Here is a 68,219-nt window from a genome sequence, read left to right as displayed (position 1 = left end):
TAAGACGGCGTGTCCTGTCACAGCAACCGCTCTGAGGAGCAACAACTCTTTGTTTCAGTGTTTCTCTCAGCTTTCTGTGGCACAGCTTCATGCTTCCTTCACGGAAACGGGAAGTCGGAGTATCATTTATCGTTAACTCTTCCTCATTCGCCACTGAAAGCACAGAATCGTCCAGCATCCAGAAACACACTTTAACATGATTCAGTTTAAGTACGATGAGTGTTTTGACAGAATATCATGATGTCACAGAGAAGACCGATTTGATTTGACCTATTAGGATATTTCTTTTCAGAAAATCCACATATTCTAATCAGTTCATGATTGAGTCGGAGTGAACGCTTGTGTCACATTTGATAAATTCCATCAAGGTGTTCCCAAGAAAGCGTGTTCACAAGAAAAGGACAGACAACCCGCAAAACATAATGCCTATTTTGCAATGCTTAAAAATGTATGCACATACACACAGTTTAACCCAGTGTTTTTCAACCCTGCAGGAAACATCTAAAACATGCAGGACAGTGTTCCCCGAGGAACAGGGTTGAAAAACACTGGTTTAACCGCACCAGTGACTGCACCGATGAACCACCAGTGCTTGATTGGAAATCACTACACTATTGCATAAAATGTACCCTCACTGACTTCCCACTTGTTAAACATTAAGAAAAACGGTGAGCAGTTACCCGTGAGCAGGGCGTGACGATGAGTGACTCCATGCCGGTGCGGGCGTTGTAACTCTTCTGTTTGCAGAAGCCTGGGTCAATGACGTAGATGATGCCATCTATGGTCAGTGAGGTTTCTGCTATATTGGTAGCCACCACCACCTACGAGTGATAGGGAGAGAACACGTGGTGCCGAGAGATAAAGTGAGTTAGTGCTACTCAAACAAAGAAGAATGAAGATTAAATCCAGCTGTTACACAATAGTAACAAAGGTGCGATAAAACCCTCAAAACGAGGCTTTCGTCAGACCAGACTGGTATAGTAAGTCTGTACCGCAGCTCATTGTGCTGCAGCAGCCTCTATTGGTAAACAATAGCATGGACACTTAATCTAGGCAAATATGAAAAGATGGCTCTGATGTTGTAGACAGACAGCAGAGAGCTTTATTCATATGGCCTGAACAAATAAACTCTTTGTCATCGCCGGCTGGCCATTTTGTGTTTGCCAAGTTGAAATATTAATCCTGCAGTGACTGACTACATCCAGGCCATTTTCTGTAATCAAACAATATCGGTTCCTTAGTTTTCTCCACAAACACAAGGCATCGTCTCACCTTACGGGCTCCGGGGGGAGTTGGGTTGAAGATCTTCGCCTGCATGTCTGATGGCAGGTTGGCGTAAATAGGGAGGACCAGCAGCTCGGCTATCTTTGATCCGAGCCGCCTGCATCGCTCCTGGAGCATCTCGCAGCACGCTTCGATCTCCTCCTGCAAGACACACGAAGAGGTTACAGAGTCCACTAACACACGAGGACACATAGTAAGGATTCACCCTTTGGTAGCAATATCCTTCAGTACTGGTAGTGAGTAAACAAAGTAACTGTGGTCACTTTCATCCACTTTTATCAATGTTACAATATATAGAAACGATCTGAAGTGAACCAAACAGGTCAGGAGTGAAAGAAACCTTAGACAAAATTGCAGCCATTTCTTTAAGGCGTTTAGGAGGTAAACAAGGACCCGTATCTGTCACCAACATAAAGGGCTACGGTGTGAGGTGTATTAATAGATCTTAAAATAGATCTTATTCCGCCAAAAATCGACACAGCATATGCAGATATTACACACACACGTACAAAACGCCATCTCTAGTTACAATTGCATCCAAAACGTCTTGATAAAAGCGTCCTGCTGGATATAAAGGATACCTGTCCAGTGAGGAAGACCAGACAGTCTCCAGGAGGCTGGGTGACGTGGATCTGCAGCACCGACACCACACAAGCTTCCAGGTAGTCAGCCTCCGGAGCCTTGTCAACACAACACACAGGTACAGACATCATCAGAACAGTTTGATTTTGGGGGGGAAAGAGTTCTCATTTGAACCTGAGAAACTTAAATAAGCTTTATAACACGTCTTTCTCTTTAAAATACTATGGGAGGTTGGAGGCCCACAAAAAACCTTAAACACATCGGTTTCATTTAGTGTTAATTAGTTTCATAAATTAAAAACTTCCATAAATGAGTGAGAAAACAATAGGACGTTTTTTGGGAGTTAGTTTTCTTTTAAAGCAGCCTGGTAAGAAAAAGCACAGTGTTATATTACTGTCTCTTTTTCCTTCAAGCAGCAAGCATAAACCAAAGAATTCACCAACTGTTTATTAACTGTAATGTTCACAAGATCTCAAATAACATGCTTGTTCTTACTTTTGTGTAGAAAATATCGACAGGGAACCTCCTGCCGGGGATCCTGAAGACAGGCGCGTCGTCAAAGAAGCAGGAGAAACGTTCTGTGTCCAGAGTGGCGCTGGCCACCAGCACCTTCAGGTCCGGTCTGAACCTGGCGATATCCTTAATCAGACCAAACAAGATGTCTGTGTGAAGCGTTCGCTCGTGGGCCTCATCTATGATGACCACACTAAAGGGAGGGAGAAACAGAGAGTGTGGGGAGAGAGTTGAGCACAACACACACATTAAAACCTACAGGTGTTCTCTAAATGTACAGGAACGTATTGATTAGAAATGTTAAGCTGCAAAGAGGAACTGTGGGAAATGACGTGAGGAACTGGGTGTTGAAAATATGACAATATACATTTTTAAAACACACATTCTCTTGTTTGCATTACCTGTAGCTGGCCAGGTCGGGCTCTGTGAGAAACTCTCTGAGCAGCATGCCGTCTGTCATGTACTTGAGCACAGTTCTCTCTGACGTGCAGTCCTCAAAACGAATACTGTATCCCACCTGGAAGAAGGAGTAATATAAAAGCACTGATTCAAGAATTTTTAACCACATTAAAATTGTTTTAAAGACATAGTCATCAAAAATATTTTTAGACAACGGCAGGACAGAAAAACACAATGACGTTTAATTGATTGCTGTACAGATCTTTAGGTGAATTGAGCTCACCTCATTCCCAAGCTTGACACTCATTTCCTGTGCCACTCTGGCTGCGACTGACATGGCTGCCACTCTGCGAGGCTGTGTACATCCGATCTTCATGCCGCCTTGAGTGTAGCCCTGACAGGACATTTTTCAAATTGAAAATATGCAATTTCACAACATCTTAGCCCATTTTATTCCTATATTTTTGCATGAAAAGCTGGAGCAGATAATTTATTAGCAACATCCAAAACACTTACTGATAAAACCTGCTAAAGATGTCAAATGGATCAAACTACAACCATTACATCTGAGGCAGAAATTATCCAGCAATATGTAAAGCTGGTTCAACTAACTGATTACTTTTTAACCTCTACTACTCCTCAGCAGTCTTGATCTTTTGCGGAAAAATCTGCTGCTTTTCAGTGGATTTTTATGTACACAGCTCACAGTTTCATGAGTATAACATTGTTGAATATGTCAGTTTGTGATGCTGTTATTAGCTTCGGCACTCACATCTTCTAAGAGGTACTGTGGAATCTGGGTGGTCTTTCCGGAGCCGGTCTCCCCCTCAATGACAAGGATCTGGTGCTCCTGGATGGCCGCCAGCAGGTCCTCTCTGTAGGGGAAGATGGGAAGGCTGCGTCGTACCTCCTGCATGGACTTTTTGTTCAGCTCCGCCTGGGACAGAGCTGGGGCCTCCTGATCCTGAACACAACAGGATTAGAAGAAAAGGCCACTTCAGCTCACTGGTATTGTCTAGTCCACAGTGGTATGGATTAATTGAAAGGGACATTGATGGGTAAAATCATCGTCTATCTCCCCATCAAAGTGTTTTCATCAGTTTTAATAATTTTCATCATCATCACCACACACACTTCTCTTCAATTGCAATCAGAAAAAAACTTAACAACCATGTCTCCATTCACAGACCATAATCAGGTAAACAATAACCTAAAATAAAGCAGTTACTTTAAGAGGACAGTGTGTGGGATTTTTTTTTCTGATCAGCAGGAAATGAAAATGAAAATTGAGACACAAATAATCACAAAGGAGTAGAAAGAAAAAAAGTAAACCTCACTTTTTCCGCCCGAGTTCCCTTCATGGTAATGGCGGTGCTGACAAAGTCGATCATCTCATCCTCCTCCAGGATCAGCTCGTACTTCTCCTGCTCGCGCCTCATGCCTTGCTCTCGCTCCCTTTTGGCCCCGAAGCTGAGAGAGGCCGTCTTCAGCCTCTCCTCCTCCCAGCGGCCTTGCTCTCCTCCCAGCTCCATGGGAGTTTCCTCCAGCTCCAGGTCCCTCTGGGGCACCTCCTGGTCAGTGTGGAGGGAGACGGAGAGAAAGAGTTGAGAGAGAACAATTGAACCTATGCACAATTTACTACTTATTAGTATGGAACGTCAGTCGTTCTTACCTTGCTTCTCTTCTCTTCCGGCATGTAGTACCTGTTCTTCCTCTCCTCCTGTTCCTTTGCACCGGCCTTTTTGTAATCTTTAGCCAGGTCCCGAAGGGTGCGTTTGTATTCCAACTCCTTTTTCTCCCTCTCAGTGAGCTCATCCATCGAGAAAAGGTACTCATCGTCATGGATCTCTGCCTCCAGGTCCTCCAACTTCTCTGACTCTCGCTTCTTTAGATAATCCCATCGAGAGTGCTTCCTCAACTCTGGCAGCTAGAACGAGAGAAGATACCAAAGGATCAGAAAGGTATGTGCTGTCTTTATTCCCCATGAAATATTCTGTTTAAAGTTGACATGTTTTTTTTCAGTACAAAGAAAAACCCTGCTCAGATACCATATTCTTCTGATCATCTTCAGCCAACTTCAGTCTCTTCTGAGCTTCTTCATAAGCCTGCAGAAAAAACAAACAACAGGTGAACACGTTTGCCTGCTTAATAAAGATGCATGAGCTGGGTCGTAACTTCCTCATCACAAACCTTTTTGTCAGTCCTCTCGGTTATGTTACGGGTCTTGTCTTTGTCTTTCTGCTTCACTCGCTCAGCAAAAGCGTCCCTCTCTTCGATGTCCTGCTGTCGCTCTCGCTCTTCCTTCTCCCACTCTTCCTCTTCCTCCTCAACTTTCTTGTCAGACTTGTGGTCTGAATTACCCCTGATGTTTGAAGAAACAAAGGCATTAAACCACAACTTCGGTACAGCATTCAACATTTTTATTCACAATTGAAAAGACTCCTGAATGGTCAAAATCATTTTAACAAGCTATGAGCTAAGTACTCAGACCAGGACTTCACATATTAACATATCTGATCTTTTCACACACACCAATTTGAATTGGTACTTTTGAAGTGTTTTGGAGCTGAAAAACCAAAGCAAAATGATGGAAAGTCACACAAAATACAATTATTTGATTTAGAACAGATATCTGGTGTTTTCTCTTTGACAGTTTCCTCAAGTATAACAATGATAGAAAGAACCCTAATCTACATATTTTGGTTTTCTTTTTGTATTTTTTTGTTTGACCAACCACAGAGCAAAAACTGTAATAAAGGGCTAAATAAAACACCAAACAAAAGATCATTTGCAATGATAATAACCTAAAAATAAATTTGATCAATGAACAGTAATAAAAAAACAAACAAGCATAACAAAGTCAGTACATGGTATCTGGATTACCTTTTAGGTGCTTCTTCCTCACTTGATGACTCGCTCTCTTTCTTCTGTCTGATGTGCTTCCTCTTGTTTCCTTTGTCCTTGTCTTTGCTTTTCTTTTTCCCTTTCTGCTTCTCCGTCACAGTGTCTTCATCACTTTCGCTGTCTTCCAATAATGTGTACGTCCGATTCCTCCTGTCCATTTCAATGGCTTCCCGCTCCATCGCCCGCGCCGGTTTCTCAACAACCTGCTTGCGAGGAATCTATAACACACAAAGGGGAAGGTTTTTAGAGGTTTCATTCTCTCCAAAACTTCACATAATGAAAAGGCTAGCAACTACTGCACTGTGTGAGGCATTTAAAGTTCTTGTAAATATGACATGGCAAGTCCTGACAAAGGGGCGATGATAGAATTTGAAAAATGTACCTTATTAAAGAGCTCCTCTGCAAAGGCAATCACATTTTGGTCAATGTCAATCGTGCCCGTCTGCTCGAGACGATGCACTAAGTCCTGAGAACTCGATGCTTTCCGTGCAGTGCCGATCATGAATTGGGAGACATATCTGTCACTCAACCCGAGGATGTCATGGAGACGGTCGTTCACCCACTGCTCTAGACTGGCCATGGTGCCTGTTGAGGGAGCAGTTACAAATCAAGAATATGGTTATGCGAAGTCCAGAAATCCAGTAAAGAAACATCCAAAAGGTATTTGCCCTTTGTGCAACAGTTTAGCCAAAAATTAACAATACAGCAAGAATCAAATGGCTGCAAAGTTTTCTAACAACATAACAGTAGCATAGCTAATTGTATAGAAGCAATTAGTCAGCTGACACATAGTTAAACTAGATACATTTTTTTATTGTTCAAGTCGGTTTTTTTTACAAAGGTTTTTTAAAAACTTGTTCTTGATTTTCATTCGCCTTGTGTCATTTTATAGCAGCATAATCTACCTGGCCCTTTACTATGTAAGAAACTATGATTACTTTGAAAGGTTGTGATAAATAAGAACCATTATCATTTATAAATCAAAATTAAATAGGAATTTATGACAAAAAACATTCACAAGCTATTTACATCACATTACTGGATAATGTATGGCACACATACCAATAACTAACCTGACCTGTATTACTGAGATCACAAGGTGGTGTTGTGCTGGACTACACTATATTGTAAGTAGCTGCTTGTTTGTTGTCCTTAGGAAAACCTCTCAGTACAATGCAGTTCAGCAGAACACCACTCATGTTAAAATAATAGTCTAATTAACTGCTTAATGAAGGTGTCGTGCACTGGGCTAAACCCAATAGGAGAGCAGTTGTTTTTTTATGGCACTGCGTTTAAGTTTGTCCTGCGTTTGTTTAGCTTCATCCCGTCGGTTTTGCCTTATGTCTGAATCTGTATCATTTCAGTTTGTCCGCTGCATTTTATGTGACTAGGGTTATACTAAAGATTGCACGTTACATTCTATTAAAGAAAGAGTAAACATTGGTTTGACAGTTCACTTTTTAGCCTGCGAGACGTGAACAGGTGAGCCACCAAGTTTATTTCATGGACTTCCCGTGTTGGTGTCACTGTTTGTGCGTTAACACATTCAAATGACAGCGCACTAGTGAACCAAACTGCAATTTATGCAGTCATAGTTACTTTAAATTGAAATCTCGTGATGAGAAGCGCTGCTACTCTTTCTATGAGACAAAATATCCTCATTAACTTCACTTACCGCTTGTCAAGGGTTAGGGTTAGCAACAACGTTGTTGTTGTGGTAGAGGTAGCGGTCTGTGAGTTAGCTAACTCAGCTAGCACCAGCTACAAATAAGTTATTAGCTCACAAGTTTCCGGTAAGGACACTTAACGGATATGTCAACCCCTCCGTAGTCATGTCAAAATATTCATCCGTGCCTTTATTTTTTTCAAGAAACACGAAATAACTGTTAAAATCGATACATATTTTGCCCACTTAGCTTAGCTTAAGGCACGCTGAGGACGAGAGCGGAAACACGTCATGTCATATTAACAGACGAAGAAGAGCAGCGCTACGTCAGAACGAGGCTGCAGCGCTCCTGCCCCCAGGCGGCCATCTTTAAAACAACAACAATCATCATTTAATCATTTAGGAATCACCACACCCCGCGACCCTGCAGAGGATTAAGCGGCGTACATAGAATATGTACAGATGATGGATGGATGGATGGAATCACCACACACAAAAAACAGCAACGCTATTGTAACATTTATACAATTTTAAGGGGTCTACGCCGCTCAATTTTAAATTCTCCATTTAATCAAGTACTGGAAAATATCTACACATGCAAATAATAAGTACTGTTATAAGTAATGTTACAGGGGTACTATGTAGCTTTGGAGAAGAAATTCAAACTGAGAATTTGATACCTATATTATTGGAAGAATGATACTACCTCAGAAACAAGTGATGTCAAGTGACATCATTCACCCTATCACAAGACACTGTGTCATTAAAATGAAACTGTTGTTTAAAGGTAAAAAAAGTTACATAATGTTACTTTAAAGTGGCACTATATAGTTTTGTAAGGAATTTGAATATGTACAATATCAATGAGATCATAATACAAACTAAAATACATGTATCTTTACAATAAATGAATAAACAAGTTGCTTTCAGAGGAAAATAAGGTCCCCGGAACACTGTTTGAAGCTAGAAGGGTGGCAGGGTCCGCCAAGTATAAGCAAAGTAAAACCTCGGAAAAAAACATGTCACTGTAATGCTGATTTTTCTGCGAAATGTTTTGTGGACTACAAAACTTTGAATGATTTTCCATCCATATGTGGGCGAGAAGAGAGGATAATGAGTGAGATTTCATTTTTGGGTGAACTTATTCTTTAAATCTGGGTAAAAAAAATCCCTGTTTTTGCACACTCTTATTAGGACATGATTTAATAACAACAACAACAACAATTGTAGTAGTAGTAATAATAATAATAATAATAATAATAATAATAATAATAATAATAAAAATAATAAAAATGAAAACGAAAATAATGATAATTTGACGGTCATATTATTTTTTATTATCAGTGACATTATCATTAGAAGTAGCATGACAATAGAAGGTGAGTAGCCTCATACAGATTTAATAATTGTGCTATAATGAATACCAACTTACAAAAAGCCTCACAGACCAGACACTGCCTCAGTAGGAGGGTCCAGGAAGGACGCGCTCACGTGCTCTCCAAGTTGAAACAGAAGGTGAAAGGATCGATAATTAACATATAATCACTCATCAACACCGCTGAGGATCTCATCAGCTCGAGGTGAGGTCTGTCTGCGGTCCCTTGTCTCGATCTTGCCCGGCCAGAGGCTGTCACCTGCGCCCGGGAGGAGATGAAGAGCAGCGGAGGATCACCGGCGTCCCTGTTGCCGCTGCTGCTGCCGCTGCTGCTGCAGCTGCTGGCAGCGGTTTGTGTCGACGGGTACAAGCCTGTCATCATCGTGCACGGCATCTTCGACGGACCCAAGCAGTTCGAAAAGCTGTCTCTTTTCATAGACAAGGTAGGACATCTCAAAACAGGCGCAAAACATGTGAAGAAGTGTCCTGAAGTCCTCCGTTCACTGTAGTTAAAATCAGTGATGGAAGAGAAGAGCGCACACAAGTGAAAGTGTAAAAGTAAAAACAAGGAAGTCGAGCCAAGCAAGTCTGTCTGCAACATGTCATCAGAGTAAAAATAAAAAAGTATTACTAGTGTCAAAATGTACTTGTGTATATGAAATGTAATGATATTATTGTATCATTCAAGACGTTCAAGACCAATTTAAAGGAGCACTGTGTAGATTTAGAGGAGAAATTCAATCTCAGAATTAATCTTCACAGTAATATTGAGTTAATAATACAAACTCAGAAATATCTTTTCCATAACTGAATAAACAAGCTGTTCTCAGAGGAAGATCCTGAAGAACACCTTGTGAAGCTCGAGAGGTGGCAGGGTCCGCCACATACAAAGAAAATAGTCTGAAACTGTGTTGTTCTTTAAGGTCAGACTGTTTAATCAGTTTAATAATTTCTATACAATAGTTACCGTACAACAAAATGACACTAGTGGTTCGTTTATACTATTTATAAATCGATGACTGATAGATGTCATAAAAACGTAATATATACATATTATAATGTGTTTGTTGATTGCTTTGTGTATTAATGATCTGAATCCCGTGATGGAATGTAAGTACATTTACTCAGGTTCTTCCAAATGCAAATGCTGTACGTCTAATCTGATCTGGAAAGAAACTACTACCTAAAAACAGCAATGAATGTAGTGAAGTAAAAATGTAAATAAAATGGACGTACTCATGTAGGCCTACAGTGTAAAGAATTAAAATGTGTATGGCAGTACAAGAAGGGTACTTGAGTAAGTGTATGAACTCAGTTACATTCCACTAGTGATTAAAATAAGGGTAATGATGAGTAATGTTAGTTTGACCCGTGTGTGTTTGATGAATCTTTAAGCATTTTATGTTAAAAAAAAAGTCTTTATAAACCTGCTGTTCATATTCTAATCACCAGTGAGATAAAATATTAATAAACTTAATGATTTGTGAACTGATCCATTTAACTCTGGAGAACGTTCAGGGTTGTTTCTGAAGGCCGGCAGGTTTCAAGTGAAGTGAAAACCAGGTAGCGGCGTCATGGTAACTGTTTCTGTTCCTCTGGAACTTTCTATTCCTCAGGATCAGTTTTGTTTTTAGAGGAACATCTGACTAACGTCTTCAGTCTGCTGGTATTTGATTTAATCACCGTGCTCCTGTTAATCTGTTCCCCTCTCTGCCACTCAGTTCCCTTTTTTAGAATGTTTTTGAATCCCTCTCCCAGGTGCATCCAGGCACGGAGGTGACGACGATCGACCTGTACGACAACATGGCCAGTCTGAAGCCACTGTGGAGGCAAGTCCAGGGCTTCAGGAAGGCCATCGAATCCATCATGAAGAAGGCCCCTGATGGCGTCCATCTTCTTTGTTTTTCACAAGGTGCTCTCAGACACTCGGTTATACACTCTTAAACATTCACACACACACACACACACACACACACACACACACACACACACACACACACACACACACACACACCAACCACTTCTAGACATCTTTGAGCGTTTATCGAGGGCCAGCTTTGGATGCAGCAGCGGAGGGAACATATTCATTTTTTTTTTTTTTTTGCTTGAACTTTAATTAGTTTTCCAAAGAACATAGAAAGGAAACATGTTATTATACTGACATATACTGACATATCCTAACAAACATCTCTACAAATGCAAAAAAATAATTGAAAAACCTGCTTGTATAGTGCAGTACAGTTCAGCAACACCACAGACTGCATGGAAACGACTGTAAAGTTTGATGAACTCCTTTCTGAGATAGTTCAGATAAAACAATTAGCATTATAGCCTTCATGCAGGTGGGATTTATCACAGAACTGTAGCATTAGACTGCTCTAGTCTCAGCTGCCTAACAAACTGGTGAGTTCAGGTGTTTGAGAGCTGTTCGTCTCTGAACCGTCACATCACACATAAATAGGATGGATTCGGTGAGTGAGAAGAGAAGAGAGGCGTCAGTCAGTCTGTCAGAGGCGAACATGACTTCTCTCTGTCAGATTAGAATAATCTTTGTCAAACGTTGACGATTTATAGTTTGACTGCAAGGACAGAAGAGCTCCTACAGAGAGCGAGAGGGGACAGAGTGTCCGTTTAATGAAGGTCAGATTAACGAAACAACAGTGTATAAGAACAGCATATTGTCTTATCAGGCTTTGACAAGGTCTCTCCTGCTTGATTTACAAACACACACACACACACACACACACATCTCTCTATATATATATCATTATACCACAGGCCTTCAACTTCCTCTTCCACACTTGTAGCACCAAGATAAGTCACTTTGTTTAAACCCAGTTGGCTCACAGCTTTACATCTCATTTTCATGTTCATGTCTTATGCAATGTATGAAGAAAACATATTCTAAACAGGATTGTCAATATTTCAGCGTCAGACTGGACCAGAGGAGAAGTACAAATACTTTGTTACTGTACTTCAGTAGATTTTTCCAGGTATCTGTACTTTACTTGAGCTTTTAGTTTCCTGACAACTTTTTGCTTTTCCTCCCTCCCTCCATTTGAACACAACTATGTGTCGTTTCCACCACTTACATTTTCATTATCAGGCTTGTTGCTTTTATTTTAATGCATTTCAAGAGATTATTGATGATTTTTTAATTTTTTTTGCGTCATTGCGTCAACACCGCCTTTCCAACATCACGAGACTGATCAGTGTGTATCACGCGCATAGCAACACAAAACAATGTAAAAGATGCTGCGCCCAGGATGCTTTACCAGCCCATAATGTCGGTATTTGACGTCCTGGGAATGAAACTCAACAATCAACTATCTTTCTAGACAAATCCAACTCATTCTACCTTTAAGTTTGATAGTCTTTGAATTATTGATATGACGTGAGCTTCAGTCAGCTTTGCACAGAAGTGGCCGGTAGAAATGTCCCACAGAGGGATACGTTTTACTTTTATTCTTTTATTTCTTTTCATATCTGTACTTCTTCTTGTGTAAACACTGTGTGTACTGCAGCTGTGACCAGTTGTCCTTTTTTAAAGTAAGCACCAGTCAGCCGTAACCTTGTGATACTGAGCCGGCTTTCACAGTGTCAGGACCCCTAAACCCAAAGCAGCTCATTCGAATTCAGCCTTTATTAATTTGATTAGTAATATTAGTATCAAACATTTGTTGGTTGCAGTTTATTTAAATGTGAGGATTTGCTGTTTTTCTTCAGTAAATTAAGAATCTTTGGGTTTTGGAAGTTGGTTGAACAAAAGAGGTGATTTAAAGACGTCAGCTTGGACTCTGAGAAACCGTGACGAGCAAGTCTCACATCTTTTTTGACGTGTTATTGACTGAACTATGAATAGACTGATTGTGAAATTAAAGGGCAGATTAGATCGATAATGAGAATGAAGCTCTATAACCAATTATAAAAATGTTTGACGATGGTGGCTGTAGATTGTTTAATACTGGAGGGGAAAAGTCGAAAAATTACAATCTTCTGTCCAGCTGAACTTGTGTCATCTCCTTCTTTCTTTCTAAGGCGGTCTAATTTGTCGAGCACTGGTCTCCACGATGCCAGACCACAACGTTCACACCTTCATCTCGCTGTCGTCACCGCAGGCTGGACAGTACGGAGGTCAGAGAGCTTCACTTTATGTTTGAAGCATGTCCAGATGACTTTGTCCTCCGGGGGAGTTTGTAATACAGTGAATTTCTCGCCATCTTATCCCACAGACACAGACTACCTGCGGTGGGTGTTTCCTAAATACTTGAAGAGGACAGTGTTCCGTGTTTGCTACAACAGATTAGGACAGAAAGTGTCTATCTGTGACTACTGGAACGGTGAGAACGAGGAGGGAGTTCTGCAGAGATCTGAGAAGTTGAGGAGAACCTGCACATCCTGCAAGAGACACACAACCAACACATATATTTATGTTTTTCTCCACAGACCCTCACCACAGGCCCTGCTACCTGAAAGGCAACAGCTTTCTGACGTTGCTCGATGGCGACAGACCTCACAACGCCATGAAAGGTAAGGAAATGAATCCCCCTCACGGCCATGCTGTGCCTTGTTAAAGTAGAAGAAACAACAACATATTTTTCCTTTTCACCTCCTCAGCGTGGAGGGGAAACTTCCTGCGCATCAAGAAGCTCGTGCTTATTGGAGGACCAGACGATGGCGTCATCACACCGTGGCAGTCCAGGTATCGTTGTCCTCGATTACAATTCATGCACACACTGTTTTAACGAGCCTGTGATCATAAAAAAAACTGTTAATTTTCTCTTGCAGTGACGACAGTAATATCACTCACAGTGCCACCAAGAGAAGAATCTCTCGTTCCCCTTTTTACCAAACATTTCTCTATAATATAATATTCCCTGATTAAGTAACAACCAAACAGAAACACACTTTTTGGTTTTGAAAGAGGCATCTTGACACGTAGAGACAGAGAAAGAGAACCACAGTCAACACATCCCGACGTCTCTCAAGTGAAAATCATGGCTGTAGGTTTGGTTTCAGAAGTGGAGGCAGTGTGGGAACCAAAATCGAGTTTTCATTAACAGGGACCTGATTCTTTTATATGTGCTTCTGTCCTTTACTGTTGTGTCTTTAACTGCTGTTGAATTGTTTTTTTTAGGAGAATTCCATTGATTTCAAACATGAAACTTTTTTTTTTTAACTGTGAAAACAAACAGGGGCTACAAAAAAGTCTGCTTACTCCCTGTAGCTTGTAAGGACTCATAACCGTGAACATATGACCAAGATACACCTAATAGTTTTATCAATATCTCTCTTCTGTCCTCTAGGTTTTGGGAGCTTGACAGTTTGAGAGAGATTCTATTCAGAGACATTTTGATAACTAAATAAAACGGATACCTTTAAAGTGTGGGGACTGGTGACAGGGTCCGCCACATGTGTGTCGAGGGAACTGTTTCTGGTCAAAACAGATTCGATTCTCGTTACCTGGACTGACTGTTTCCTCTTTCCTACTCAGCCACTTTGGATTCTATGACAGCAACGAACACATTGTGGAGATGAGGAACCAGGAGGTGAGTTGCAAACCACCATGTAATATTTTCTTTCAACAGTGGCAAACCATTTCACATAAATGGTATCGCTTCAATGTCGAATTGAACCCTTCTTTAATTTGACTTCAGGTCGTGTTTTTTAAATTGATTTCTCTCTTCTCCTGTTCTGTAATGACACGGCCTTCTCTTCCTCTCCGCCACTAAAGTTTTACAAGAACGACACGTTTGGGCTGAAGACGCTGGACGCTCGCGGGGACATTACGATGTGCGTTCACTCCGGAGTGAAGCACGTTCAGTGGCACTCCAACTTCACAGTGTTCATGAGCTGCATGGAGAAGTGGCTCACATGAAACCAACTCACCCCGCAGTGTGAAGGATGTTAACGCAGAGCGCTGTTCAGCTGATGATCTAACCAAACTGATCAAAACTAAACTAATCTGATCCAGACAGACGCTGTTGTGTTTGGAAATACTGTAGAAATTGCTTATGATTGTGCAAAAGCTTTCCAGATGAATGATATTTTATTAAAAAAGGTGAAACAAAGAAGCTTCTACCTATGATTTTTTTGTCCCAAAATTCATGATCCTTTAGAAAATGACTCTAATAGCTACTGTGATCGCATAACTTTGCCACCATAACTGTGACATTTGGGGTTTTCAGGGCAATGTTTCAATACACCAACATTATTGGATAGATTTTCATAATCTTTCATAAAAAGATCAGTTCTATGATGCAGTTCCAGTTATATCTGCTCTATGATGCATTTTGTGTGCAGATTTTATGGATAACAGTTTTAAAGTAGTCATCATCTGTGTGTTCTGGCTTTCCAAAAAAGACTTTCCATATACAACCAAACTATCTGTGGTCTTGCATTTTTAGTGGTTTTATATTCCCTTTCAAGAAACATCTTTAAATAGTCCTCACTCAGACATAGTGAGTCATGCATAATGGCAAGACATGAGCAAAAGCAAATCAATCGCTGCCCTCTAGTGGAGGTTTGTGGTACTTTGGAGTCTACAGAGTGAATTTATGCTGCAGCTACACTGTTCTGGGTGCTCTTCTGACACAAATGCAACATGATGGTGAGTTTCATCCCACAGAAAGAAGAGCAGGTTAGCTTAATGTGACATTTGTATTCTTCATTATTTAATTTGGTGTTAAATGATCCTCTGAGAGTGGCTCAAATTGTGTATTTTGTATAAACATCCATCTCACAGTTGACATCATATTTGACAGAGACTTTTGCCCAAACAATGTGAGGTATTTATATTCTATTCTATTTTAATTCATTATCAGTCACTTTAATGCTTTTTAGTGGCATCTCCCTCTGAAATATGAAGTTGACTATATAACTGTGAAAAGTGTTCGTGGGATGCAACGATCACATCTACATGTTAGAAATAATCTCATAAAAAACTGAACATTTGTAATATTTTATTTATATCGGTCCCATGTTATTGTTGAGATGTTTGTACTGCTTGTCCTGATGATAGTCTGTGTGGATAGTGTTTACTCAGCCCTTAACTACAGAGTACATATGTTGACACTGTTGCCCTTTACACATGATTACATCAAGCAGCACAGGGGGCGTGATCAATCAATTAAACCTATTGATTTTCCTTAATTAACCAATTCATAGGGGCTAAGTTGTGGATTCTGAGCAAACAGAAAAGAGGGGACTTCACTTTGTTTGAAAATACAGATAAACAGAATAAATTCAGATTTTATTCTGCAGGACAAAGACAAAAGCCTCCTCTGGAGGGCGTAGAGGAGCTGAGGGGGAAGCAAACACACTGTGAATTCAGTCAAACCTTAACACAGGCATGGAACCCATCATCTATAAGTCTGCATGACTTACATTTCCTACGTATATTATTATTTATTATGTCCATAAATTCACTTACAAATCATATGCGAAGGATGCCTCAGAACTTGCCTGGCAAACATCATATTTTTAAGTTCTATTCAGTGTCAAAGTAATCCAGTTACATATATCCAAAAATATATGGATTATATGCAAACAGAAACAGGTAATGGCTAATTCGGCATACCTTTAATGGTGCCAAAATGTAAATAAATACGGCTTAAAAGAGAGTACCAGCACAAAAATGGTAATTCACAGACTGATTAACCAGTTAAATCTTGAGACATCAGACATCAGACATGAAACTGACCTTTTTAATCATAACTGCTTATAATCCTTATTGTGAATACAGGTCCGTAAATACATTTATAAATGGTATAGACAAGCTGCTTCAGAACCTGCCTGAGAATGATCACATTTTTACATCATATTCAGTATAAAAGTAATCCAATAATAGTTATATGTACATGTATGGGTTTAATGTAAACATGATATATTAATAACTAATTCGGCATAGATTTTATATTGCCACTGTCCCAAAATACGGACAAATTTAGGGTTAAATACAGAAATCCAGTACCAAAATGGTAAATAAGAGACCAACAGAAACACCTTTTCTACTAAGAAGCTGTTACAAACATACTAGAGTGCAGTGAGGTGTGTGATAATGACAGGCTCTCCTCCTTCTGTGGATCAACAGTGTAATAGTCCTATTAAAGCCTCTGAGCCAGTGTCAGCAGACCTCCCTCCTCCTCTTCCTCCTCTTCCTCCTCGCGCTGCTCCAAACAGGTATGATTGATGACGTCGGCACCCACCTCTTCCTCTGCTCCGGTGTGCTGCGACGCAGCTCCAGGATCAGTTCTCCGGCGGAGATTTTTTTTTTCTCCCCCCCTTGCTGTAAGAAACGTGTCCACCGTCCACTTTACATTCCCTGCTTCGCTTCAGCCCTCTGAGACGACGATGGTGAAGATTTCTCGCTCGCTTGTCGGACTTTAACTTTTGACCCGTTCGGCGCGGACTCACACGTAAGACTGCGCTTTAAAAATACTTCATTTGAGAGCTGGTTGTGTGTTTGTGAAGCGTTTTGTTGAGGGTTTAATCCACAGAGAACCCTGAACTGCGCTCCTCATATCCCTGCCTGCATGTCGAAACCCTGGAGCTCCTCTTTCACGGGCTGACGTTACTTTCACATTGAATCGCTGCACCTCAGTCGCTTAAAATAGATCCAGACAGACGATACTTCAACTGTTTTCCACTGGGTGATGAAGGGTTTCTCTTTTTAGGAAGCTGTGTGCGCTTACTCCCCTTGAATTGTTGATCCAAAGGTCGTTAACGGCATGCATCATGTTTATGGTTTTGTCTTCTTTTTATTCTGTTTCCGTGTGCAGAAAAAAAAAACATGTTTTCACGTTAAGATCATGTGTTAAAATTGTAATATTCTGTCTTAACTGGAGGGAAATGAGTCGAGGGATCATCTGCAGACGTCCTGTGAGGGGCGACGTGTTCGTGGAGCGACGGGAGTGTGGAAGAGAAAGTTTCATTCATCGACAGTCAGACTGGGTTTACTGTCAGCGTGGCTCAAGGTCGACGTGTCCCGCCCTGTGCGAGGCTGTACTGTAACCACCCAGCAGCTGTGAGCTGTAACAACCCGGCCAAAACATCCGTGCAGGACAGAGATAACACGACCTCATGTGTCAAAAGCACCAGGGAGACAGTTAATATGACAAACTGGTTGGATTAGATGGATCAGATAAACTTTCCCTGACCTGTTGTGATGTGAAGAGAGCTGGAAAATGAAGTCAGCATCAGCTCAAAGCAATATTCCAAAAACACACTGACAGCTGTTGGGTCGAGGCCAGGTTCACCTTAATGACTTTCTCTTCCGTCGTTCCTATCATGGATACTGACAGTGAAGCTGGTTCCCAACCAGTGGTTCTCAGGGGTCAGGAGCTGTGGAGGCCCATTTCTGCCAGGGGGAAAAAAATGATTAAAAGAATATTCCCATTCCCTAAATTCTGAGATTTAAAAGTTGAGATTAAGTTATAATTATGTGATTTTAAGACATTGAAATTCCAAATTATGTAATGGAAAGTCAAAATAATGAGCTCCAAAATCCAATTTATGAGATTATGAGATAAACAGTCAAAAGTATGAAATGTTAAATCCAATTTATAAGGTAAAAGTCATGATTACTTGATAAAAAGTCAGATTTTTTTGGTCAAAAATCTAAATTATGAGATCAAACTGGTAATAATCAGATTAGAAATCAAAATTATGAGATTTAGTTATAATTATGTGATCCAAATTATGAGGCAAGTCATAATTGTGAGTTGAGGAAATAAATATTATGGTACAGTCAAAAGTATGAAATGTTAAGTCCAATTTATGAGGTAAAAGTCATGATTACGTGAAAAAAAAGTTAAAGTTATTAGATCAAAAAGTCAGAATAATAAGATCAAAAATCAAAATTATGAGATTAAAATGGTAATTATGAGATTAGAAATCAAAATTATGAAAAAAAAAATCCAATTCATAAGATAAGACATAATAGCGAGATAAAGATTATGACAGATAAGGTCAAAAGTATGAAATGTTAAATCCAATTCATGAGATGAAAGTCATGATTACGCCATTAAATTATAAGAATAAAAGTCAAAATAATGAGATTTAAAGTTTTTCTTTTATAAAACTGATGTTATATCACAGTGAAATGACATCCAACTTTTAAGACTATATACAGCCCCAAATCTCGACAACGATATATTGATATATTGCTCAGCCCTGTTCATGCTTATGTGACAGTTGCAGTTCTTTATATGAGAATCTTGTGTTAGGATAAGGATAGAAAAGAGTCTGAATACTAAATCTAATCGTGAATAGACTCTCTCCTCTGTTGGGATCCACTGCTGTAAATACATCCCTGTTCTTTCTTTTAATCCACAGAGAATTTCAAACATCTATCGGACAACAAGGGCGACAGTAGCAGCCCTCTGTCCACGATGTCCTCCAGAAGTAAAAATGACTTGTGCCGAATTTGTGGCGGGACTCTCCAGGGAAACCAAAGGCGGTGGCTGTTTGGGGGCCAGAATAAGAAGACCGGTCAGACCCCGACAGAGTCCCTGAGAGGAGGGAGCCTGTCCCGGTCCTCGCAGAGCAGCCCCTGGGGTGAGTCTGGAGCCAAAGGAAATAAAGAAAGGTGTTTGATCAGATACTGTATGGCTGCTGAAGTAAACTTGTCTCTTCTTTACAGGTAGTACATTATCTTTGGGTTCCTCTGTGTCTCTATCCAAGTCCCAGCTGTCCCTGAGCTCACCGTCCAAAGGAATGGATCTGCTTTCTGTGTTGACTCACATACTGGGGCAGCCTGTACCCCGGGGCAGCGAGCGGGGGGAGTTTGTGTGCGGCAAATGCGTGTGCGTCCTCGAGCAGGTATTCAAGTACGACTCGGTGATAGCCAGGGTGAGGGTCCTTTCGTCCGAGAGGCTGCAGAAGCTGGTGCAGGAGAGGGACAAGATCAGACAGTGGGTGCACCAAAACTACTGCCAGAGACACCCGCAGGACTTCCAGAACCGGGGCAGCACCAGCGAGGAGGATGGAGAGCTAGAGAAGGAGGGCTACAGGGAGATGCTCAAGGAGAATATGGCGCTCTCAGAATACGAATGCTGGTCCGAGAAGTGGGACACGTGTCCGTATTTTATAAGGACAGGAAAAAGATGCCGAAAGGGCAAAGGATGTGAAGGCTGTGATTCGTTACGGGTGTCCGATTCAGATTATGAGTCTGTTTGCGGGGTTCCTCGCCGACTGCCTTTTCAACCCTTCTCCCCGTTGTCGTTGTCACGAGACAAATCCCGCAGCATGCCGCTCCACTGGCACAAGGTGCCATCCATCAACTCCAGCCCATCTTCACTGGCGGGGTCCTGTCTTTCTTTACATGCATCCTCACGTACTGAGTCCATTCAGTCACTGGACTCACTTGATGGCAACAACCCGTTTGACTCACCAGGCGGTCAGACAGCCAACTTTGTGCTGAAGGAGCTGAGAAGTATTGAAGGAAAACTGCTCAGTTCGCCATCAGGGAGTAGAATCCCAATCTTGGGCAGGAAGGAAGGCAGGTACTCTGGAAAAGTCGGCGAGATGAGGTCACCCTCAGTGAACAGGGTGCTAGACTTTGTGGAGGTGACGAATGGAGGGGATGAAATGGACGAAGAGGACGGGGACGTGCTAACAGAGCTGAGGGACGAGTTCATGCCTCTTCATCGAGAGGTGAGTATTTTCATTCTTGTCTGAGCGTCCCAGGTGAAGTGAATAACATTGATCATCCTGATACGATGTAGTGTTCTTCTGGGAAATCTTGTCCTGGCTTTCACGTAGATGTCACTTTCTCATATGTACAACACTCCCTGATGGCAGTGGCAAGGACAGCAGGGCGGGGAGACATAACAAAGAACCCAAGGTGTCAACCTGGGCTTTCAATTCCCCAGATCCAAGTCCGATCAAGCATCCTTCCTCAGGACATGCTTGACCAAATATGATCCATGGAGGCCCAAGCAACAGATCAGGCATGGCTGTAACCCACTGAGAGGTGCGGCCTCCGTGGATCGGACACGGTCAGGCATGTCTCATGGATGCTAGATCTGAGTGGTATCCGGGGAATTCAGAGGCCAGAGCTCTTTTCCTTGGGCACATTGTCCTGCCGGGAGGGGCCACTGTCATCGAGGGTGTAGTTGGTGTACAACATTGTTTGTGTGGGTGTTGTGTCTAAAGTAGCATCCATATGAACACCAGGGCAGAACACTGCATTGTAAGGAAATTATCAATGTTATTCACCTGTCAGTGGATTCAGTGTTGTGGCTGATGGGCGTATGTACTGTATGATTGTTACAACTCTGACCTCATGCTGTGTGCTAGTAAATATTGACACAGTGTGTTGCAATAGGTAATCTGGGAGCAATTTATTTCAGTCAGTCACAGCAAGATTAAACCAACACGTTTAACTTGTGTTTCTACTACAGCAACCTACGTTTACTCATTGGGCTTTGCAATAGATATAAAATATATCATTGTGATATAAGACTACATACCATCTGAGAATTTGGATACCATTATATCATGCTACGGCATAGGTGTTGGTGTTTCCTGTTTTTAAATGCTGTAATACAGTAAATTAATCTAATTTTATGAATTTACCAGACTGTTTTGCCTTTATTATGTTTTGCCTTTACACATTTTGTCATTATATTCACAATACTGTTGGTTATTAATCATAAATCTCGTTTTAATGATTTGTGAAAGTACCAATAGTCCTTTAATATTAATATTGAGTTCATTGGTCAAAAATGTCATGATTTGTAGCTTAATCCTAGCATTTGTTGACCACTTTTGAGGAGATTCCAAAATATATAGAAATTGTTAATTGCATTATAGCTTAAAGATACGCCCATACCTCCCCAGCCCTGTTTACTATGAAATAATTTGTCATTTCAGAATACAGCTGGTAAGGTTCACCACGCTTACAGGCAGCTGCAAGGCCAGCTGGACCAAGCTGTGTCCCGTATCAGGACCCTGGAGGCCGAGCTGAAACATGGGAAGAGCAAACCAGCTGAAGTCAATGGATCTGAAGACTGGGCGCCTGTAAGTATTCTTTTTTTCTCTCCAACCCCATTTGAGGCCTTCAGTTATATGTGAAAAGAGTAGCTGGCATTTTGCTTAGCTTGGTTTAGCTTAGCATAAACACTGGAAACAGGGGAGAGGGGAGGGCTACCCTGACTTGTTCATAGTGAACATTAAGAGATGCCTTCTGGGGAGATTTCCAAGGTTTTTTTCAGTACAACATTTCCTCTGCGGGTACAGTCTCTTCACCACGTCGTAACACAGAAACACTGTCCAAGGAAACAAAAAGGATATTCAGTCCAACAAGAACAACTTTGAATGCTACCCATTTGATTTCTCTCACAAGTAAGTCAGACGGTGGACTTGTCTCCTCTGTCACTAACAACTGGAACCATGTTGAGGGGATCTCTTATTGTTAATATAAGATAAATCTTGTGGAGTTGTCTACTTGCGTTATCTCAAATGTCTCCAATGTTCACACCCGCAGAAACCTGTCACTTTTATTCAAGATAATGTTGTGTTTAATTTCACAACAACTTCTGGAGAAACTTCGGGTTTTACGTCAGAGTCAGAGATTTTTATCAGTAATGGTGGTTGTTCATATTAAAAGAACAAGACATAACCTGTCATGTTCGTGAGTCAGCTTTAGAGGTGCTGAAAGCCAGATACCTTTTTGGTGTTTTGTTTTGTACATTCAGACAAAAACCAGGGTAGCTGCAATGCTAAACTAGGCTAGCCGGCTGCTAGCTGTAGCTTCATATTGAATAAAAAAATGACTTAAATTCTTATCCGACTTGGCAAGAAAGCAAACAAATGTGTTGTCTAGAATGTTAACTGCTCCTTTTTTAAAAGGTTAACAAGGTTAGAGGCATAAATAATTGTTAAAATTGATTAATTCTCACATTAATAGTTTGTAAATATATAAAAATATACAGAATATCATATCAATAAAAATCAAATTGAAAAATGTCTAGACTCAGTAATAATCTAAAAAACAAAATGAGTGAAGATTTAATTGAGATGTTGGTGAGGTTGCATTGTAACACATTAACATTCACAGTTGTTACTCTTAATGGCCCCGGACCTTTTTTAAGACAAGCAAAACAGGTTTATTACCAAAGCGCAACATTGCACAGCAGCTCCTCAGTCACACGTCCAAACGACTCCATAAACCGCTGCGTGAGTGTTGACTGAGCACAAATATAACATTGTGAAAGGAATGGAGGTGGGTGCACGGTGTTCTGTGCCTGTTGAAGGGTGTGCCTGCGTTTCCTCTTTTACAGGTGTAGATAAAGACACACGCGGCCTTTCTCTGGAATCTTCCCCGACCGGTAGAGTTTGCCCCGGGCTCAGTAGTCTTATGATAGAGGATATCATCAAAAGGCCTCTGAGCCACTTCACATGACTTGATCTCTATCAGGATGTGCAGCTCTGTGTTCTCATGATGATTTGAATATTAGTAAGAATCAGTGTGGCGTGCCAGAAGGCCTAAACTGTAGCAGCAGTCAGTAGGTGTACCAACAAATTTTTATCAACAGATTTCCCCAGTATCACTGAGTGAATCAGTACTTCACAGTACATCATTTCCTCGGTGAAAGGCAGTGAAAGCCACTGAAACAATCACAATTTAAGAACTCTGTCATTAATAACAGGCAGGTGTGCAGGGCAACACATAAATCCAACAATGTACATTATCTACAATATTAAATTCTACTGTTATTAAAAATATACGATTCAAGTGGTGGCTGAAAGGTTAAAGAAGCCAGCTTGTGATCGGAGGGCCGATGGATCAATTCCCCAGAGCAGCAGATTCAATCTTTCTTATTGCCTTCCCTAAAGTTTCATGTCTGTTAGGATCTAATATTTCGTGAAATCAAAATAAAATGTTTGTTCAGCCTTCTACTTTCGTTCCTTTTAGGGTCATTCTAAGTCATATTAATTATCGTGCTGGGAAAATCTCACACCATTGCTTGTGTAAGCCTGCCAGTTCTTTTTAGTTAGTTAATTTCTGAAAATATGCTGTGTTAGAAAGTTAAATTTGCAGGAATTGGGCTTGGAAAACCATTGAAAAGCCCTAAAAGTTGATGTTTGATGGCTCATTTATGCTCAACGTTGGATACGCAGGTGGATAAGGACGGAGACTTCTGTCTATACTCTGTGTTGATTTTGTCTGTATTTCTGCACATTTTGTGAAAGCTTACGCATACGCACTAACGCTGTGGTACCTCTGGGAGTCGGCGAGAGGCAGTGAAGCAGTGTAAGCCAGTAGCTCAAGCGAGACACAACCACAGGGTCATTTTGTCACTGAATCTCGCTTTAGGGCTAGAGTGTGGTGGGGTATATTTCACTCTTCACGCCATATCCAATAATCAGTAAATTAGCACCACAGTTTCATCTACTGCTCTGACTTGAAAAACAAACCACTGTCATTTATTTTCCTCTTTATCTCCAGCTGGTGCAGAAGGAAGGCGGCAGTGCCCTGCTGCAGAGCCTCGGTCACTCCCTCCACAGCCGGGAGCGTCTGATCCAGGTGGGTGAGGTGACGAGGGGAGACAGGACTCAGTCATGCACACAGCAGTCGGATCTTCTGGCTCAAAGCTCGCTGGAATGTTGTTTGTCTTTGAAGTCACTGTACGCCCTTAAAGTGGCAGTGCCAGAGCTGCGTTCGCTTTGTGTGTTCAGCACATTGTAGCAGTGGCAGTGAAGTGTGTTTTCTTAAGCTTTGAACAGGACTGTTCTTATTTTTAGCTGCTGGTTAGGTTAATGATTAACAGCAGGATTTTAACTGGACTGTTGCACTCTCTAGTTACTCTGGATAAATGTGACTGAAACAAACAGATGACCAAAGACTTTTATCGTGACAGCTCCAGTCCAAATGTAACAAAAACACGTATGACTGGTTAATAAAGCTTTGCAAATGTTGGTAGATGGATTCTGTTATCTTTGTTGAGCCTGGCTAGCTGTTTCCCCCTGCTTCCAGTCTTTGTGCTAAGCTAAGCTAATCAGCTGCTGCTCAGCCAACTTTTGCTGAGAAAGCTATAAGGCATATTTCCCAAAATGTCAAAACATTCCTTAAACATATGCAAGTAGTCCAGGTGTTACACTTTAAGCTCACATTAAAGATCAGCTGTGTATATGCACACAGCACACTGAGTTTGATAGACCGTGAATGGCATGATGAAAGGAATATCATGTTCGACTCTCCCTCTCAGAGTACATCTTGTGGTTTCAAAACAGATTTCAGCAGGTTTGAACAAATTTTAGTTTCAGGGTGAGTTGATAGATAATGAATGTGGCTGCCTGTTTGATGGATCTGTAGTTTATGCCTCAGCTGTCAGATGTTTGCATGGGTCCTCATTTGCATTTATATGAGCTTGGCTCTGGCATATCCAGTATATGAACGCTTGCCTCTGGTTATCATGGCCCTGTGTGCCGTTTAATACTTGAAATGGCTTCATTAACTCAAATCTCAGCACTTAGACGAGCCTTAAGTCTTTAAACTCAAGTAAAGAAATGTTAAAATGTTTTTCCCAGTCAGCTGTTAGATGTGTGTGTTTCTAATTACAAAGCTGACAGATATTTCCTCTCTTCCAGGACTGTATGGGTCTGATCAGAAGACTAAGTGTGGAGGAGGCAACAGGGACTGAGCTGAGCAACAAGCTGACTGAGAGTCTGAAGGAAATTCTCTCTGAAAACAAGGTTAGAGCCAACACCATCCCGGCCATTGACATCAAGTGCTGCATGCTGGATCTGCTTGTGATGACACAAATTACCCACTCACTGAAGCATGGCAGTTATCGGCACGAGCAGAAAGACTTCTGCTGATAGTCATCAGACTCGATCGTCCTGTCCCGGAAGGCTTTTGTGTGAGCTGTGCATGTCTTGTGATGGGTATTTTTTCTACATCATGTCTGCGGGACGTTTTACCAGTGTTAACAGTTGCACGTCAGCAGTTTACCCTGTGAATATTACTGCTGGAACTAGACTTGGGTTAAAGGAGCAGTTCACACAAAATGCAGAGTCAGTCATTACTCACCTCCATGCTACACAGCAGAACAGAGTTGCAACATTCTCTGAAACAGCTGATGTTGTAAAGTTGTAATTGCAGAATATTGTGATGCCACAGTGGATTCAACCTCTGACCTTTCTGTAGGCTGCCCTGGAGACTCTGAGGTCTGAAATGACAGAGAAAGAGAAAGACATGGAGAAAGAGATCGAGGCACTGAGGAAGGCTGGAAGAGACAGAGAGAGAGACCTCAACACACTCAACACAGTACTGCAGTGCAACCAGGATGTTATCAACGTAAGAGAACACACACACACACACACACACACACACACACAAGCCAGGGGTGTAACTGCATGCTTTGTGGCTTAAAACATGGTTACATCATGCACAGTTCCCTCTCTATACTTTGGAAGTTTTATGTCAATAGACGTGCATGTTGCTCTTGTTCCAGGACCTGCGAGTGTCCCTGGGGGAGAAGGATCGACTGTTGAAGGAGGAGGAGAAAGAGAGGGAGGTGTGGAGACACAGGGACAGGGCCCTCACCACAGTCCTGCAGGAGAAGGAGGCTCTGATCCACTTCCTCAAAGCGGAACTGGAGAGATGTCAGAAAGAAACGCAGGTAACACTCCCACACTCACACTTCTACAATTTCAGTTCCTTACTGAAATCTCTCTGAACACTATCTTTCCTCTCCTCTCATGTGGGTTACTGCAGCCGGGCAGTGAAAAGGGGCCCGGGGGGGGTAGAAATGTTGGCCAGCTTATGAGTCACCTTCAATTGTTAACATCAGCCACAACTATGAGCTTAACAAGCAGTGCAGCAAACACTCATGGTCTCCTGAGGATTAATGCACATGACTTCGGTGATCCCTTGACTTTACTTGTATCACCAAAAGCAAGTCAAAAAAGTAATTTTCTCCATTACACTTCGATTTATGATTAAAGGGGCTCTGTGGAACGTCTGTATTGTGCCTGTATTGAAGCCGCTGGTTAGTTTATTTTGGCGGAATACATTTATAAGCTAATGTGAGCTAATGCTGCGCTCTGTTAGCGGAGTGGAGAGAGGCACTGATATAAGGCAGTCGAGAACATGCATAAATTCACCCAACAGCATTGAACAACTTAAAGAAAACATGCACAGGCGTGTACAGGCAAACACGACAGACTTGGATGGTCTAATTTTTTTTTTTTACGTCACGTTACAATCAGCTCACATATGGCCATAAAGAAAGCGTTCAATACATCCGTGTGTGTTCAAGTTATAAAGCAATGATGTACCTCAGGACAGCCTTCATCAGTGTATTACAATCTGTCAGTATCATGACATGAACACTACTTTAACAGTAGTTAATACATGAACAGTTATTGGATTTACTGTTTTAGGTTGGAGATCAGAATATTGTGGTGGCCTTTCTTTTATATTTTATAGGATTTTGAGTCCTTTCAGTAAGATTTTCACGATTGTTGTTGATGAAAGTGTCTTCCATTTTATACAATATGTCTGACCGACGATTACAATTGTGTGATTTTATGAGTATAACATTAAACTGTCGACCTGTCAAAAGTGAAAACTGTACATCTTTTATCTCAGTCCTGACTCTTACAGGTTTAGCTGTTCTATTTTATCATATTGTCTCGATCACAAACGGTACACCAACCAAAAATGCAGGAAAAATTCCACAGAGTTCAAGTTTATGCTAAACTAATGAGCTTAAATTCATTCTCATTTGAAACTTAAATCATGCAATAAATTGGTATATAATATGACTGTCCTACAGATAGGTGGATTATAAGCACGCTGTTGCAGATTTCTGATGCTCTATGATATAATGTTGAGGGGCTAGCTGCTGTTCTGTATTTTATCTAAAGACGCAGAAGAAATACAGAATATTTCATTTAATCTTCTCCGCTTTTTAGAAGAAAGTTGCAGAACTCTTTCTCCCTGTATTGTTGAATGTGGAACTTGTTCTGCAGTCTGTCTTCAGGCCTCAGATGAGGTTGTTCAGTAAATATTGACTTCAGTGACCACAGGGAAACTTTGACTCACAACATGTCATTTTCCTCCAGGCTCTCTCTGACTCTCTGATTGGTCAGGGGTTGACTGGGGGTGGAGCTCAGCCGACAGCCTTGTTGGAGGAAAGAGAGGGAATCAGCACCACCTTGTGTGAAGAGGTCACCAAACTCACCACAGCTCTGCAGGAATACCAGGATATGGTGCAGGTGAGATATTAGCATGAGCAGAGGATTTAAAATTTTAAACAGAAAACTGGAAAACAAGAAGCTGCATGAGTTCAGAATAGCTTTTCCAGTTTTTACTTGCTACCTCTTGATTTAAAATAGGGATTAAAGTTGAATTTCATTGCTGTAGAACTAAAAGTTGGTTCATTTGGCCAGTCGATGATTTGATCTACAGAAAAATCACATTTTTCTGGCATTTTCTAGAAATGATCATTTAAAAAATCCAAAACATTGTCTGCTTTCAGCTGTTCAAGCAATAATATCTGTCCTGTTTTATAGATTACTTTTTGCACTGTATTTTGTACATAATGAAGAACTACTCATTAATGAGCTTTAAAGAGGCTAGTAGATGGATATTGTTCGCTTCAGACAGCGCCAGGTTAGCTGTTTCCCCCTATTTCCAGTCTTTAAGCTCAGCTAATTGGGTGCTAGCAGTAGCTTAATAAGAGTGTCATCAATCTCTTCATTTTACTTTCTGAAAGAAAGCAAATACGTGTATTTTACAAAATGATCTACAAACTACAAATTGAACTTTTCTTTCTCTCTGTTTGCAGAGTAAAGTACAACATATATCCCTTTCATGCACTGTACGTCTGTTAACTCCTTATCATGAATCTTTTTGCTTCTTCACCAGAGCCAGCAGCAGAGTCACAGTCAGATGGTTTCCTCTCTGACAGCTCAACTCAGAGACACTCAGCAGGAGCTGAGGGAGAAGGAGAAGCAGAAGAAGGAGGCCGATAGATCCTGGCAGAATGACAGAGAGGACAGAGAGAGGGAGGAGAGGAAACTGAGGGCCAGCCTGGAGAAGAGAGACAAGCTCATAGAGGTAAAGAGCAGGGATCTGTTTGGTCTCCAAAAAAATGTAATGCATGCATGTCGAGGAACAAACCAGCCATGTTAATTAAACCCTCGTGTTTATAAACTGCAGTAAACTCTCACAGACCACAGAGCTGTGTAACTCTGAGTGAATAAATAACTCAAGTATAGTAGTTTGTGAAAGATATTAAATAAATAAATCGCATTATAAAACTTAAAAATTCAGAAATGAGTTTCCAACAACCAAACCAACAACAAATGAATAAATCCTGTTGAGGCTGTGAGATAATCTGAGCTTCATTATGAATCCTTTTGATGATGAGTGAGATCATCTATTTTTCTTTTTATTTGTAGCAAATCCTGTTGGATGCTGAGGAGCGGGACCATCTGTTCAGAGAGCTGCAGCAGAACCTGCAGAATAAACGTGAACCTCTGACGGCATTCAAACACACACTGTGATCGAGGACAACGGCGCCGACAAAATGCAAACTAACTGCACACAGACGAACGATTACTTTTGCACTTTCTCGCCCCCCTATTTATGGTGGTGTATAGTAAGTCTATTTATATTTAGCTCTTTACATTTTTGAGGTTTGCATTTGCAGACCTGCCTCGTTCTGGCATGGGCCAAAGAAATGTTTAATTTTCTACAATTACTACAAAGCCTCTCTGAAGTGAATCAGTAATTTCAGGCTCAGAGAGTCGGGTACAGGCTGATTGTTTTCAGTATGGAGAGGGGTCAGGTCTAGCCTCTTAAAGCTGGATGTTTAATACTTGATTTAAAAGTCATCTAATTACTGTATTTAGTTAATCTTTTGAATGTAATGGGTCTAATGGCTCGGCAGTGATTGGATTTCATTTCATGCAGTGGGATTGTTGGTGATACAAACATTTCTGAATGGTATTGTAAGTGGATCTAACATTAGTCTGAGATCTGGGTACGATGTTGCTTTAAAATCTGAATTTGCCTGTCTCTGTTCTACAAAACTTTGCAGTGGTGTCTTTATTTTGTTTGTCTTTTTACTTTCTTGGCACAGAACTGCCATTGTTTTTTGGTTCACAGTCCCTTCCTTTGCATTCATTGCGATTATTTAGGACCAAAATATTTTTAACTGCTCTAAATTTCTGCTTTTATATATCTCTCTTACTTTTCAATTATTTTCAATGTTTACAAGTCTTGTATTGTTGATCTGGGACATATTACTGGAGACATTTTCTTACCTTTAGCTCAAGAGAATTAAACACTCTGATTTAAATTGTCTGAAGATGCTATTATTTGTATTCATGTATATGTAAAACTAGGCATACTACAGGTTACAGTCTTAAATGTGAGTTAACCAAGAAACACAGGACTCAATATTCCATAAAGTGGTGTAGGGATAACATATTTTTGTTGGCTAACCCGGAAGTTGGCACTGCCCTGGTTCCCTTGACAAGATTGTGGCCAAAATTTTGATTACTGTCAAAAAATGAAATCTTGTAAACATGATACACGTTTGTTCAGTAAAATAATCTTAACAGATTAAGACCATTTTAGTGATTTTTACTGCGTGAATTTAAGTAAAAAAAGATATTTAAAAATCCATTGGCTAAGAAGAGGGAACCGGAAGTGCAACATGCCAACGTTTAACCCTGTTTTAAGACTTATTACACCATACTTTATATCATAATAATGAATGGCGCTCAAATACACTTTATAATTCCGACATGAACTGAACAATATATATTGTCTTTGAAACTTTGTTTTTGAGAAATCATGTTTTGTCCGTTGTCGTGGCAGAGCGGCCGTTGCTATGGGAAACAAGCTAGCCGACAGTGTGAATGGTGGAGCTCGGAAACTCACCTGCATTGTTTAAAACGGTAAAACAAAACACGGTGAAATTAATTGATTAATCCAACAATATGCCACAGAGTCCAAAGTAAACAGACTCCAGCTGTTTGTGTTATTTTTTTATCAGTCATCTCACCTCCCATTCGCCATCAACACCAACATGGCCGCCGCCCCGACACAGAAAAACTGAACTGAAAACCACAATAAATCTGTGCATAATGACAACAAGTTATACAAAAGGGAAGTTCATCAGTTCTGTGAGCTGCTAATATACAGGACCAACTCTACAATGTTTAAATAACGGGTTTAAAACGAGACGACGTCACTAACGAGACTGTACGTCATTAGTTTTGTGACAAAATGCGAATTTCTTGACTTGTAAAATTATCTTTTAAATTGATAAACACCATATGTGATTCATGACACAATCCAAACAGGATTTTAAAAAATAATAATTTAGTCTCTCCATTCACTACCATTCAAAAGTTTTTCCGAAATAACGTCATCTGAGGGAAACCGGAAGAGGCGTGACTTTGGCACTCTTGCCGACATGCCCCCTGGGAACCGTAGTTGACATCTCTCTGGTGCCGACATACCCCCTGGGAACCATAGTTGACGTCTCTCTGGTGCGTTATCTTATCTTACATCAAGGAACCACGCACTCTCGCTCCACGCAGGTGTTAAAAATATTGTATTGATGATTAAATCGGAAGACTTTTAATACCGACCCATCCTGTAGATGTGTTTCAAATCTGTGACACGTAAAAATGTAAATGTAAACAAATGAATTGGAAGTGTAGGAAACCTGAAATGGAAATACTGTATGAGCAAGTGTTGAATGACAGTGCCCCCTGTCTTCATGTCTACTAAAGAGCTGTGAGTTTCTTGTTACTTCAGGAACTGTTGCTATGGCGCTGACACCTCAACACCTCACAAAGTTTTGACCCTGAATGCCTCACAGTGGTAAGTAGATGGGTTTATGACATCCTGACACCTGGCAGCTGAGAGGAGGGAAGTATTTATTTGGAGGAAAGTGCATGTGAAGGAATGCAGGTCCAGTCGGTGCCCCTCGGCTCTGTCACCATCGGACCGGAGTCGTGGCGCGATGGCACGGTCCGCTCCATCCGGCGAGCGGAGCGCCTGGTGCGGCAGACTCGAGCCGGGCGGTCCGGGACCTCGAGCCGGACCCGGAGCTGCAGCGCCGCCGCCGGTCTCACCCCAAAGCTGACAGACAACACGGCGGAAACAGCCGAAGATAAGATCACACAGGAGGGATGTGGAGAGAGTCGTGACTCCTGCAAAAGTAAGATGACGAGGCCTCAAACTACAGGAGAAATGGTGAGCAAAACACAGGATTTCGTGACAGATGTGTTGTCTTTAAGGGGCGCTGTGTAGTTCTGGAGAAGACAGCCAAACTCAGAAATATTAGATTAACAATATTAATGACCTAATGATACAAACTCAGTAATATTAATATTTTTCCATGACTGAATAAACAAGATGTTCTAAGGAGAAAAAGGTCCCCAGAACACTGTTTAAAGCTTGAAAAATGGCAGCGTCGGCCGCATATAAACAAAGTAAAACAAATGAAATTGTGTTGTCCTTTAATGTCACTTTCAGTCATGAAAACAAGGAGAGTTTGTTTATTTAGTTCAAGCATAAAAAAAAAACAATCTAAAAGGAAATGAAGCTCCTTCTGTTCCAATTACGTATTCTTCCCCAAAACTTCATAATGCTCCTTTAAATGAAAAGTGTGGACAATTGAAGGATAAGTCAATAAATAATCATATTTTAGAGGCTAATCATGAAATGTTTTAATCTGTAAAAAGAACTGTTTTATGAAATAACTGTATAAAAAAGTGCAATATTTCTCTTGGACACGTGGTGAAGTAGAGTTTATAAAGTTGTATATCATGGAAATACTCAATTACCTCAAAACTGTTCTTAGGCACAGCATTTTATTAAATGTACTAACTTTCCACCTCTGACTCATGTGTGATAACGCTCCTCTGAAGTTCCCCAGTGGTTCCCAGAGGACCACCGTGGTCCCGTTCCCACCTACCAGCTTGCGTGAGCAGTGTGCCGAAGCCAGCGCTGCCGTGGCTGGTGAGTACATGCGGAGGGTGCGGGAGGTGGAGGGCCAGCTGCGCAGGCAGGCCGGCAGGGTGACGCAGGAGGGCGTCAAGCTGGAGAGGGAGAAGGTTCACCTGGAGAGGATACTGCGCAGCCTCACGACTGACCTGACTGTCAACAGGAGGAGCTCAGAGGAGAGGACCAGGAGGCCGCCCACTGCTGAGACGGTGAGCTTACACATTTAACCAAGAAGCAAATGCACATCACAGTTTAATCCATCTTACATTTATTTGGCTTAAGTGGTGCCAAAAACTGCTTTGTTGCTCCACCTGAGCCTGTCATGTTTCTCAAATATCCATGAAACTTGTGTTAAAATTCCTAAAATCACTTATCCAGTCAAGGTACTGCTCACATCAAATCATTTTTTAAATCCTTTCAATAATGACTGATGAATATGTTATCCAACACTGGTCTGGGTGTAAGTGATACAGCAGACTGTGGACTGCGAGCTCCATTCATCAAGGGGAGATGTGTTCACTGACAGGTCTGCTCTGCTGCAGGACAGAGACGGTGCTGATTACTTGCTGCTGCATGAGAGAAGAGAGCTGGCCCAGTTGAAACAGGATCTGGAGGGAGCACTGAGGGACACACTGACCCAGCTACAGGTGATTTACAACGTCACTGTTCCATCTTCATCAGTTGACTCGTTTTCCTCCCCCGTGGTCTCTTTCTTTCCACTTGTCTCTCCATGTGATTTTCTGGCATGACTGATGGAAGAAAAACAACACCGCCAAAGCTTTTGCGCACCAATAACCTCCACCCTTCCCTTTACATTACCCACAATGCAACGGGCACTGAGGGACACCACTGGAGGCAATTCATTCGATTACATACAGCTTACACCTTCCGTCTTACATGATAGTAAATTTGACCTCTTTGATTTTTGGACAATACTTTTGAACATAAATCACCTCAGGCTTTAGGGAAACTGACATTTTACAGTTACAGTACAATTAATTAAGTAACCAGCAGATTTATCAGTATAATAACAACAACAACAACAACAAAGCAGTAAGGAATTAATCATTTCCTGCAGCCCCTTTAAGTCCCCTCTGTCTCTTCCAGGCCCTGGGTCAGAGCAGCAAGCAGCTGCTGGACTGTGCCGGTGAGAGGGCTCGAGTCCTGGAGCTGCTGCCTCACAGCGGCTCTGCTAGAAGACACCGCAGCGCTGCTCAGACCTTCTCCAAAACAGAACCCATCAGCCCGTTTACACCAGGTACAGTCAGAACACCAAGTGGACCCAGATCAATCTCAACAGGTTGTTGAAGCAAGAAAAGCAGCACTTGAAAAAAAAAGTGAAATATTAACCATAAGTGACACCAAAAAAGTAGCATCATTTGGAAAAAAAGTTTCATTAAAAAAGTAACACAGACTTTAAACCACAGTTACATGTAAATGAATCCATATCGGATCTTTGTCAGGCCAAAATAGCACTTTGGCAGTTCCAAACCCAGAAACACATCATATTTATTGGCAAAAAAATGTACATACAATACAATATGAGAATATCAGTATTTGTAGAGTATATCAGAGGAAACAGTACAGTGCAGTAACTACTGTGGCCATGAAGGACAAGACTAAGAGTCTGCAGCCATGCTGGTAGCTCTGTGTGGCCGTACTGATTGTTTATGAAACAATTTTTACATCTGTTTCAATTTGTCTTCTTGCAGAATGTAAAAAGGTTTTGGAATCGTCCATTTTGACAGTCAACCAGTCACAGCTACTGAGGCAAAACATCAGACAGATGCTAATCAGCGCTATCACCCTGCAGAAGGCTGTTCACCGCTCCATCAATGATGGCCTGGTGAAGAAAATAGCAGAGACAGTCAGTCTGCAGGTAGACATTCATCTTTGCATCATTTGAACAGCAGAATAATAACACAAAGTTTCTAATTCTAACTGTTTTTTTTGGTAGCAAAACCTGACTCTGATGTCTGCGGCCACCAGGCAGGCCATGTTTCGCAAGCAGAGGGAAATTAACTGTATTCGTCACAGTCACGGCAGAGCGCAGGTCAGTGGATATGTTGAACAGGATTATTGAATTTATCTGAGACTCAGTGTCAGTGACCAACACAAGTGTTATTCTCTTTACAGGGTCCAGAGTACAGTGGTGACATACTGTCCAGAGAGAAACTCAACAGGCCTCTGGTGCAGGTTTATCAGAGACACCCAGGGACGCAGTTACCTGAGGCTGCTCATCTCATACAGGTGGTTACTGCTTTAAAATGTCTATTCGTGTGTTCAGATACACTCACAAATGATGGAGACAGAAACTTGTCTTGGGCCCAGTTTATTTCTTCACAACCTGGCAACCTGCAAACTATTAATTACTGTACAAAGTTTTATTAAATCGTTCATTAAGCATTTGCCAGTCCATTAAAGTGACTTAAATAAAAGTATGCTTTATCATAAAGTGGCACCAACAGCTGAAAACTATGCTAAATAAAGCCTCGGTTGACAATCAAATTATGTGAGCTCGCATCACACGTCTGCAGACCACAATCTGCATAACCAATGTAAACCAAACCAAAACAGGGTCTTGTCTCTAGATATTGTGTCAGCATGGTAACTGTAAGGGGCTGAAGATAAACAGAGGCACAAACATTTACAACAACTTGGAGGCACAGTTTGTCAGTCAGTTAGTTGTCAGCCATTAAATTAATCACCTACTATTTTTGATAAAATTGGTCTGAGTAGTTTTTACAGACAAACATATCTAAGTTCCTTTACTCCTCTGAGACAGTAAACTGAATATCTTTGGGTTGTGGACAAATCAAGAGATTTGATAATGTTGTCTTGGGCCTTGGCAAACACTGATTGACATGTTTCATCGTTTTCTAACAATTTATAGACGAACAACTAATCGAAATAATCAAGACAACAAAGATTGTCAGATTAATCAATTTGAAAAATGGTTTGCTACAGTTCTGCAGTCATTTAAATACTGGTTATTAGAGAAAATAAACAAGGTGTGGTTCATCTTTCCACTGTATCTCTACACTCAGTGCTTACCAGAATCAAATTTTTGCCAACAGATGTTCATGCCATATATTTAAAAAAGCATTTAGTGGTTTAACACTGACATCCTTTTTCTCACCTGCTGAGCATTTCAAACCAAACCAGGCTGCACGTGTTTCCTGTGTGTCTCTCAGGGCAGTGCAGTGCTGAGGCGATGTCTAACGTCCTCTGAGGGTGAGCTGGCGAGGCTGCAGCACACCTTTCTGCAGCTGCTGGACAACCTGCACGGCAAGAGAGCGGCAGCTCAGGTGGATGCGGCCGTCGTCCGCATGAGGCGTCAGCAGGTGGACAAGAGAGCCATGCCTTCTTTCCTCCAGCAGGAGGCCTGCAGAGGCCAACGCCGCCTGTCCTGTGCCCAGTAGAGCTGCAGCAAGCATGCAAGTAGAGAGAGATGATAGTGTTAAGTGTGTTGTGAGATAGAGGGAGCAGCCATGTGGGAAATGTACAGTTTCATGATTAGTTGGATGGGATAAAAACTAAACTGTGTGGCCAAATATATATGGACACCCCTGTTGACATACTCTTGGGCTTGGTTTTAGCTCGGCCCTCTAGCACTTTGTGAAGATACCAGGTACTACAAAGTCCTGAGGGTCTGGAAACTGTTTTCAAGGTTAGGAATAAACTTCGGGTTCCAATAAGTTTCTTGAAAACTGCTTGATATTCCACTAAAATGTATTGGACAGACTGAGAGTGAAAGCAGAAATGAAATATGAAAAGTATGGTGAATGACATAAGATGCCGCTAGAATCTAACTTACAACGTTCTGGCATGAGTAGGTGCTCACTGTAGTTATTATTTTACGGGAACAGTGTGCAAATGGCCTACACAGAGTCATGTCTCAACCTTGTCTGCCAGCTTTGGCATGAACGAGATGGTGGACTGTGATGATCTCATTACTGCTCTTGTGGCCGAAGGGGAACAAATCCCTGCAGCCAGGTTACAAAATCTTGTGAAAAGCCCGAAATCAGAAGAGTGGAGGCTGCTGCAGCGGCAGATAATGTTGTCAGAATGAAAAATACTCACATAATATGGGTATTAAAGTTGAGGTGTCCATATATTTTTGGCCACATAGTGTTTGTTTCTGCACTGAACTGCACACTGAGCAATGACATCTTAAACAATGGAATTCAATAAAAAAAAAGTAAAAAATTAAATTAAAAAGTGTACAACCTAATGTGCAAAACTTTCACTTTCTGAGCTCAGGTAAAAAATGCTGTAAAAAACAACAGCCTTCTATCAGACTGCAAACCGTGGATGGAGATGTCATAGTGTCTAATATGATTATCTTATCTAACAACATGATCAGATTTCTCATTGAAACCCCGTTATCTACGTATTAAACCAAAGTATCAGAGTTTATTTAGAGGGAAAAAAAACTGCTTTCAAGACCTGTGAATAGATACTGTTCCTACCTCCTTGTCACAGTTCTAGTCATGGGACTGCAGGTCACTTGACATCCATCCCACCAAACTCAACGTCTTTCATTAGGAGATAAGAGATGATTTAATAGACCTGCCCTGTTTTGCTTTCATACACACGCCATGCCTTTTCGGTCTGTATACAAATACAAGATATAACATATTTAGATTTCACCCTAAACTAGACAAAGCCCTATTGATTCTCTAAAACCTGAATGGGGCTATTCTCTGCCGGACAGCGAGCCTCTGCAGCGCTGTAACATCAGGGCTGTCACCAAGAAGCTAACACCCTAATTGAATCATAAGTGTCGGGGTGTGGAGATTCCTCAACTTAATGAACAGCATATCAGTACAACCAGAAGACATTTACCATCAGATGTATTCAGCTGAACTGGCTGAGGAAGCTGAGACGCCCTGGACAGAGCTGATCGGAGACTGAACGACTGAAACGGTTTCTTGTGATTGAGCCACAGACAGCTGGTTTGACCTAGAAAGAGACGAGCTGAAGAATTGAGCTGCAAGAATACGTTGTCCCTGTGAGACAGAAACAATCAGTAATGTCGAAGCTGGTTTGCCCTCTGATTCTCCTATGTTTACTACCAGCTGTGGGTAAGTGAACAAAACATAAGTGTGTGTGCTTGTGTGTTTCCTTGAGTGTATGAATGTAAAAAATGTGCTGCTGCCAACAGAACTAATGTTCTTGTCAATTACTTTTGCAGCAGTAGCTAATAGTACGGCTGCAGCTAACAGCTATTTTTTTCACTGATCAATCTGCTCTTTGTTTTCTGCATCAAATGAACCATTTGGTCTGTAACACGTTAGACACGAGTGCAAATCTGTGCATCATAATTTCATTGAGCCCCTGTTCAAATACTCAAATGTCTCAAACACAAACAAATTCAATTAACTATTTAAAAAAAGGGTAAAATAAACAGAAAATCCTCACATTTGAGAAGTTGGAACCAGCATATTTTTGGCATTTTGGCTTGAAAAAGCTAATGAGATTGACACGATTATAAAAATGTATGCCAGTTAGTCAACAAATAACTTCAGCTTTAGCAAAAGCTTTCTGTTATTGTTACCTCCACGAAGGACATTATTTTTTCTCCAGTGTTCGTTTATGGCTTGTCAGCAAGATTACACAGAAACTACCTGAGGGATTATCATTAAACTTGATCGGGGGATGGGTTCCAGCCCAGAATAGACCCCGATAACCTTTCATGTTGATCTGGATCCGGATCCAGGGTTTTTTTTCTCCAATACTGCAAGAAATCAGACGTATTTATACAACCGCACAGTATCCAAGAGTGAGAACAAAAAGGGACTGTTGGACTGCCATTCAACTAAACTAATTATTTAGTTACATAATAAGAGTTATATAACCATAAAGCAATTTATACTTATAATATTCCACCATACAGAATATGATGATTTGCTAAATCTTATTTGCATACACTCAGTACAAAGAATTTTAAATATAAGATTATTTGGAATTTGATGCCAGCAACACTTTTCAAACAAGTTGGGACAGTGGCAACAAAACACTGAGAAAGTTGTGAATGCTTAAAAACATGAAGTGGTGTAAAAAAAAAAAAGGGGGGGGGGGCATCCTGGAAAAGGCTCAGCTGTTCACAGGCAAGGACGGGGCAAAGTTCAGCACTCTGTGAAACACATGATTGTATAAAGGATATTACCACATGGGCTCAGGAACTCTTCGTAAAACTTGTCAGTAAACAGTTGATGATAGTATTCTCTTTTTATTCAGACTTTACATATTGATTGTAAAACACCACAAATGTTTTTTTTCGGTTTTAACCAACATGTCTGTCCCTCAGTTCCCCTCTTCTGTTACACCTGTGTGTTCCCTGCCATCTCACCTCTGGACTGTATCAGATTCCCTCTGAGGTGTCCGCCTGGGCAGGTCTGTCTGTCCAGCAGAGCTGTGGGTGAGAAAGGTGAGGGCGCCTCATGTCACTGAACAAAATTCAAATGAATCAAAACTGAGAAAAAGAACTGAGAAAGATGTTTCTATGCACAGTTCGAGATGAGTCGGTGTGGTTGATTTTTTTTCTTTTTCTTTGCAAGTCTCTTCCAAACTGATGTTTCCACTGAACTTTACTCTACTGACTTTCAGGAGACTTCCGTGTGGTGCTGTACGAGAAAAGCTGCATCCTGCCTTCCCTGTGTGGAGTCACGGGTGAAAAATACACCATGGGCCTAAACTTCACCTTCACCAATGAATGCTGCAACACACATCTGTGCAACAGAGCTGCTACACCCACTACCTCCTACTGGACTGCCACATTGCTCACACTACTTATTTCATACTCAGTTTGGTGAATAAAGCAATGGAGAGAACTATTTTGATACACATGAAGCAAGTTGCTTTTCCTGCCCTCTAATGGCCTGGCATTATAGTTAACTTCCTTTCAGTAACCTTGCACTAATCTGTGCTTTCTTTTACATCAAGTGTGAGATGGAAAAATAATATTTTTCTCTGATTATTGCAAACTCACCGAGCTGCAGGGGAGAGAGTGGGGAGGAGTGTTTAGTTTGTCCCGATGATTTAGTAATTTTATGCAGACTTTGTCAAATAAACAACCTCTATCCAATCATCAGTCAACTTTGTCTAAGAAGGCATGAAAACAGTTTTTGCTCCCATTTTTCACAAGTTGAAGTAAAAGATTCAAGACTGTTTTTAAACACACCAAAAAAATCATTTCTCTCTGATTTTGAATACAAATTTGGTCAAATCCATGTCAGTGAGCCCTTCTTTACCAAATTAATACATCCACCCGACAGGTGTGGCATATCAAGATGCTGAGTAGAAAACATTATCAATGCACAAGTGTTCTTTGAGCTGATCACAATAAAAGGCGACTCTAAAATGTGGCGTTTAATTACACAATGTCACAGAGGTTGCAGGTCTTGAGCAAGTAGCACGTTAACTTCAGGAATGTCCACCAGAGCTCTAGCTGTAGAGCTGTAACCCGTGAACTGAACGTTGCAACATCTGTGGCGTTGTGTTGCATGATAAAACTGCACATTTGGACATCAGATGTTCACTCATCACGTTGAGTCATTTTATTTGTGTTGAAAGAATTGCATATGAAAGTATATGTTGGGCCAATTGTTTGTTGTATGTGTGTTTTGTATTATGCTCATGTCAAAATTATACTAATTTACTATAATGCAGTCTATCAGCAACGCATTTTCTTTAACCCCCTTTTTTTTTTTTTACAGCAGGTACTCTGAGTTATAACAAGAGAAGCACCAGTGTTACATACAACATTAGTTATAGTTCTGTTCAGATGATAATGCACTAAACAATAAAGAGATATCGACACACTTGCTGTTTTGCTCATTAAATTTCTTGAGCTAGGATAAAAACAACAATACACTTGTTAAAACCAGGGCAGCTTGTGACATTAGAGAGCAGCGCCATTTTGTTTCTGTCTGCTCTCCTTTTGAAACAAGTGCAGATGGTTTTGGGGGGATGGTTTTGTCCCAACTGGGAAGAAACTCATCAGTGGTATAATAATAATAATAATAATAATAATACATAAATGATTAAGCTAGAATAAACATAAACAATATACTTGTTACAAGCAGGGCAACTTTTGCCACACAACCAATTACTGGCGCCATTTTGTTTCTTTCTGCTTATCCACCAGGTGCCGATGATTTCGCTCCAACTCAGGAGAAAAACATTTGTGTTAAAATAAATGAACAAATAAATAACTGAGGTAGGATAAGCGTCAACAATACACTTGTTAAAATGTTGCTGGCGCCATTTTGTTTCTTTCTGCTTCCTTTTCAATAAAGTTCTGTTGATTCTGGCTCTAACAGAGCAAAACATAATTCGTAGTAATAATAATAATAATAATAATAATAACAACAATTGAAATAGGATAAGTAACAACAATACGCTTTCATGAATCAGGACAACTTGTGGCATTAAGTTGTTTTTCATGAAACAACCAGTGAGTGGCGCCATTTTGTTTCTTTCCGCCTCTTTTTAACCGCCAGGTGCTGATGATTTGGCTCCAACGGAGGTGAAAATCATCAGTGATGATACTCCCTGTCTAAAATTTTAGGCATCAACTTTAAAATACAAATTAAACTTATGGACATGGTTTACCTTCTCCTGTTTCTCACGTTGCCGCTGTTTTCCTCCACTGATGGAGGAGGAACACCACCAACGTCCGAGGCTTCACTTCAAACCACCCAGGTGATGAGAGAGGTTTCCCGCAGAGAAACTCCGAGGCTGCCGCCGCCGTACCTGCACCTCCCCGTGTTTGTGGACTCCAGGATACCGCTGGTGGAGAAGGAGCAATTCTCTCCAGCCAGAGGCACCGGACTGGAGCCTTTACCCGAGCCCGTCCGGGAAATCCTGCTCCCGGATCAGCCGAGCACCAGTCCGCCCAGCGCTTCGGGTGTTTCCGTAAAGACTTCGTGCAAGCTGAGGAAAATGCTCGTGCAGGTTTCGAGGAGCATTGTGGGAACCGGTGAACCACTTTCTCGGGTCACACTGGGAACATGTCAAGCCAGTAAATCCACTGCAGATTACATTTATTTTGAATATGACCTCAGTTTGTGTGGAACTAAATGGAAGGTGAGTTTAAAAGCCCAACTTTTAATCTCATGTTAACAGTTTGTAGCTATGCTAATGCTGTGGATCCAGGGGTGGAAATCTTGGTCTGAACTTTGGTCTGAACTGAAATATCTCAACATATATTTGATGGATTGTCACCAAATTTGGTACAGACATTTATAGTTTCCAGAAGATAAAGCCTACTGACTGTGGTGATCTCCTGACAATCACTCCAGCACCACCAGAGGCTAACATCTGTGTGTTTAGGGTTGCAACAGTTAGTTGATCAATTGTTCTGACAATCGATTAATGAATGTATTTTCCAAGAAATGCCAAGAAAATTATAGAAACAGTCTCTTGAATGTACATTTTATGGCTTTTTCTTGATATTGCATTGTAGTCAGTTGAATATAAGTGGACATTGGACTGTTGTTCAGGCAAAACAAGACACCTGAAGTCACCTTGATTTCCAGGATACTGTGAGTTTGTAATGTACACACCAAACATTTTACTGATCACTGATAATAAACAAAAACAATCAGCAGAAAGGTTAATAATGAGAACGTTGCAGCTCTAGTCCCACCAACTGTAAGATGGACTGGCATGAAATATGGTAAACAAACTAATTTCCAACAGAGGATGTATTGCAACATTTTCATATAACGCCATCATCAGAATGCGCTCCAATACACTATTTTATTAAAAGATAACCCCAAAATTAAAGTGTGACTTTTTCACTCATGAAAGTGTGTTTCTGTGGAGTGCAACTACCTCAAAAAATTTGTGGCTCCAGAGGAAGCTGCATTTAACCTGATAAATTGCTTCCAGTGATAACACTCGGAGACTTTAATGAGACTTTAATGTGGAAAATGGGTGGAGTTGCCCTTTTTAATGTTCTCAACCTCAGCTTTACTTATCTTAAAGCACTGTAAAGCATTTAGCGCAAAGCTAGACTTTGCCAGCAGTAAGTAAAGACCGCTAGCATGGCTGTAAACTCTGTCTTGTGGTAATTCTCAATTAAGATTTATAATTTATTTTATTGTGTTTTGCAGATAAGTAACAACCAGGTGGTCTACACAAACACACTACGATATGACCCACTGAGACTTCAAGGACCAATCAGGCGAGCGGCGCCCTTCACCACGCCTGTTGTATGTTTTTATAACAGGTAAGACCCGTGCTGGATTTGGAGCATGAAGCGTTCTGCGCCAAGTTATTAATTACATAAAATACTGTATTGACACTATTAATCTGGTGATGTATTTAACTGTTTAGGTACCAATACTCCTACAAAATTGGCTACACACCAAAGATGCAGATGCGTAAGATCTTTAAACCAATGAAGATGGGAGCAAAATTCATTCTGACTCCAAGAAATGGTAAAACCTGCAAAAACATACCTTATTATCAGCCACAGCTGCGCTTTGGTCTTGTAAAGGCCTTGAAAAACAATGACAGAGTCCTTTTGAATTGAATCTTGTTGCTGCTGTTGTTCTTGCTGTCTGACTGCTTCCTTCTGTCCGTCAGCTCAGTGGGAAAGGCTTTCCCCGTCAGATCAGTACGTGCTAGGGAAGCCCATGTACTTTGAGGCTGAGGCTCCGTCCATGTCCCAAGACGAAAGACTGTATGTTCACTCGTGTTACGCGACTCCGGAGAAGTCTCCCACCTCCACGCCTCAGTTTCCAGTCGTGAAAAACTTTGGGTAATAAACATCTCACACTAACACCAACTGGACACCTGAGAGCTGAGATTTATTATCACGAGAAACAGATTTATATATTAAAAATGGCATATGTCATACTAAGGTTTTGTCTCCCTCTGATAAAGGTGTATGATTGAAAGCAAGGACAGTCGCTCTAGATTTGTCCCATATAAAACCAATGCTGTGAGATTTTCTGTGGACGCCTTCCTGTTCAAGGGAATGACAGGCCAAGTGAGTGTATTTTTTACTATATGGTGATCTTGCAGCCTTTTCTAAATCCTTTGCTGTAAATTGTTTGGTATTTGTTTTAATACCCTGCTCAAAAACTGAGGGGGTATCTTGTGATCTGACCTTCTGAAGCAGCTCTACATGCACTGCAGCATGTCTGTGGGCAGTTCCACCCCAACACCTGCAGCCAAGTCCTGTAACTACGATACAAGAGCAAAAAGGTTCAGTTTTTTTTTCTTGAAGTAATTGGAATGAGACATAAAATGTTTAAATGTGCTGTACAGTTCTTTACAAAAAAAGTCTTCATCACTGTTTTTCTCAGATGGGTTGAGCTGTATGGAGCCGACTCAGTGTGCAGCTGCTGTGACTCCGACTGCAGCTCGGCTGCTTCCACAGGTCAGTCTTTGCTTCCCTCATTTTCCAAACTAAAACATCTCATCACCATTAAATATTAAGGCTGGATACATTCTGTATTGTCAACACCCATGAAAAGATCAAAACTAACAATTACTTGATCCTAATAACAAATTTGTCTGGGTAGCCACAGACTGACTGTGCCACCGTCATCAGATAAACGACGTGTGGCCACATACACTGTTCTGATGCTGTTGATACTCACTAGTGCATCAAAACAACTATTTTGTAAACTGTAAATAGTCTGCAATGAATGCAGCATTTGGTTCTGCTGGAATAAGGTTTAGAAACTTAACAGAATTTTAAAAAAAAATGTTATTATGGTTATTTTTATCCCTTCACCAAGAAGGTTACGTTTTCACCCATGCCCATTTTTTAGTTTTTGCTTTCAGTGGCTGTTTTTTGTTTTGTTTTTTTTAAGCTGACTAACACAAAAACCCCGGAACGGAGTTCCCCAAAGCTTGGACCTCATTAACTTTTGTTGTGGATGCAGTTTAAGGGATGGATCCAGAGTGTTTTTCTCACTTACTTTAACATGGCCAAACATGGCATTTCCTTCACTTTCTCATGAAATGGTGCATGAATCTGGCATATTTAGATGGTTGGTATCTATGAATAAGTCCAATATGATGTGGATACAAATAAAAAAATCTGTATCTAAATAGCCTTCTTTTTTGTTTTTTAATTGTAGCTTCTGTTGTTGTATTCTAATTTCAAATATTCAACATTTTCCAGCAACCAAAATAATCAGCAGCAGGCCGTGGACCATAGAGCCAAAAGTGAAACCCGCACCAGCCCCGAAGAGGAAGACTGTTTCCACCACAACAAAAACAACAACTACACCAACACCACCACAGTCTACTAGAAAGGGGACTGAATGGAGGACGGAGATGGCTGCGACTTCAATGGGTAAGGTGGAGAGTGTGGTGAAGGAGCTGGAGTGGCCGTTTGGAGGTGGAGGAGTGACCTGGGTCGAGGTGGAAGGTGAGGAGCAGCAGGTGAAGGGATCTGCTGCTGTTGTGGAGGAGGAGGAGGAGCAGGAGATGGAGGAGGAGGAAAAGGAGGAGGTCACAGAACCTCGCACAATATTTGAAGAAATCTTTGATTTTGAAAAATAAAGGTGACGTTGACGGTGATGAGTTTGGCTCTGGTGTAAATATCATGTATATTATTACACATCTAAAAATAACTGCAATAATGAGTCTATATTGATAATTTTTTTGGCTTTCTTGGTGAAGTAGGATGTGAAGATTGACATCACTCTCATATCTGTCACCCAGCAGCCAGTTATCTTAGCACAAATTATTCTGACTTGTATGGATAAAACGAACAAGATCTGTGTTAGCTGGTGAGCTTTCTAAGTGCTGTAGACAGATTTATTAGTTTGGACTGAGTCAGGCTGACTGTTACGCTCGGTTTCAGTCCTTTTGCTGAGCTAAACTCGCCGGCTGCTGGCTGTTCTTTCAAGGGACAGTTCACCTAAAATAAAAAATTAAAATGTTTCTCTTGCATGTAGTGCTATTTATCCATCTGGGATTGTTTTGTGAGAGTTGATGAGTTTTGGAGATGTGGGATGTAGAATCATTTGTCTTTTGAAGAAAAAATCTGTTTAATAAAACTCAACAGAAATGTCTCTTTCCAGAGGTTGTGACCCAGTTCCTTAAGATAATCCACATATGTTGTTGTTGTTGTTGTTGTTGTTGTAGCAGTTTCATGTAGGAATTATTTTGTTTCTTCCAAACTACACCCCCAAACCATTTCACAGCGCAGTAGTAAGCGCACATCTATTCATGGACGAGAGGCTCATGGCAGCACAGGATGCAAACATTAATGGCTCCTCAGCTGGACTGTAACGTTAGCTAGGTTAGTTAGGTCCATGATTTCTGGAAAGGGACCTCGCTGTTGTATTTTTCTGGCACTTGGAGCCATCTAGCTCCTCTAGCTTGGAGAATATGTAAACATTTCTGTGGTGGATATCTCTAAAACTCAAACCAAGACAGTCTAGATGGATAAATAGCACCACAGGTAAAAGGAAAATACATATATTGGATTTTGGGGCGATCACTCAAAAACCTTTTAACGCCAAGTTTCTATATAGAATCTGTAAATGACAAAACTTACAAGAGTTGCTATCAGTACAAGCATCATTTATTAGCTTTACATCATGAGTAAATGTTATATTGCTACATGAGTCATTCTGTACAATTTTTGTCAGGTCAGTGAATGGGATAACTGCAGTTGTGACCTATAATGTGAAAAGAACAGTTTAAAAAAAAAAAAGAAGTTATGCCACTCAAACAGTTAAGGCCATGATTATAGAATTTACAGGCACTATTAAACAGAATACTTACAAAATAAACTTGGTTTCATAAAATCTGAATAACCATTAATACAGTGTGTTATCAGTATATTCACGAAAATGTTTAGAAGACTATAATACCAGTCCTTTTCGTTCATCACAGAGTTGATCTACCCTTGTGTTTTGTTTATTTTTAAGAAGGAATGTGACAAAGACAACTTCATAATGCCCTTTTTAAAAACAGACCGTAGCGTCATATCACCTTCATGTCAGACAGGGTTCAGCTCAGGTGCATCCTGGGTGGAGCGTGCTTATGTTTTCTGGCACGTTTGGGTTCCTCTCTCGTGTTATCCTGCTCAGGTGTGAAACGCATCGTCCTCAGTAGTACGAGCTCAGGTGGGAGTGAGTGGTGGGATGTCTGGTCATGGCTGAGCCGGGGTAGATGGGGCCGTTGGGTGAGTTCCAGTACGTTGACGGAGGGGTGAAAAAGTTGCCTGGGGAGACGGGCATAGGTGGAGGATGGCCACCCATGAAGTTCATTTTGGGCTGGTGGCTGTGGTACGGCTGGACGTAAGACATCTCAGTCTGGTACTTAACAATCCCCCCGTCCGCTGAGTGATTCTGGTGCGCCTGCGAGATGCCTTGGAAGTCAAATTTGTAGGCGTAGCGCTTGCCGTGCACCTTCGTCATGATGTTCTTGTCATAGTAGTAGCGGAGAGCGCGGCTCAGCTTGTCGTAGTTCATGTTGGGCTTGCTCTTGCGCTCGCCCCAGCGCTTGGCCACCTCGTCCGGGTCGGTCATCTTGAACTCTCCGTTGGTGCCCTCCCAGGTGATGATGCTGGAGTTGTTGCTGTCGGACAGCAGCTCCAGCAGGAACTGCCACAGTTGGATCTGGCCAGAACCTGGGAGGAGAAATGAAGAGGAGTAGTTGAGGAATCTAGTCTGGACATCATTGGCTGTTCACACAAATAAAGACAGGAAATGGACAGAATAACCAGAAGCTGCATCTTAATTCTTTAACTTGTAATATTTGACATTGTGGAGGATCATCTGTGTGTAATTATCAAGCCACGAGCACCAGGTAGCTTTTTAAAATTACAGTCCAGTTGTTCCGGTACCTTGGACAGCTCCTCAGCAAGTATGAATTTTGTTGTGGACGAGTCTCTTTCCTCGACGCACATCTAGCATCTCAGTTAGCTTTTTTTTTTTTTTCTAGCAAATGTGACCTTTTCACTGTGTGGCTTGGAGGAAGTGACTGACACCTACCCACAGGCCTGTGAGCGCTGGGGTCAGGGAGCTTGTATGGACTTTGTTTGCCCGTTCGGTTCTTGGATGAGCTGAGGGCTTGGCCTTCTGTGAGGAAACAGCAGGGCAAACAGTCATTTTGGTGTGAGGGTAGCCCGATTTTGTCTTGGTGTAAGCGTGATGCAATTCTGCTGACACAACAGGTGTTGCTTAATGTTTACTCCGTTTTGGAAAGCATGTGTGCCAGCCCTTGCTTGCTTTACTCTTGTGTTGCCAAAGCAGACAGTGTAAAGGCCTCATTTGTGTCATCCTTGTTGGTTTAATCTTCAGGGGTCTAGATTCTTACCTGGGTTGGCTAGTCGACTGCTGATGGGCCCTAATGTCTGATACGGGTCTGTAAAGAAGAAAGAGCGTGTCATTAATTTCACATTTTTTCTTTCAGATGTTTATTCATCTTTGTAGCCTCTGTGTTTGCAAACCTCCCCTAACTTTCATCTTCAGAGCCTTCAAGATAAAAGATCTTTCAGTGTTGTTTCACGTGCATCATAATTCTGTATCTATCATTTTGGTGAAGTGAGCAGTTTAAATCACAGCCAAAATCACAGGGATTGAAAAAGGGGCCTGATGTTGAGCTCACTGACAGACATCACCGTCCTGTGGAGAAACTGTCGACCGATCAGAGACAGAAAAGCTGGTGCAAAGATGGGGAACATAAGTTGAAAAATTATTGTGAAAAACGTGAAATTTGGTTCCTAAGACTGAAAAGGAAGTCGGTGGGACAGATTTGCATGCTTGCCAACCTTGAGAGCTCAAAATAAGAGAGGATTTTGAAACCAGAGCAGACGAGAGTTTCATAGGCTTTGTTTCCTGCATTCTGGTGACTTAAAGATTCAAAATTTAAAAGATTGTGAGTACACAAAAGCCTTTTTTATGTTAAGCATGTTTTACTTTCAACTCTCAAGAAAGAATACAGAATAAATACGGAAAATTAACATTTAATTGTGACGTATCTCCTCAAAGGTACTTGTTAAATGCTCTGACCGATAATATTGTGACAATATTTTTTGAATGACTTTTGGCACTTCCACAAAATATTGATGAATGATCATCAGTAATGGGGATATAAAGCTTTAAAGTGGGTAAAATATTAGAACAAGTAGAACAATGCGGTAAGTTTGTAAAATGATGCAACTTTACTGTAATGCAGCCTTTAAAAAACAACACTTCCGCCAAAAGAGACAGTCTCTATCTATATTACCCAGACCTACTAACATGCTGAGCTAAGACAGTGAACACTGTATCTGCTTAGCAACAGTTCATACCTTGCACAATTCTTGGAGCAGGCTCTGTGACTCTGTTGCTGTGTTGATGCTCCATAGACGGACCTACACATCAAAAGGAAAATGCTTCATGAGAAATACTTTGATCCTCAGATGTGGCTACTTTCTGGTTTTTTTTTTTTTGCTAAACCAGTACTCTTTCGTGTGGAAAAATTCATCGCGCTCACTGCTTTCATATGATCCTATGTTTTTTTTTTGTTGTTGTCATACCTTTTGGCACTGCAGTCATGGTGTTTGCCGGCCAGCTGTTCCTGCGGCTGATCTCATCAAAAGTGTTCTCTGCGCACACAAATAAAACGAGGATGAGGCCAGACATCGACAGACACGTGGGATAAGAAAAAGGCTTTGAAGCGGACAGTTCGGCTTATGGTGGGAAGGAAGTCTGTGAATGGAGACCAAGACAATAAGATTTTGGGGGGTTTGAAGATGACCCACAGTTTTCTTGGGCAGACGTTCTTTTGTTCAGGCCACCCCTGTCGCCACAAGATTGTGAATTGTGTCCCAGGAGTGGCACCCATACCCCCCGTTTCCTGCACCGGTGCAGCTGTTTCCTGTCTGAAACTGGCTGTTGAGTTTTGGACTCGTCAGAGTTTTGTGAGCTGAGGCCGCTGTTGTGCCAAGAGTCTCGAAACTACGCAACGTGGTTCTGAAACTCAACACATTATGTTTAAAATCCCTAAATCATTCAAGCAGTTTTGTCTTTTCTAATGGGTGTGAGATGTGATCCTGAATTCTGAGCTTTGATTCACACCCTTTAAAATCTGACATCTGGACAATATGACTAATGGGAAATGGTGGCGACGTAAGGAAATACTGAAAGGAAGTTATCCTTAAGAAAAATACTTATGTGATCTTTTAAGGATAGAAAATCTGACTTTTCTGCAGTAGAATATTGAACATCGACTAGATCTTTGTTCTATATTCTGTTGTCTTGACATCATTCTGAACATTTCCAACACTATTCAAACCCAAATAAATCCCTGAATTTGTTCAAATTTAGTTTGTGTTTCATTAGGTCGCCTCCAGCTGTTACTTCCATGAGAGGGTCAGAAAGTGAACAAAACTAAACATGAAGTGAAGAAGATTTTAAAATGTTTTGTGCGTAAACATTCACATCCGAGTCAGATCGATTTTAGTCAACTGTAGAATTTGCTTTACCATGAAGACAACGACTCCCATGATCCAATGCTGCTTGCGTGTTGCTTTGTTTTAATTGAGAGTCCCGTAGCTGCAAGATTACATTCTGACATTTTTGTAGCCATTGTTATGAAATAAATGTGGCTTAAAAATAATGACACCATCGACGATCCCTATAAAACTCTCTTGCTGTTTTGTCTGCCACCTGGAGAGCAGAGGATCTCACCTGCTTTCACTTGTAGTCTGGGTTGTGGTGGTGGTGGTGGTGTGTTGTTGGTGGGAGTTGTGGAGTATGAGAAGGTGGGGCTACCTGCGGAAAAGACCAAAAAAAAGAATCATCAGTATCATATTATCTGTAGAAATGTCAAGGATTCACATCACATGTTGTCTTGAGTCTGTTGAGGGCTCCTGAGGACGTGGTGTTGCTGCAGCGCTGGATTGCGTGGTATTTTAAGATGTTGTCGTCATTTCGATGTTGTAATTTTACCTTGAAAACCAGCATAGAGCATGGTGACTGTCTGTTTTTATCTGCACTTGTAACAGTGATTTGCAGAAGTGTAGCTGATGCTCCGATAGTCAGAAACGCGGCAAGTTCCAGGAATCATGACGACATATTGTACGAGGAGCAGCGGTTCCACTGCAACACAAATTTGGTTGAAGACTTGACAAACTTAAGAATCAAATGACATCATGTTCATCGAGCCTCATCAGAAAACATTCTAAGCTCCCGGGTGTATCTATTATTTCGTCCACATCCTCGATTGACTTTGTGGTGTGTTCCATTTAGCTCAGAAGTGGAAAAATCGGAGCTGTCATATCCAAATGGACCGCGTTCCACGTCAGATTGGCCACTGCTAGCAATCGTTAGCGATACCAGTTGATAACGACACATAACGAGGTATTTTATGCACAGAACCACCAGAGCAACATGTCCACAGGTAAACGTTGAACTGTGCAGTGTGTAAAACTGATTTAATGAGACTCGAATAACAGAATAAGTGTGAATAATAAGTATATTCTACAGCTTTCACAGCTGTTGATGCTACTTCCCAGTTAAACTGAATACACCATTAATACCTGGATGGAATATGGTTATGGTATACTTTGATCATGTGATCTGGAGGCTTCAAGCTTCACTCTTGTTGTCGAGCACACAGTTGTTGAACCAATCAGCTTCCTGTGATGAGACCCTATCAGTGATGACACCGAGCGACGGCTCATTTGAAAACAACGATGGCAGCTGCTCCGGAGGATAGCGCAGCTGCCACAGCATCAGTTTTAACAAAACTAGAGATTGTATTTCATTGAAGGAAGCTGAAAGCTTTTCTCGATGTAGTACAGTCTCCTACTATTGGATATTGGTTGCTAGACAGATGGTTCATCTATTCACCTTCCAAGTGTTTGCACTTTTCTTTCTCTAAAGGAGAAAGTATATAAGTATTATAAACATCAGTTGAATCTCTACAATAAATGTGTTTGTAAAGGATTGCATTGTTTGTTAACAGTGCAATAATTAAACTCCATAGTTTTTTTTTTGCCCAAGTGACAGTCCAAAAGCCCAAACATTTAATTTTGCAATAATAAAAAGAGAAAAAGCAGCCAATTTCCCCCTTTTGAAAAGTGTAAACTGGCAACCGTTTGCCCTTTTTTGCTAAATCGACTAAATGTTTTAGTGCTTCATCACTAAAACGCTTGTTTTTGACTATTTTGTCTGCACAAAGTTAGTGTTGATTAAAATGTGATGAGTTTTTGCCCCTGTTACTCTCATTCGGGAGTATTCTGAGGTCATTAAATGGAAACTTTTCACCAGGCGCCTGAATATTTCCTCAGAACTTAGATCATGTAAGATGATATGATTTGGACCCCATTGTGTTTCGGGTTGTAACAGGTCATCTGCAGGCTCGATTTTGCATTGAAAAAATGGCAGCGTGAACAATATAAATAATTTAGTTTGTTCAAAATCCTACAGATTGATGCCAGAGCTTCTAACAGCTCGGGGGGAAAAAAGCCAACTTGGTACTTTTCAAGAGAGCCTTAAACTCTGCCTGTACTCCAAATGATTCAACAACAGCCTTTAACTGACTTTGGGCTGGACTGGGTCGGGTGTTCAGGATGATTTTATGTGAATTTCCAGAAATAAGAAGAGGTTAAAGTCCATCCACTAGTCCGTTGATTGTTGAATTGTTTCAGCGCTGCATATTTCAGTAAAGCGCCTTATGTCTGATTGTTTTTCTGATCCTGCTTACGTGCAGGTGAAACACTTCATGGCTACAGAACAATGAGAAGTTCTTACACTGTCAAAACCTAAACAATGTTATCAGCTGGAGAGAGAGATGTTTCTGAGACACGAGGCGAGCCTTACTCTGCCGGAGATAAGCGAGGTGTGAGAGCAGGATGTCTGCGTTGTAGGCCGACGTGAGACGCATCATGTCGTCTTTGGTCATCTTGCAGAGGGCCTTGCCGTCCAGCGCCTGGAAGAGCATGACGTCCACCTCCTCCAGGACGTACTCCTTGATGGCCCAGTCCAGCCACTGTCGCACGTGGTCCTGAGTCCAAACCTCAGGATCTGACATCAGGAGGATAGAGAGCAGAGAGAGGCACAAAACTGATCAGCAAAGACTCCAGATACACTGATTTATAACATGGTGTCTCACTTTGTAGCAACAGTGTTTGAACCTTTTAGCTGGAGGAGAGTTGGCACATACTAGCTGGACTTTTAATTTGAAACGGATGCTGCGCTCGCTCAGATAAACAGGAAGTTGTAGAAGTAACAGGAAGCTGAGTCATACAGAAATTTGCAGAAAGTCCCTGTTAATCCAGCCGAGCCTAATCCAACATCAAATAAAACATATTAAATCTGCTAGATCCAGATTTTTATTTAGATACACATCAAATTGTATTATAGATATTGGCCACCTAAATACGACAGATTTTTTGTTTTAGCATCATGATCTGGGTATTGTTCTGTGAGAAATGTGTGAAAAAAACTCATTCTGGGCTGAGACATGTCCTATAACCAAGTTTTGTGGAAATCTGTTGGTGTAATCCTGAACAAAAAACCAGCCAACCAACAAACAAACACAGGTGAAAACACAACTAACAATACATGTTTGATTTAGGCTGAGAAACCTTTATTAAATCATGTATTGCATATCAATTTTTTGCTCACATTTAATGTGTAATATGGTCTGAAACCAGCCACACACAGTGACCTAGATTAGTAAGAAAAGTTATTTATTATCCTTGACCCTGATAGAAGTCAGGTAAATTAGGAAATGTACTCGTGCACACATTTTCCACTTTTCGACTTAAAAGCTCATGAACACACACAAGTCGGGAGAACGATTCCAAACACGTGAAACTGGACCGTCTGAGGAGAACATAAACTCAGATTTGAAACTAAATCTGAGACCAGATTGCTTCCATACTTCACTTTGTTGGATGAGCGTATGAAAAAGATCTTTCAGCTACCTGGTGTTTGGATGTATTGTTCAGTCTTTTATGTACACAGAAATCTTGTATAAATCTTTATCTTTAAGATTTTTTTTTTTTTTTGAAAAGATGAGCGCCTTACAGAAATCTGAACACGATTTGTTTGTTGAACATGAAAGTGCTGAGTAACACCGGAAACTACTCCGATAGCAGAGTACCTGTTGTGATACTTGATGCTAATTATGAAATGAGTGTTGGGCTGGGTCTAACCACGCTGTGGAAACAGATGGCTGAAACATTGGTCACCAGTTCCTACTTCACATGTGTGCCGTTCATATTCTCAGTTTAAAAAAAAAAAAACATCTTTCAGCTGTCAGACGAACTGACATCGTCTTGTTTGTGTGTGTGTGTTGAGCTGTGGCCTTAAAGAGTTAGAGTCTCATTTCTTATCTAGTGTTTTCCTTATTTTACTTGCTGTGTTCCCCACAGGCCACCACCTGCTCTCTCGATTTCCCTGAAGGTAACAGGATTCAGGAAGTAAACAAATAATTACCGATAAAGCTAAACTGACGAGGGCCCCAGGGGTCGTCAGGGAAGACGAGAAGTGTGAAATGTGTTTGTTATATGTGGTGGTTTTGACAGCGCTGTCGCTATTTATATGCACCAGGACCAGGAAATGATATTATATTGAATATTACTTCATAATTTTCCAAAATTTCTGTTGTGAAAAATTAATTGTTAAGGCTTTAGACATGTGACATGTTCCTAATAGTGGATTAAAAGTTCATCACATTAAATGTTAATTACATTAGACTTAAATGGTTTTGCATGTTTGCTGTATAGAGGACGGGAGTCATAGAAACAAAATATGAATACATTAATGATCAAATTTAATTGACACGTCGCCTCCTCATTCATTTCATTACTTTCCAGTGTTGTTTCGTTATAGTAGGTGGCTGTCAAGCACTTCGACACTCGTCAACATCCGCCAGAAAATAAAGGGGAAAGAATTTAATTATACTATTTTTAAAAACACTTCTGTACAGCTGTGGTTAAAGACACTCTGAGTGTAATTTATTTGCCAAAAAAGAGAGAAAACACACTATTTTAATTCATGTTTTCGATATATAAGGTGACATTATCATTACTGTGAATTCTTAAGGTAAAATCTGAGCTGGAGCTTTTAAAGATATTTCAATAAGGGAAAAATATTTATTTCATATCATAACTGATTTAAAGATATCCCAGCCTACAAGATTAACCTATTAGTGTTAAAATAATCTGAATTTCTAAAAAAACAGGGCTGATATTGAGCAGTTTTACATTTCCACCCTGCTTATGTTTCTAAGATTCCTCTATTATAATAAATTATTATAAAATAAAAAAGAGAACATATTTACTTGTATGTAGTACTTGGCAAAAAAATAAAAATGTGTACGAGAAACATGCGTAAGCTTTTAATAACGGGTAATTTTACGTCGATATTCATCGCCGTGTCTTTTTATGGCACTAAAATATATCCCCAGTCTGATTTCAGGAAGGCGAGCTCACTTCCAGTAGCAAACAATGACTGTAAATTGCCCGTAATATTAGGCAGGAGCTTTAGTCGCCACACCCTCAGGTCCTGATTGTCCTTGGTTAACACATGCCGCTGTGATGCAACATCCGTGTATTATGAAGCCGAATAACTGAGCGCTGGTGACTCATTGACGAATTTCACAGGGCTGAATTTTAAAATCGTCCACTGCACGTCTGCTGAAGTGGGATTGCACCAAACCCTGACTCACTGCGCACAAACACACACCACGCTCCAACCTGCTTACAGTTTACGATGAGTCTCAAAGGAGGATAACAATATGGGAAATGTGCAGGACAGACAACGTGAAGTTTGTCATCAGGATAGGTTGTAAATGTTTGGACGGCTGATTCATTGAGAGAGTGAGATAGACTCAACACGGGAGACGGTCTAAACCTTGACTGTAACTACCGAGACAGTAATGACACACCGCTGTGTTTACTCCTCACTGTATGTCAGTGATTTTCCTCTGCATGAAAAAAAGGGAAACCCACTGCGCTCACAGTTGCAACTGTTGCAATAGTTTGAAAGCAGAGGAGGTTTTTTGGACACGTTTTCCCTCAATCATCGTTAAATCAATGACGCGTCCTCACTGTTTGTTTCGAGCCTGACCGATTCTGGAGTTTTGAGGCCGATGCTGATCTCGCTGAATAAAACGATTCTTATATTCTGATTATCAGGGCCGATGCTCAGCAATACCAGGTTTTATTTTGTCCAGTTAGATTTAAAGATGGACTGATATACCACTCGATGTCTCCGACCCAAAACACTGTCTGATTGGTAACACGTCACAATCAAGAGCCTATCAACGCTGAATAATCTGAGTTTGCAAAGTAACCAGGAACTGAAGTTATGAAATAAACGCAGATGAAAAGGAAATACTACTAAAATTCTGATACGCAGATTTTCATTTTCGTCATTGGTTCTGAAAAAACGTCAACGTAAAACAGACAATTCAATGCTGATGGGAATTCAGTGCTGTCCAAAATGAAGAGCACTGACACAACACGTATACATTACAACCCTGTGTCTTTTCAACTTAATATTCTGTAAAACAAAGAATATTTGCCGAACAATATATCAGTCAGGCTCTATTTTTTTTACGTTGTCACAAGTCTATATATTAAACTGAAGGAAAATCTGTGTTTGTCTTCCTGATTTAAAATATGATGCTTGTTATTTCTTCTTCATATTATAACAAATCCCTGGAAAAGACCACAACCATCAGTGCTTTAGTCCGTCTCTCAGTACTTTATGGCCTCCTGACTGCAGTAACAGATCCAGCAGCCCTGCAGTAAAGGGCCATAGTGGAATGAGCTACTGTAAAACAGGCTTTGGCTACACAGTTTCATTCATTGAAAGAAAGGCAGTTTATTAAAGTCCATGCGGGGTTATGAAAATCCCTCTCATTGCCAGAGAATAAACTCACTAATGAGATCTCAGATGTCGCCACAGGAAGCAGAACGATTCATAATGAGAATGTCCTCAGCAGCTCGTCACACGTCCGGTCCTGCTCTCTTTTTCCGTCAATGTCAGAGTTAATTTAACACATAAGACTTCACACTTTTTAAATAGCGTTCACTCTAAATACGTGCTGTTAGCCACACATCAATTCTCTATTGTGTGCCGAAATAAAACTGTGCTTACAACATCAGACAATGTCCTCAAAATTGCACCTACTCCTTCTCCCTCGTGAAAGACTCAAGAATACACATTTCATTCATTTTTATTACTGAACACAAGATATCTCCTTCTTCACTCCCAAGTCCATTCTCAGTATCTGTGCACTGGAAGGCTTCAAGTTTCAGCTTCACACTTGTGTCGGCTGAATATTGGACTGGAACTATTTTGTGACGCTCGCAGGCCGGCCTTCGTAAAATCTGATTGCCACTGAGCTCGGAGAAAATTTTACACTTTGAGCGATGAATGTAAAAACAGCCTCTTAGTGTCACAAAAAGAGAAGAAGAGGAAAATAGACACACACAAACGTGCCGTTGTTTTCATCTGTGGCTCTCTAGAGATTTGTAGTTTTGGGGAAGGAGAGGTTGGATACACAAACACACGCGGTGCCCATATGTAATTCAGTTGTGCAACAGTCTGTGTGCCAGCTCTTGGGTAAGTGTCTCATGATTATGACGGTCTTGCGCGATGACGGGGGGTGATCGAGTGACTCAGCTCACCTGCAGGCACGATGACCCTCTTCTCCTCCGTGGCGCTGCTGGGCGGGGTGGCCGTCTGGGGGCTGACGCGAGGCTCCGGGTACGAGGTCTGGTACGGCATCGGGGCCCCCTCGTTGCTCATGTGTCTGGAGCGCTTGGTGACGCTGCAATCCACAGGGGACCCACGGCTATAACGGAGAAGAAGCAATCACTTCGTGGCTTGAAAAGTGTAGAGGAATTCGATCAATAGATTATCTGATACAGCTCGTAAACGTTGTTCAATTAGAACAGCCATCACTTTGTTGACTGCGGCTGCTAATCTGTGGCATTGCCCAAAGATTTCACAGTTTTAGCTGGTGTGCAAGTTTATTTCCTCTCAGTGTTTGCTGGTATCTGTAGGTGTCAGGAGATAAATTTACACCCAAACTGTTTTGCACCGACACGAGTGGAAAAAGGTCTGTGAAGACTAGCAGCTGAATATGAGTTTGAAACTTGTTGAAAGCAAAGCGGTCACTGGATTAAAATGGTCTGCAAGGCACAAAGTAGTTTTGAGATGAGTTGTGATACTTCCACCCACGAGGAGTTAAATTTAGGTGATTATTCCTTCAAAAACCACTGAAACAAACACCACTTGGATCCTTTTACCAACGCGACAATATAAAGATTCATCATTACCATTAAAAGTCCTGTATTTAAAGTCCCACTCAAAGGAAAAGTTCATCCACAGAGATTCAGTCATTATTTACTCACCCCCATGTGTGGAGCTTCACAGAAAAAAAAAAGTGTTGTAGCATTCCCCTCAATGACTGAAGTGGATGGGGACGTGTTTTAAAAGGTAATAGATCAAACACAAGATGGCTCCATACAGCTCCAGAGATCCCACTGATCCCAAACTGATGTGTAATGACATTATTTACACCCCTTTACAAGCTTAAATCTTCGCTGTAAGCATTACTGCGCTCACCGTCTGAAGTGGGTGCACAAACTCGACTGCACGTCGAGAGTGTAATCATCAAAATGATGTGCGATCTCAGGGCATCATTATCTCTGCGGGTGACACTTGACGAGCCGTATGGAGCCATTTTGTGTTTTACGTTTTAAAAGAAGTCCTCGTGTACCTCAGTTGTTCAGGAGAACGTGGCAGCGCTGTTTTTGCTGTGAAGCGCCAGAAACTTTGGGTGAACTGTTCCTTTAAGTCGAGGATAACTGTGACTTGTGTTATTAATACATTTAAGATAATATGGCGTGAATATTCCAGCTCAGTGTAACTGTTCTTTTTGTGTGTTATTAGTTATGTTTACAGACTCTTTCTCTGCCTACTTATACTCGTGTTTACGGTGTAATTTATTAACTGAAAAGGAGACAAAACACAGAGTAAAGAAAGTCATAGATTAACTCGGATTTACATGAATTTTCTATAGAAATTACAGTAATTATATTGCAATATATTTGACAATATTTGATGTGATATTGTTGAACAACAGGTGAGACATGGCTGCTTTTGGTAAGTGAACAAAAAAATACCTCTATGGATACTGAGTGAGATTTTTGATAAAGAAATGTGGTTTTACAAGAATCATTCTCACGGTCTGGAAAATCCCAGAATGCTGACACTGATCGTCACTAATCTACAGTCAGATAATCCGGGAACCCGTGGCTCCCCTGTGGCCTCGGCCTGACCTGACTCACCTGGTTCCATTGACGTGTTCGGCTCTTTTCCCAGGATTCTGCGCCGGCGGCCCCACCCACTCCGGCTCGGTGGGCTCGGGACTCTGCTTGGAGGCCTGGCTGAACGCTCCGGGCGACGTCATCTCGGTCTTCATGTGCATGGCCGGGGCTGCGGAGTAGGCCGACTCGAATATGGGCTGATCCTCACTCACCACGGACAGCGCTTCCTGTCCAACAGAGCCACAGCGGTCAGCGTCTGCCATTAATGCGCCGGGTCACAACCTGTGGAAACTGTCTGTTTTTTTCCACGTACAGACTCAGTTTATTCCAACTGAGATGCTTCAGGGAAACATGAACAAGGGTCTAACCTTGTTATGAAAGTGTGAAAGTCTGTGTATGAGCTTCAGGAGTGGACCTCATAGACTGAAAGACATCTGAAGTCGTGTAAAAAGGAAAATATAATCTAAAGCTTCAACAAAATCAATTATCATAGTTTGCAGGAATAGAATAAAAGCAAGGACAGGAAATCTACTATATCATATCTGCTAAAGATATTCACCACAACTGCAAGAAATACCTATTGTGTTGTCTTGTTCAGAGGCAAAATGCTGATATACGGAAAACCCTGAGAGGCAAGTGAGAAAAAAACACCTCTGGTTATCAGAAGATCTCAATCTGCTCTGAATTGTTTTCTCTCATGTGTTTATGATTTAAGAAAAGATGTGTGATGTTTCTTATCTTTTTATTTATTTTTCATCTCTCACGACTAGAGTAGTTCTTAGATCCCACGCGAAAAATAGTTAGTTCACTCGGTATCTGATTTTAACCTTTGAACATTTAACATTTGACAGTAAACTCAAAATCTTTCAACTGTGGACAAAAACAAGACATTTGAGGACGTCATGTTGGGCTGCTGGAAACACTGATCAACAGTTTTCACCATTTCCTGACATTTCATACCACAAAACTATTAAGAGAGAATATTTTTGGCGTCAGTGAGTTGCTCTCAGATTTTGAGAGCAGGGACCATTTCGTCTTCACTCAAGATTCAAAATGGCACGTGCTTCTTTTTCTCCTCTAGCCTCCCACGCACAAAAGCGCACACAGAATTGTTTAAAATTCAGCGTTGACTGCCCTGTGATTGATACGTGATTGTGTGTTTAAACACACTAGAGAAATGAGAGGTCGTCAAGGATACCCAGGAGTGAAATGGCAAGCAAACGGTTCAGAAATAGCGTCTTATCTTTAAGAGCATCAGCATCTTTAACCACAGTTTTATTTTGTCGTTAGGGTTGCAGCAGGGGGGGAGGGGTGTCAGCTCAAGGTGGAGTCTAATTGAGATTTAAGTCCGTCTTCCTGTGTTCAGCACCTACAGCGAGGCCTCACCGCCGCCCTAAGATGGCACTTTCATCCACTGGACCTGTTGTTCTGTCTGCTGCTCAAATTAACCGTGTTGCATGCGCGATGCGACCGCGGCCATCTGAGTGGGTGCAAGTGCGTGTTTGTTTAGAGGAGCTGAGCATTGTCTTTGGGCCTCGTACGTCAGTGCTGGGCTTTTTCAGTGGCCTACAGGAAACCTGGCCGCCATGTGCAGAGGAACCTTTTGGCACAGGCCGAGGGAGAGGAAATGGTGGAGGAGGGGGGCACGGTGTAAAAATGTGGGTCATTTTAAAGCTGGAAAACAACCCTAAAGTCCTGTGGTGGTCAGAGGAGGAGAGGGGGTCGGGTTCATTGGACAGCAAGAAGAGTACAGCCTTGATTGAAGTGCCGCCTTTGCATTGTTTGTCTTCTCTCTCTCTCTCTTTTTTTTTTTTTGCCTGTGTGTGTGTGTTTTTTTTAGCTCAATTGTTGCTTGAGCATTGTGCACCACATCTTAATGCATGGCACACAGTTTGGTATTTCCTCGAGGCTGCAGACAAACTGATATAGAAGTCAGTGTGTGGGATTTCAGCAGCCTGCCGCTGCCGTGCATACGCCCTTTCTGTTTTATTTCAAAGGAAGCAGGCAAATAATTTTAGGGTCATATGCCAACTCACCCTGACTTCAGAGCTTTTTCCAGTTCATGTCATTGGTTTTCTCAAGAAAAAGTAATTAATGTAAAACCAAACAACTATTTAATGAACACATGTTGTAAATTATCCGGAGGGTTTCTTGGATGTCTATTGTAAATTTCAACCCAATCTAGTGAGAAGTAATGCCTTGAATACTCAAACAAAGAAGGCTCAAACAAAATCATAACTTAAAAAGTATTTGGGGAAGAGGCTATAGGATTTTTCAACATCCCACAAATTTGATAGAAGTTTTTACATCATTTAATAAAGAAACTCCATGACATGAACTAGGTGGTCCCAGGTACGCTGGTCTAGAATGACACACATTATTTGATTTTACATGAAACAAATATCACGCAGTTGCTCAAGATTTAAGGACAACGTTGATAAAAAACATATCGAAACATGTCGTAGAATAATTTTGAATGAAAACATCGCCGCCTATATTACCAAGAATACAACTAGTTGGGCAACAGTCTAGTTCAGATTGAAAACAGACCCTGAGGAGGAGAGCAAAGCTTACGTCAACGCCTTTAGCTAGTGCTGTGGAAGCCTCACAACCCCAACGAAATGACTCTGACTATCATAATTTGATTCACTTGGTCTGATAACACATGGAAAGTCCAGAAGAGCTGCACCGTTAGATAATTTCATCTCCATTTAATTTAGCAGAGCGCAGAAATGGCGTTGGTACTATTGTGAAAAAAGCATTTTATTCAAAATGTTTTGTGGCTCCAGAGGACGCCTAACCCTAACCTCCAGTGATGTCACTCAGTGGCCACTGCATTGTGGGTAATGCAGGGGGCCCCGCTGGTCCAGCACTGACCTGCTGTGACACTCTTGGACTCATTGTGACGGTTTAATAAAAACAAATGTGCAGAATCGATCCAGCAGAGCCACAGACATCATCGTTTTATTCTTAATTCACAAAATCTGGCGCCTACATTACCCACAATGCACCTTAACCACTGAGCAGGATCGCTGGAGGCAAGTTTATCAGATTGCATGCAGCTTCCTCTTGAGCCGCAAAAGGCTTGACACTACTCTTTCACATTCGCAGCAGCACTCCCCGCTGACTGTTTACACTGTGAAGTTTATATTTATCATATTATGAGTGATGACTGAATAGAAAATGCTTCCTCTTCTACTTTCTAACCAAGAAAACTGATTTTTTTTTTCTTTTTTAAACATGTAAGTCTTCAGGCCCAGACTTCAGACTTCAGGAGCTCCCTCTGTAGCCACAAGAGGCTTTGTACGACTTCCCCCTTTCCTGTTCCCCTTTAAATGTGAAACACAGTTCATCAATAAAAACAGAAATGTTCTTGTTGTAAACGAAGGGCTCCGAGCGACGTAGGTGCCACAGTTTTAGACGGCCGATATCTGATTTTGTGCGCTAGCTGGAAGCTAAAATGTTTTCCGTTTTTTTCTCCTTCAGCTGATTGCTTTGTTTTATTTCTGCTTTGTTTCGCTCTCTCCCCCAGTCTTCCTCTCACACCGAGTGGCTCCAGAGGCCCTGTTTTTTTTTTTTGTTTTTTTTGTCTCTGTGCAGAAGTGAAACAGGCGACCGACTGGCAACCAACTGCAGATTCTCATGAGAAGACATGTTAGTGAATGGTTGTAAGTCGTGGTTAAAGCTGATTTTCTATAAAGGTTTTTGGGGGAGCGCGACGCTCAAACTGTTGATATAATCGTGACTCGCAGCCGCTTTTCGCATTTGGTACATTCAGTGACAAGCTCATGCTTTCACAACCACAAGCTCGCACTCCCGCTCTTTCTTTATCTCCCCCCCCTGCGCTCTCTCCCTCTCTTTCTTTTTCTCTCCTCTGCACACTGATACAAATATACCAAAATGCGGCCTGACCGCTAATGCCACAACTGACTTCCTGTTCAATGTGTTTCAGCCTGTTGCTCAGTGACACAAAACAACTTTAAAAAAAAAAAAAAACAACATGACCTTCTCGAGGTTTGACGTTGCCGTGTGCCTCGATGTCCCTAAACTTTTACACCGCTTGCGTTCAGCTTGATAGTAAACAACCTGCTTCACTCGATGTGAGAGCGTGCAGGCAGGCAGGCATGGAAACTTTTGACATAGCTTTAAGTCAGCAGCTCTGCGGGGTTGCATCATGCAGTCTTGCCCAAACCAAGAACTTAGAGCGTGATTACAGGCTGTTTACAACATGGACGCTCACACTGCTCATCTCTTTATAAAATAAAATCCAGCTAATAAAATCCATTTATATAATTTCCCAGTCTGGGATCAATAAAGTAATTCTATTTTATTCTATTCTATTCTAAATCCACCGTGTATTACATGTATTTTTATATATTTTCCTAGTGTGTTTTAGTAGAATAAAGGGGGTTGTTACAACACAATCTGATGATCTGAGATGAAGGTCATGCTATGAGACACACATGGAGGGTGTTATCCCTGTTTCAGAGATCAGTGGCTCTCAGGTCTCAAGTTTTTTTTTGTTGTTTTTTTACTAGACTTCATGTAGTTTGACTGTGATTGTACTAACTTTCAATCGATTCATCACTAATTAACAATCTAATATATTCTTTGTGTTGCCTGGCTGGAGCCACTTTGGGAACCACATGTGGTCACAGTGGCTGCAAATAACATTATATAACATATTATTTTCATTTTCACCAGTTTAATCTTATTTAAAAAAAACACCAACAAACAGAAAAAAAAAACTTAATGTTGAATCCAGTAATTAAACTATAGTATGAGTATATTTATTGATCACTTTTACTTAGCTTTTTGCTCAAGCACTTTATTGTTACTCTTATTCAAGCGTGACTTTTGGTGACTTCTTACTGATGTTTTGGTTTGTAAAACAGTGAAAAATCTTCTTTAGGCCGATGTGATGTCATCAAATGTTTTGTTCTGTCTAACAAACGTCCTCCCCCCAAAAAAACATATACAGTTTATAATGAAAAAGCAGCCAGCTCTCTCGTTTGAGAGGCTTAAAACTTCAGATCTGTGTTTTAAAAAATCAATGATCAGAACACCTCTGCTGATTTACTTTCTGTTTGTTGTTTCACTGCTCACCGTTCCAACAGGTTGAAGCATCAGTGTGAGGAGTTGCAAAGAAAAGATTTGCAACATACCGAAGCAGAATTATTTTATTTTTTTTAAAGATATTTTATAGATTTCCATTTCATCTTTGAGAACTCTGGTAAATGAACGGATTATTTCTCGTCTCTATACCTCTGAAAAATATTCAGATAAAACAAAACGAGCTCTTCGATTGGTCACAACAGGTGAACACCTGCAGTGATGGAACGTAACGAACTACATGTACTCGAGTACTGTGCTACCTGAGTGTTTCCATTTTCTTTTTTTTTATACTTCCACTTCGCTTCATTATGGAGGCAAGTGTTGTTCATTTTACTCCTCTGCTTTTATTCAACAACTTTAGTGACCAGTTTCTTTGTAGCATAACATTTTTAAATATCTCATTTTAAAGTCAAACGGATAAGAAAAAAAACACTGATTTCTACAATGAGTAAACTGCTGAATGTCTGAGTTTACCTACATTTGTACATTTTAATCCGACAGACTTCAAATCTTTGGCTCAATCACTATTCAAATGTGTGACTTTGACTTTAACCAAATTAATAATTCAGCACATCTTTTTTTTTTTTTAACTTTCACTCAAGTTTGACTTCTGGGTACTTTTTACAGCCCTGCAGCCTGTGAGGTTGTAAGAGCCACACAGCTTCATTTAAAGGGGTCACAAGCCAAAAAGGTTGAGAACCACTGTCCTAAACTGCAACCAAGGATGTGGTTAACAGCTTTTCTGTTGCATGCACCAATTATACGGCCGATAAATGAACTCAGTTTTGCACACAGCGGTGAATTTCATGACATATTTTGGTACAATAATAATCTCACCTGCAGCTGAAGATGATTCCTTCAGGCAGTTTTGGCCGTGTTAAAGGAACAGTTCACCCCAAAATGGAAAAAGTCAGCCATTATCTTCTCTCCCTCATGTCGATGGAGAGTCAGGTGGTCCACAAACCGTTTCTGGAGCTTCACAACAAAACTGTGTTGCAGCTTTCTCCTGAACTACTGAGGTGGCAGCAGATTTGTTTTAAAACTTAAAAAAAAAAACAGCAACAGAATAAAACGTAAAATGGCTCCTGAAGTTCTGAGATGCCAAACTGAACTGAAAAGATGTTTTTACACCCTTTTAAAAGCTACTCTGTAGCTGCTAAGCTAAAACTGTTAGCATGCACCCTGTCTGAAGTGGGCGCACGAGCTCAGCTGCGCCTCAGGGGTGTAAATAACATGTTTTTATATCCATTTGGGATCTCGGGGCTTCACTGGAAACTGGTGCCACATGAGTGGTATGGAGCCATTTTGGGTTTTTATGCTGCAACTGTATTTTGTTGTGAAGCTCCAGAAGTGTTTTGTAGACTTGATCTGACTTTCCATCAGCATGCAGGCGAGCAGCTACTGACTGAGCTTTCATTCTGTGAGCGAACTGATTCCTTAAAGTAGGACTGTAAATGCAGACTTTCAAATTAATAGTAATGTGTATTTGTGATTTGTTGTGCTGATCTGGACTTTTTTTTTAAACACTGTTTATTTTTTTAAGTATGAAAGTTAGCATGACTGTCCATCACTGTGTGTGTGTGTGTGTGTGTGGTGGGGGGGGGGGGTAACAGATCACGTTGCGCAGAGAGGCACGGCCCTGTGTGCTCGCCATGTCAGAGAAAAAGTGTCAGAAAGCAGAAGTAAAAGTTAAGGCAAGCTGATTTTGCAAAGTCCTGAGCAGCTGCGCGTTTTTTTTCTTCTGCTGCACAAACAAACGGTGCGGTTTTCACAGCTCGGAGCCTGGCAGGCAGCGCGGAGGCCTCAGCGGGCCGCAGACACTCAGGCAGAGGCCCCGGGGCCTCCACCACCACCCGGGGCCTCCGCTGCCTGTGAGCGGACAGCGTCGACTTGAAACAATGCAACGCCTCAGTTCGTCCACTTCGTTGCTTTCTGTCGAGGCTTTGTTGCCTTTTCGACATTTTTCTCTGTCTTTTTTTTTTTTTTTCTAGTCCACGGAGCGGAAATGTGTGCGGAAAGTCTGAGGTTTGAGACAGGAAGCCTGCTGAGTTCAGATAACGACACCTGACAAGTGCTCCCGTTTGCAGCCATAAATTATACTTAAAATAACCTCAAACACACAATCTGCAGAGACAGACTACCAGAGAAAAGTACCGTGAGGAAAAACATCACGTCTGTGCGTAAAAAAGCATGTGTGGCATTTAAAACAGAGCATCGGTATTTAAAACAATAAACTGTTTAAGGGACAGAATATAGATTTTTTTTTTTGCTCTCATCTCATTTTCATATTCTCGTGTCAGTAATGTGGATGTGTTGACTTCACCGCCCTAAATGCATCAATATAAAGGTAAAGATATATGTAAAGAAACAAAAATAAGTAGGTTCCCAACATTAGTTCCTCAATCTAACGAAGGCCCGCTTTTTAAAATGCCATTTTTTTTTCTAATCTTCTGAAGAAAAACGTTGAAATTGTGGCTGAAATGTCAAATGGTTCGTTTTGATAAACAGTTAATGACCGAGTTAGAAGCTTCGAGATGATATTGCGTCATTTTAAAGAGATGTTTGGTTTTTTTTTTCAGAAGTTTGCAAGAACACTCGATCAGACAAATAAATAAATAAAAAGCCGGCAGGTTATTGTTGCACATTAGACGCACATCCTGTTCAAAGATAACACGAGTATGTGGCCTGTATTTGTGTCATCAGATTAAAGAAAAGTTTGCCTTTTTTCTGTCGTTGCGCAACAATCTGTTATTTCATCAAAAACAAGTGTTTTTCAGCGCAGATTCCTGACATGAAGGCGTTTATTTCTGCACTTCTGAGAAGACAAGACACTTCAACACCGCAAAAAACCTGCGGCGCGCTCGTTTTAAGAAGAAGTGGTGTTAAGAAATGATAGGATGAAGTGTGAAATACCAGCAAACTGATGGAAATGGATCCTCCTGCTCTTTATAAACGGGCTCTCGGTGTGTCCAAGTTGATCCATGGCGCCTTCAGGGACACCTGCCTTGTGCGCACCGATAAAATCCCGCATCCCCTCATTAACTTATCCTCGTTAAAGAAAAAAAAAAAGAGCAGCTCGTCACCGCGTTAAATGTTTTTGTTTTGTCTTTCTGTCGTTTTGCGGGTCCGTGGATAGTGCGGGGGATTAAACGCAGCGATTAGAAGAGAAAGACGAAAAGAGAAAACAAAAACAAACAAACCAAAAAAAAAAAAAAAAAGACCCGAAACGCGCGCGTTTGGAGACCCTCTCTCACGCGTGAAAGCCGGCCACCAATTAGTGTTTTTTATCTGAGCGTAAAGATGTAGTGGTTAGTTGTGTTATTATAGAGCCGACATACAACCACGAACGGGAAGGAAGAGGAAATTTTGTACAAGAAGGAAAGAGTGGGGAGCTCGCATCACCGCCTCGACTCTCTCACTCAGCAGACTCTGGTGTGGGTGGCCGCCTGTCATGTTCCAGCAGCAGCGGCGCTAAAAAAGCGTCAAAAAACACACGTACCTTTATCGTACAGTCCATTGCAGCAGCCTCGCAGTCTTTGTCATTTAGTCGTTTATTTGGGGGGGATTAAAAGTCGCAGCTAATTCAGCCTTCTAGCCTCGCTTCAATGCATGCAGGGGTGCATTGGCTCTATGTCGCAAACCATTGCACTTACAATTTTTTTTTTTTTTTTTCTGCTCACAGACCATAACCGGATGGCAAGGTTTTTTTTTCTCCCCCCCCTCTCTCTCTCTCTCTCTCTCTCTCTTGCTCTCTCGCTCTCTCTCTCTAAATTGGGAAGTGAAGTCACTGTGAGCTGCTTCTCATGAAACCGACTGATTGCTGCGCTCAGAGGCACAAACAACAACAGCAAGTAAAAAAAAAAGGAAAAAAAATACAGCTCCTCTCTCAAAAGAAGGAAAAGATATATAAACATTAACTCGTCTGACAGCTGTTTCATTTAAAACAACTGATTTGTAGCAATTTGGAAGTAGTTTAGCCGACAAAAACTGATTTTAACATGTGAAAAACAAACATGTGGCAGTTGAAATGGAGTTTAAACTCTATTTAAACTCTATATTTACATTATCAATGAGGTGGTAACACAAACTCCAACGTAACTGAGCAAACAAGCTGTTCTCAGAG

General features: G+C 41.1%; 7 protein-coding genes and 2 long non-coding RNA genes across 14 annotated transcripts in view; 5 read left to right on the top strand and 4 right to left on the bottom strand.

Moving 5' to 3' along the window:
- Positions 1-7,652, bottom strand: part of dhx16 (DEAH (Asp-Glu-Ala-His) box polypeptide 16) — a 14,289-nt gene extending 6,637 nt beyond the window's left edge. The window contains exons 1-14 of the mRNA XM_037075165.1: positions 7,358-7,652; positions 6,065-6,267; positions 5,662-5,900; positions 4,969-5,140; positions 4,827-4,883; positions 4,451-4,705; positions 4,116-4,349; positions 3,551-3,742; positions 3,062-3,172; positions 2,781-2,896; positions 2,362-2,572; positions 1,866-1,964; positions 1,273-1,425; positions 681-821 (exon numbers count right to left, since the gene is read on the bottom strand). Coding sequence (XP_036931060.1) covers positions 681-821; positions 1,273-1,425; positions 1,866-1,964; positions 2,362-2,572; positions 2,781-2,896; positions 3,062-3,172; positions 3,551-3,742; positions 4,116-4,349; positions 4,451-4,705; positions 4,827-4,883; positions 4,969-5,140; positions 5,662-5,900; positions 6,065-6,262 — 2,178 coding nt within the window. The 5' untranslated portion in view covers positions 6,263-6,267; positions 7,358-7,652. The remainder of the gene's footprint in view (positions 1-680; positions 822-1,272; positions 1,426-1,865; positions 1,965-2,361; positions 2,573-2,780; positions 2,897-3,061; positions 3,173-3,550; positions 3,743-4,115; positions 4,350-4,450; positions 4,706-4,826; positions 4,884-4,968; positions 5,141-5,661; positions 5,901-6,064; positions 6,268-7,357) is intronic.
- Positions 7,653-8,805: 1,153 nt separating this feature from the next.
- LOC119006232 (lysosomal thioesterase PPT2-like) lies at positions 8,806-14,824 on the top strand. Its single transcript, XM_037074725.1, has 8 exons — positions 8,806-9,166; positions 10,482-10,635; positions 12,762-12,857; positions 12,956-13,063; positions 13,170-13,253; positions 13,341-13,425; positions 14,218-14,272; positions 14,458-14,824. Exons 1-8 carry the CDS (start codon positions 8,999-9,001, stop codon positions 14,599-14,601), a joined length of 894 nt encoding a protein of 297 aa, XP_036930620.1. The 5' UTR covers positions 8,806-8,998; the 3' UTR covers positions 14,602-14,824.
- Positions 11,330-31,068, bottom strand: LOC119006235. The gene is made up of 7 exons (XR_005070724.1): positions 30,755-31,068; positions 28,603-28,715; positions 27,781-27,926; positions 25,762-25,900; positions 17,981-18,081; positions 13,333-13,473; positions 11,330-13,121 (listed from the first exon to the last, which is right to left on the bottom strand). It is a non-coding gene; the product is annotated as an uncharacterized LOC119006235 (long non-coding RNA).
- Positions 15,709-30,313, top strand: si:ch73-95l15.5 (putative leucine-rich repeat-containing protein DDB_G0290503). Its single transcript, XM_037074716.1, has 11 exons — positions 15,709-17,140; positions 19,059-19,280; positions 19,366-20,378; positions 21,600-21,746; positions 24,178-24,255; positions 25,320-25,424; positions 25,879-26,028; positions 26,186-26,353; positions 27,801-27,953; positions 28,606-28,797; positions 29,142-30,313. The coding sequence occupies exons 2-11, from the start codon at positions 19,115-19,117 to the stop codon at positions 29,244-29,246; spliced, it is 2,277 nt and encodes a 758-aa protein (XP_036930611.1). The 5' UTR covers positions 15,709-17,140; positions 19,059-19,114; the 3' UTR covers positions 29,247-30,313.
- A 28-nt stretch (positions 31,069-31,096) lies between the features above and the next one.
- Positions 31,097-36,935, top strand: ccdc105 (coiled-coil domain containing 105). 4 transcript variants are annotated; one of them, XM_037074721.1, is made up of 9 exons: positions 31,097-31,244; positions 31,516-31,956; positions 32,634-32,918; positions 33,252-33,356; positions 33,817-33,967; positions 34,422-34,588; positions 34,667-34,762; positions 34,846-34,959; positions 35,904-36,935. In XM_037074721.1, exons 2-9 carry the CDS (start codon positions 31,666-31,668, stop codon positions 36,129-36,131), a joined length of 1,437 nt encoding a protein of 478 aa, XP_036930616.1. In that variant the 5' UTR covers positions 31,097-31,244; positions 31,516-31,665; the 3' UTR covers positions 36,132-36,935. The 4 variants fall into 4 exon arrangements, with proteins under 4 accessions (XP_036930616.1, XP_036930615.1, XP_036930618.1 ...); XM_037074723.1 differs by having other exon boundaries at positions 31,166-31,202; XM_037074722.1 differs by having other exon boundaries at positions 31,186-31,295.
- LOC119006234 lies at positions 34,165-41,468 on the bottom strand. Its single transcript, XR_005070723.1, has 5 exons — positions 41,329-41,468; positions 39,065-39,127; positions 37,558-37,674; positions 35,849-36,133; positions 34,165-34,552 (listed from the first exon to the last, which is right to left on the bottom strand). It is a non-coding gene; the product is annotated as an uncharacterized LOC119006234 (long non-coding RNA).
- On the top strand, positions 37,659-40,609 carry LOC119006233 (sperm acrosome membrane-associated protein 4-like). The gene is made up of 3 exons (XM_037074727.1): positions 37,659-37,796; positions 39,023-39,142; positions 39,322-40,609. Exons 1-3 carry the CDS (start codon positions 37,745-37,747, stop codon positions 39,525-39,527), a joined length of 378 nt encoding a protein of 125 aa, XP_036930622.1. The 5' UTR covers positions 37,659-37,744; the 3' UTR covers positions 39,528-40,609.
- On the top strand, positions 41,396-45,758 carry zp3d.2 (zona pellucida glycoprotein 3d tandem duplicate 2). Its single transcript, XM_037074724.1, has 8 exons — positions 41,396-41,802; positions 42,834-42,949; positions 43,057-43,160; positions 43,309-43,483; positions 43,609-43,714; positions 43,847-43,932; positions 44,034-44,107; positions 44,861-45,758. Exons 1-8 carry the CDS (start codon positions 41,422-41,424, stop codon positions 45,241-45,243), a joined length of 1,425 nt encoding a protein of 474 aa, XP_036930619.1. The 5' UTR covers positions 41,396-41,421; the 3' UTR covers positions 45,244-45,758.
- Positions 45,759-46,255: 497 nt separating this feature from the next.
- On the bottom strand, positions 46,256-67,613 carry fli1rs (Fli-1 proto-oncogene, ETS transcription factor-related sequence). Of its 3 annotated transcripts, none has more exons than XM_037074717.1 (10): positions 67,596-67,613; positions 59,003-59,208; positions 57,335-57,501; positions 52,509-52,712; positions 50,373-50,456; positions 49,220-49,288; positions 48,992-49,054; positions 48,016-48,063; positions 47,691-47,777; positions 46,256-47,326 (listed from the first exon to the last, which is right to left on the bottom strand). In XM_037074717.1, the coding sequence occupies exons 1-10, from the start codon at positions 67,611-67,613 to the stop codon at positions 46,803-46,805; spliced, it is 1,470 nt and encodes a 489-aa protein (XP_036930612.1). In that variant the 3' UTR covers positions 46,256-46,802. The 3 variants fall into 3 exon arrangements, with proteins under 3 accessions (XP_036930612.1, XP_036930613.1, XP_036930614.1); XM_037074718.1 differs by lacking the exon at positions 67,596-67,613 and adding an exon at positions 67,010-67,450; XM_037074719.1 differs by lacking the exon at positions 47,691-47,777 and having other exon boundaries at positions 46,803-47,326.
- Between the last annotated feature and the right edge of the window lie 606 nt (positions 67,614-68,219).

The sequence above is a fragment of the Acanthopagrus latus genome, chromosome 17 (assembly GCF_904848185.1).
Source record: "Acanthopagrus latus isolate v.2019 chromosome 17, fAcaLat1.1, whole genome shotgun sequence".
NCBI classification, from domain to species: Eukaryota; Metazoa; Chordata; class Actinopteri; order Spariformes; family Sparidae; genus Acanthopagrus; species Acanthopagrus latus.
Note: the sequence above shows the minus strand (reverse complement) of the source record. Positions and strands in the feature narration are given on the sequence as shown.

What these genes read in the sequence shown, in the direction of transcription:
- si:ch73-95l15.5 (XM_037074716.1), top strand. Translation starts at nt 19,115, where the DNA reads ATGTCCTCCAGAAGTAAAAATGACTTGTGCCGAATTTGTGGCGGGACT. An exon ending in GCCGGGAGCGTCTGATCCAG is followed by an intron (nt 24,256 to 25,319) that starts GTGGGTGAGGTG and finishes CCTCTCTTCCAG; the next exon opens with GACTGTATGGGTCTGATCAG. An exon ending in AAATTCTCTCTGAAAACAAG is followed by an intron (nt 25,425 to 25,878) that starts GTTAGAGCCAAC and finishes ACCTTTCTGTAG; the next exon opens with GCTGCCCTGGAGACTCTGAG.
- LOC119006232 (XM_037074725.1), top strand. Translation starts at nt 8,999, where the DNA reads ATGAAGAGCAGCGGAGGATCACCGGCGTCCCTGTTGCCGCTGCTGCTG. An exon ending in TATCTGTGACTACTGGAACG is followed by an intron (nt 13,064 to 13,169) that starts GTGAGAACGAGG and finishes TTTTCTCCACAG; the next exon opens with ACCCTCACCACAGGCCCTGC. An exon ending in TGGAGATGAGGAACCAGGAG is followed by an intron (nt 14,273 to 14,457) that starts GTGAGTTGCAAA and finishes CCGCCACTAAAG; the next exon opens with TTTTACAAGAACGACACGTT.
- fli1rs (XM_037074717.1), bottom strand. An exon ending in CCTCGCTTATCTCCGGCAGA is followed by an intron (nt 50,457 to 52,508) that starts GTAAGGCTCGCC and finishes TCTTTTCCGCAG; the next exon opens with GTAGCCCCACCTTCTCATAC. An exon ending in CAGTCGACTAGCCAACCCAG is followed by an intron (nt 47,778 to 48,015) that starts GTAAGAATCTAG and finishes GTTTCCTCACAG; the next exon opens with AAGGCCAAGCCCTCAGCTCA.
- ccdc105 (XM_037074721.1), top strand. Translation starts at nt 31,666, where the DNA reads ATGCAGGTCCAGTCGGTGCCCCTCGGCTCTGTCACCATCGGACCGGAG. An exon ending in GGCCGCCCACTGCTGAGACG is followed by an intron (nt 32,919 to 33,251) that starts GTGAGCTTACAC and finishes GCTCTGCTGCAG; the next exon opens with GACAGAGACGGTGCTGATTA. An exon ending in ACACACTGACCCAGCTACAG is followed by an intron (nt 33,357 to 33,816) that starts GTGATTTACAAC and finishes TGTCTCTTCCAG; the next exon opens with GCCCTGGGTCAGAGCAGCAA.
- zp3d.2 (XM_037074724.1), top strand. Translation starts at nt 41,422, where the DNA reads ATGAGAGAGGTTTCCCGCAGAGAAACTCCGAGGCTGCCGCCGCCGTAC. An exon ending in CATTCTGACTCCAAGAAATG is followed by an intron (nt 43,161 to 43,308) that starts GTAAAACCTGCA and finishes TCTGTCCGTCAG; the next exon opens with CTCAGTGGGAAAGGCTTTCC. An exon ending in CAGCTCGGCTGCTTCCACAG is followed by an intron (nt 44,108 to 44,860) that starts GTCAGTCTTTGC and finishes AACATTTTCCAG; the next exon opens with CAACCAAAATAATCAGCAGC.
- LOC119006233 (XM_037074727.1), top strand. Translation starts at nt 37,745, where the DNA reads ATGTCGAAGCTGGTTTGCCCTCTGATTCTCCTATGTTTACTACCAGCT. An exon ending in ATGTTTACTACCAGCTGTGG is followed by an intron (nt 37,797 to 39,022) that starts GTAAGTGAACAA and finishes TCTGTCCCTCAG; the next exon opens with TTCCCCTCTTCTGTTACACC. An exon ending in CAGAGCTGTGGGTGAGAAAG is followed by an intron (nt 39,143 to 39,321) that starts GTGAGGGCGCCT and finishes ACTGACTTTCAG; the next exon opens with GAGACTTCCGTGTGGTGCTG.